Here is a 72,089-nt window from a genome sequence, read left to right on the forward strand (position 1 = left end):
GACTAGTATATCTGAGACGAGTATTTCTGAGACGAGTATATCTCAGACGAGTATGTCTAAGACGAGTATGCTAGACAATTATTTCTGAGACGAGTATTTCCGAGACGAGTATTTCTGATACGAGTATATCTCAGATGAGTATGTCTGAGACGAGTACGCCAGACAATTATTTCTGAGACGAGTACATCTGAGACGAGTACTTCTGAGACGAGTACATCTGAGACGAGTATATCTCAGACGAGTATTTATGAGACGAGTATTTCTGAGACGAGTATATCTCAGACGAGTATATCTGAGACGAGTACTTCTGAGACGAGTACATCTGAGACGAGTATATCTCAGACGAGTATTTATGAGACGAGTATTTCTGAGACGAGTATATCTCAGACGAGTATATCTCTGACGAGTATATCTGAGACGAGTATGCCAGACAATTATTTCTGAGACGAGTACATCTGAGGTGATTATTTCTGAGACGAGTATATCTGAGACGAGTATGCTAGACAATTATTTCTGAGACGAGTATTTCCGAGACGAGTATTTCCGAGACGAATATTTCTGAGACGAGTATATCTGAGACGAGTATGTCTGAGATGAGTATGCCAGACAATTATTTCTGAGACGAGTATATCTGAGATGAGTATATCTGAGACGAGTATATCTGAGACGAGTATATCTGAGACGAGTATGTCTGAGACGAGTATGCCAGACAATTATTTCTGAGACGAGTATTTCCGAGACGAGTATTTCTGATACGAGTATATCTCAGACGAGTATGTCTGAGACGAGTACGCCAGACAATTATTTCTGAGACGAGTACATCTGAGACGAGTACATCTGAGACAAGTACTTCTGAGACGAGTACTTCTGAGACGAGTATTTCTGAGACGAGTATATCTGAGATGAGTATATCTCAGACGAGTATTTCTGAGATGAGTATTTCTGAGATGAGTATTTCTGAGACGAGTATATCTCAGTCGAGTATATCTGAGACGAGTATATCTGAGACGAGTATGCCAGACAATTATTTCTGAGACGAGTATATCTGAGACGAGTATTTCCGAGACGAGTATTTCTGAGACGAGTACATCTCAAACAAGTATATCTGAGACGAGTATGTCTGAGACGAGTATGCTAGACAATTATTTCTGAGACGAGTATATCTGAGACGAGTATATCTGAGACGAGTATGTCTGAGACGAGTATATCTGAGACGAGTACATCTGAGACGAGTACATCTGAGACAAGTACATCTGAGACGAGTACATCTCAGACGAGTACGTCTGAGACGAGTACGTCTGAGACGAGTACGTCTGAGACGAGTACGTCTGAGACGAGTACTTCTGAGACGAGTATTTCTGAGACGAGTATATCCGAGACGAGTATATCCGAGACGAGTATTTCCGAGATGAGTATTTCTGATACGAGTATATCTCTGACGAGTACGCCAGACAATTATTTCTGAGACGCGTATATCTGAGACGAGTATTTCTGAGACGTATCATATACTCTCACAGTTATACCTTTCCCTAGGTTCTCCTCTCAAGCTGCAGGATCTGCCCTTAGCTTTGCATGGAAACGTGCACCCCTCTCCTTACTAGAAAGAGGCATCTGTAATAATGTGAAAAAATGCTTGAAATAGGCAGAAATATATTATATATGTTAATATTAATTCATAGTAGTTTTACAAACTATATATGTGATTAAACAATTAAGAAATAACTAAATAATTCAGTTAAATGCTCTGTGTCATATGGTATAACAACATGTCATACGGTAAAATAGTTTGTCTATATGACATTTTTTGTTTGCCCTTATGACAGTTTCATGCTTTGTCATTTATAACAGGCAGTTGCTTGGCCAACTCCTTCCACCTTTACCGTTGACCTTGACTTTTAAACTTTATATTTCACCTGTAAATCAATACTTTTTCAAATTTTAAATGTATTAAACCCTTTTTTGACGTTTGACCATATGACACCCAAATCTGTGACACATGGTAACACACTTGGAAAAGGTGAAATTACCTGAAATTTAGGAGCAAAATCTTAAACTTACCTTCAATTTGGCTGGTCTTCGGGGGTCCTCTGAGTGATGTCATCACGTCACATGACTTAAGTCATTAATATTCAGTTCCAAAATGGCTTCCAAACTTTGTTTTACCTTATGACATAGGGAAAATGTGTCTTTGCGGAACAATTTGTTTTAGATACTAATGACATTTATTAAAGGTCTATCTTACTGATACTTTAATATGCTTATCTTAAGACTTGAAAAAATATGCCAAATGAAAAATTTGATCATTTTTAAACATTTTTAATAATTTGTAATGCAATTGTCTTAAATAACTTTAAGTGAATTCCGTTTGACCGTATGACATTTGACCACATTAATAGTCTAAACGTTACCTATTTTTTAAATTTTCACACAATTATGAACAGTGAGGAGGACAAATGATGTGAGATTAAAGCATATATATATAATTTTAAACCTATTTTATATAAATATATAATATTTATTGCTCCTGGAAGTGCAAATCAGTGCGACACGTCACTGACCCAATTATATAACTGTTCAGATGACTTTTCTTTTCTAGTACATTTGCTCTCAGTCGTGGTGGGTTAAACCAAGTATGGATGTATTTTTGTGTTAACATTTGTTTTATATTAAAGTCCCCCTGTGGTGAAAATCAAGCTTTTAATGTTGTTTATATGTCTATGGGGTGTTTTTAATATGCTTTAAGACAAACCATGTGCAAATTCACAAGTCAGCACCATTTCTGAGCATTTTCTCCTTAAAACTGCAGTGAACCAAAGACAGTCTCAAAATCGCGGTTTGAAATCGCTGATGTTTCTGACGTCACAAACTATATGTAACTAATCATCAACAAGTGGATCTGTGAGCTGGTGTGAGTGAGTGGGGGCGGGGCTAATTTGCATATTTATAGAACCCCAAATACTAAATGAGGCAAAGGTGTAGAGTTACATTCAAGCTATTTTAAGGCATTTTCTTTTCAAGGAAAAAAACTTTTAAATAAGTAATTTTAGTGAGCAAATTTGAGTTTTAAGGGATAAAATGATCGACTACAGGGATACTTTAAGTGTCTTTAACTATTATGTACTAACAGTTAAATGTTTTACACTGTACTTATATTTTAAAAATGCCAGCATGTAATAACATCACACTGTTGACCCTACCCCTTCACCTTAACCCGATTCTTAACCGAATCCCACCTCAGTAGCAGCAAGTCATATGCAATTCAACATGAACACAATATATTGTACCTAATAATTTTGGTTGTAAGAACATAGTATTTAAAGACATACAATATAAAGTGGGACCAAATATTTTATCTATATAGTGCAGTTTTAAACCTGGCTAACCTCTTACAAAAGTTTGTAGACCTTGATCATGACCTGACAATCAAAGGAAAACCTTGAATCTTGACCAAGGTCTTGACTTTTTTCTCGTGCATTGCACTGTAGAACTCATACTGGTGGAGGATGTTGTGGATGACGCATTTGAGCATAACAGCATAAGGTATGCCAACCTTGCAGCTAACATGGTGATAAGGTAAAAATGAAAGATGTGGCCACTGTCTGTGGGACAAAAGTGAAGATTATACCAGACCATACTTGGTTGGTTGATCATACGTAGCTAAACTGGTTTTTGGAATGTGTTTTTTTGTTTGATCCTTGTCCAGCTTTGTCTACCAGCTCTAATCAGCTTGACCAAAATCTACCAGAAGCTTTAAAACATGCAAGCCAGCTTGTATGGTCAAAAGTGGTCAATCTGGTTTTTGGAGCACGTATATACAAGCATTCTAAATTCTAATCTCACCCTTTGCAGTAGCAAGATCTGGATCCAAATGAAGATCGAAAACATAATTACAGCTCCAAAAGTGTTTATCACTTTAATTTAAAGTGAAGTCCATATGTAACCTTCATGTGTTTGCCAACACATTACATAATTAAATTCTAAATGGAACATCTATGTGCTAGGATTTAAGACTTCTAGCTCTAATTATAGTAAAAATGAGCAATAAAACACACAGCACTTGAAACACTTCCAATTTCTAGTGTTGCTATTAGATTACATGAAATGTGTGAAGTTCATGTATAACATATCAATGATCTTGTAGATGTTTTTTCCATGTTATGGTGTCATTACTCATAGACATTTTGAATTATCCCCCTTAATGGCTTTCATGTAATAATAGCAGAGTTATGGTGCTGTTCATTTAGATAATTGCTCTCGTCAAATTTATGGATTCCATTGTTTCTCTCACACATTGTTTCACAAAAGCGAAGCCATTTGCAAAGCGCATGTTAACAGGATTAAGGTTAGAAACCTCTACATGAAGGTAAATAACTTCATGACATTTAAAGTCATGCATGTTGTGTAAGGGCAGCAGAGTTTGAATCTTAGGCTTTTCTCATCTACACTTTCAAAGCAAATGATGATATAGGCCTAAGGCTTGTGGTTTCAGACATATGCCCTTTGTTTGGTGCACAAATGAGCTGCAGTTCATTACAATGTAAAGAACAAAGCATACATTATATTAGAAATTAATGTTTTATGTGTAGCCTACCTTATATATATATAGTTTATGTGATATTTTGGGTTGGGTCAGTTATATCAACATCCATCCACTAAGCAGTTCTACAACCAATTAAAACCAGCCAGAACAACTGGAAATCAAAGCTGTAATAACCACTCAGAAGAAATATGCTAAAAAAAAACTTTGAATGTCTTAGAAACGGCATACCATGGCAACCACCAACAACACCTTAGCAATACCTTGGTGAGCATTAGTGACTTTTTCTTCATAAAATATAAAATATAACACACTGGATGCTTAAAACCATTATGTCACTGCTGAATGGTTACCCAATAAAATGGGAATTTCAACTTTACTCTGACAAGCGCTATGACATCATCAGTGGGCCAGTCTGGGTAATAGGGCACTGGGATTAAAACGCTATTGCATTGAGTTTATTTTGGGACTTCCAATGGATAAAAAAAAAAAAAAAAGGATTGGAGTGCAATTAATCCACCAGAACTCTTAGTGCTAAGGGCCTCAAAAGCCTGCTGCTGTGACAGCTCATATTCTCCATCTGGGAATGGTAGACTTCTGCTAAACATAGATTTGACATCCTATCTGATGAGAAGATTTGCTGTTTTAGGTGTGCTCGACAAATATACTGGCAAGCTAAATGGAAATCTTTAAAAGGGTCATGAACTGGATTTTGTCTCTGAACTCTGATGTCCACTTATAATAATATTATCAAGACTTTTACTTAAAAAAAATATCATAAGAAATAAGCAATTTTCTATCCTGTTTTGAACCCTCTCTTTCAAACACTACGTTTTGATTTCGCAATCCTGTCACCCCCCCCCCCCCCCCTCCCACCTCACTTACTGTCTATCTACTGTCCTAGCCTAATAAAAAATAAAAAATAAAGTTCATCCATGCTTTTATAATGTTAGAATCACAAGGATGGCAATGCAAAAACTGTTTTTCCACAACTTGGCATATTGGCATAACTCTCATATTTATTACTACATGACATGAGTGAATCAATAGGCTGGGGTAAAGAGGCAATGGTGTAGAAGTAGGCATTGATCTTCATCTGCAGAGGTATTTTGTTGCACTATGACGTGATAATGTGAAAATCCGAAACGAGTCATTTCCTGAGCTTGGTTTCAATAAAAGGTAATTTTGGACTAATGAGGAACTTCTGTGTTCTGAAACTTACAGGATATTTTTATAGTACAATGGCCTCTTATGTTGGTTTCTCAATTCATGACCCCTCTAAGAACAGAGTGTTCTGCCTGCTGAAGTGCTTTAGATATTTGATGGGGAGAAGGAGGTATCTAAAAATAAGCTAATAGGCGATGACTGTAATAGTTGATCTTCAAGTTACATCTTATTAAAGTCCCCATGAAATCAAAATTGACCCTATTTACTTTGTTAGCGCATATTACTAGTCTTGTGGTGAACAATTAATCCGTGCAAGAAAATATTTAAAAAAAATTTTTTTTACCATGGTAATCTTTAATCAAAATCTGAAAATGCCCCTCCCCTCTGCATTGGAGGACCTTCTCTGATGACGTAGGTTTGAGGAATTGGTTTGGGCAACGCTTAACCACTCCCCTCAAACCGTTAGTCTGCTATGAACAGAGATGGAGAGGAGGAGCACTAGAGTAAAACCCTGCCCTCTGTTCAATATTCCGTTTCACTGGGAAATACGTCATAACACTGGAGAAAAGTCGTTTGCAACTTCCGGTTCACGGGGACTTTAACTAGAATACACAAACTGAATTTGGACTACAGAGACAAAGTTCCAAGCAAAGTGAATTTAAATGTATTATTTATGCATCACTTGCAGGAACAAAGGAGTTGAGGTCACCTTGAAAATGAACATAGCGATTGACTGCACTATATTTTGATGATAATTATCTTAATTGATGTGAAGAGCCTTTCCTGTGTCAAAGACCCTACTCTGGCATACTTAAAAGTTTTGGTGCAACAATCATGTAAACTGTTCATATTCAGATTACTCACTTTTAACAGAAATGTTTACATTTACAGTGGTGTGAAAAAGTGTTTGCCCCCTTGGTAAATATGATCAAATATGGCTGTAAAAAATAAATCTGCATTTTTAATCCTTTTGAAATTTTATTTAAAAAAATGTGCAAAAATCTAACCTTTCACTGAAGTAAAATAATTGAAAGTGGGGGGAAAATCACATTATGAAATAAATGTTTTTCTCCAAAACACGTTGGGAACAATTGTTTGCCCCCTTTTATTAAATACTTTTTGCAACCTCTTTTTTCCAAGATAACAGCTCTTCAGTTTTCTCCTATAATGCCTGATGAGTTTGGAGAACACCTGACAAGAGATCAGAGACCATTCCTCCATACAGAATCTCCCCATCCTGTTCTCCGTTATAAGATTTCTAGCACAGGCTGTCAGGTTTTGATTTTAATAACTGTTAGTATTTGATCGAATCCATGATGCCATGTATCTGAACAAGATATCCTGGACCTCTGGCAGAAAATTAGGCCCACATCATTAAAGATACAGCAGAGTATTTCATTTTACACATGGGGTACTTTTTTATCCCTGTGTGCACCAAACCCATCTTAAGTGTTTGCTGCAAAAAAGCTAATGTTTTTGTTTCATCTGACCATAGAACATTTGAAAAGTAACTGACACTACTGGAACTTCAAACGGAACGGGTTCTATGGTCAGATGAAACAAAAACACGGATTCGATCAAATACCAACAGATAAAAAATCTAAACCTGACAGCCTGTGCTAGAAATCTTATAACGGAGAACAGGATGGGGAGATTCTGTATGGAGGAATGGTCTCTGATCTCTTGTCAGGTGTTCTCCAAACTCATCAGGCATTATAGGAGAAGACTCAGAGGTGTTATCTTGGAAAAAAGAGGTTGCAAAAAGTATTTAATAAAAGGGGGCAAACAATTGTTCCCAAGATGTTTTGGAGAAAAACATTTATTTCATAATGTGATTTTCTCCCCACTTTCAATTATTTTACTTCAATGAAAGGTTAGATTTTTGCACATTTTTTAAAATAAAATATCAAAAGGATTAAAAATGCAGATTTATTTTTTACAGCCATATTTGATCATATTTACCAAGGGGGCAAACACTTTTTCACACCACTGTACATGTATTCTTGTGCACTAAATTACACTTAGAAAATGGTTTGGCGAGGCAGTGGAAATGTTGCTATAAAAATCATTTTCCATTTGGTGATATGTGTTGTGTTTTTGGTGCGCTAAAATGTTGAGCTGTGATGTTTATGCAGATGACACAAATTTGAATCTGGCCTGCAACATTTTTGGATCACTTTCTCATAATTTCTGGTGCACTCTGTATTTTATTTTAGTAAAAAGTGAAAGGCAATATTCAAAATTAAAATAAATCTCTGGAGAGGATATAACACAATGCACATTTTCTGAATCTGTTTGCCCATGTAATAAACATAGATTTAGCTCTAAAATGAGTTTATTGAGTTTATAGAAAAAAATAAAAATAAAAATCACTAATCATTATTTGAATTGTAGCAACAATTCGAGACATTCAGCTAAACTCTTTGCAAATATTCTGCAACAACACAAGTATTATTTTCTATTCCATTTCAGTGATTCTACCACACGTGATAGGTGTTCTGTATAGGCATAATGAAAAACACTCATGTTCAAAAAATAATTATAATTAATTAATAGTAAAAATCACCATAAAAATAAAATATTAGATAAACCGCTTACAGACAGTTATACAGTTACACAGTTGCCAATGAACACAGCAACTTATATGGGCCATTATAGAACTCAGGTCACACTCAAGTACATTAAAGTCACAAATCACTTAGTGTGCTGGATCAAAATTGTGTCATTGTAACTGCACATTACAAACAGTTAATTAATGCGATATGTATTCACAGCAGCATTGCTTTAAATTAAGTTTGTGTCAAGGCACATTGCTAAAGACAAAATGAATCATTAATCTGGGAGGGAATTACCATGAGAGATATCAGCAGAGTTACTGAAGGGCATGGCTGATAGAAAAGGAAAGGGAAAGAGAATCCTTTTTGAGCACTTTCTTTTTCTTTTCATAGTTCTTGGTAATAGCACTGAAGTATTTGCACCTGTATTAAATTTGGAAGTGCATTACCTCAGGTTAAGCAAGATTAGTGTCTTGCTCCAGCAGAAAACAGCACAAAGCTAAATCCTTTTCCTAGAAGCTAGCTTCAGCTTTTGACCTGGCGTACACTAATGACACTCATTGAACAGGCCATGGGATGATAATCACTGCTTATTATATGAGCTGCTAGAAATACTTGACATGAACTCATGGCATGCGTAACCTGCACAGAACTGTCGATCTGTTGGAAACAGAAAAAAAGGATATGGCCTCATTTATAAAACGTGCATACGCACATGTAGTGAAGACTTTGGGTTAATTCACGCAAATTGACTTTCTTTTGTTACACACACACACATTGTGAAACGTTGAAAAATGTAAAACAATAACAAAAAAAACCCCTAAAATTACAAAAAATCACTGTAAAAGTATCATAAATGTTGTGTGCTATTTTCCAAATCATCTGAAGCCAAACGCAAGTTATTTTCTCTCATAAAATTATCATTTGCTGTCAGACCACTTATATTATAGTCATACAGACTACTTTTATGGCACTTTTTCTGCCACCATCTAATCACTTTCATTAAATGGAAAAGTGCAGCAAGGACTAAATATGTTTTTCATACTGTTTTGAAATTACATTGAGTGTGAGTATATGTTGGCTAAAATTCCTTTACTGTATTTTAGCTCATTAACCCCTAAGTAGACTCATCTTTTCCATAAGGGTTTTTTAGTAGATACTTCTTCTTATAGATACAGGAGCAGCATTCAAATATCATAGATATGCCTGGCAAACCATTAACAGCTTATTGCATAAGAGTACACTAATGGTCTGAACTGTTTCAAGAGCACTTTGAACCTTTATCTTATCTTCATACCACACATCGGAACCTCAGGACCCTCAGTCGAGTCAAAAGCACCCAATCCATTCAGTGCCAGTGAGAGTCAATATTAAAATGTTGGCAAAAAAAAGTCTAGAGGCTACTGATACATCTTGGCAAATGGAATTAGATTACTTTTTGATTTGACTTTTTTGCTGAATTACGCTTGAATTTCAAACTGTGAATTGCTTTTTGAAACTGAAAGATTGTTATAAATGCCGTTCTCAGCATTCAAATCAGACTTGTAAAACAAAGTCAAAAATCTTTTTAGTTGAGATTATTTTTTGTGAACCCATTGTTCTTCATTAACAAAATTGGATTGGGACAACGGTCAGACATCATAACACATACATAAAAGACACATGGACCTCTTCCTTTATCACACAAACCAGTGTCTGGCAACCAAAAAAAGAATGCTTAGGAAAAAAAATAAGCTTTCAATTACCAAATTACAAATAACTGACAAATAACTTCAATCACCAAGTGACAATAAATACAGCAACAGTTTATATAGACACCGTATGTGTTTGGTCATTACTTACTGACAGTATTTATTCGTTTATTACATATCTATTTATCCATTCTCTGTGCAAGGGTTGCCGGGATGCTGGAGCCTATTTATTCAAATCAATCAATTCAGTAACACTTTCTATGAAGACCATGTTTATAATACATTTTAGCTCCATTTATACTTATTTATAAGTAAGTATTACTATTTTATAAATATATTTATAAAGACTCTTTAAGCCCTATACTGTATTATAAGAACAGTTATAGTTACATTTATATTTTATAATATCTTATAAGGTATGCATTTGCTTTTTCAATACACATGCACGAATTGATCGTGGGATAGCGTTGGAATATAAGGTCGGAGCCGGGGGATCCACATGCTTGGGTGAAGCCAGTGACCGTAAGACCCGATACATACTGCAAATCATCAGGGTAGAAGACGAGGGGCTGCAGGGAACCAGCGAAGACGGAGCTGAAGAACTGTCTGGAGACGGGAGAGAGAGGCTGAGTAGGATCGGTGATGATAACACAATCTCCTTATACGGGGCGATGACACAGGTTTTGTGCTGGGCAGGACCAGAGGCAATGAAGGCACAGACGATTCTGTGGCTGGATAGGACCAGCAAAGATGAACAGACATTAATACTGGTATGGACTGGTGGTGAAAAGAGTTTGTGGGTGGGCAGTGTGGGGTGTACTACCTATATTTCCCAATCGATAAACCTCTCATCCGTGTCCAGCTCCACCAACACTCCCTCTGGCACAGATGTTGCCGGCTCACACACCTGGTCAGACTCACTGTGGGGCTTCGGCTCCGGGACGATGGTCCATTGCCATTGCGTCAGGCATTAGCTCCCCGTCTGTGGTGGGCTCTGGGCTTGGCGCAGCGACTGGTCCATGACTGGTCCAGGTGGGTTGACATTCAAGGGCATACATAAATTCCACACACTGGAGAATTGCCTCTCTCCAGTTACCTTCTGTCATATTAGGTAAGTCCACTGGAAAATAATAGTTAGCTCCAATCCAGTAAAGGGATTTGAGATCTTCGTTATTCAAAGAAGTTTGCTGGGTGATCTGGCAAAAATGGCAGGCATATTCCACTTTGTAGAGTCGGTTCTTCTGTCATGCTTCCAAGCGTGGAATAGGTAGAAGGCAGGACGAAGAAGACTCATAGACTTCATTAACTAAATTCATAGACTTTATTAACAGAACGCAAACCTTAACCAAACTTAGAGAAACGTTATCGAGAACAAATGATACAAACAATACAAATTTGGGAACTGGTGAGTTACCATATACTAGAACATAATGAGTAACCAAGGAGACAAATTAGTGGCTGGAAACTGAGAACAAGGAGACAGGAAACTGATGAGTGCAAGCTAAAAGTTCATGAAAATGAAACTAACTGAACATGATGGTGACAAATCAATAGCACAGTCATTGCACCTAAAATATACACTGCTCCTTGTTTTATGTAGAAAAAATGTACATGCTATTTGTCAACAACCTATATATATATATATATATATATATATATATATATATATATGTTGACATTAAATATGTTAGCTGACACTGGATGTTGTGCTGCTGAATTAAAGTTGTTGTTAAAAGCTTTTATATGCTTTGGATTGATCAGTTTTTTTCAAGCTATAAGTGGAGAGTCTGCCTTCTGAAAGTAGGTTGAGAGCTACCAGGAAGTGCAAAGTCTCTAATGAATATTTAACAGTGAGAGATTACAGCTCGACACACTGACAGTCACGATGCTCATGTAGATCTGAGCCTCTCAGCTTTACTGACAGATCAGCAGCTTAGTCGAAGATACATTACACCAACCCAACCATTAAAATGAGATGTAGGATGAGCTCCAAATTTTGAGACCTCCAGTTTAAATTTGGCTGTTTTGTATTTACTAATTTAGTACAAATTCTTTCAGCAATACAAATTAAGTGTTGAAATTAACATGAATGTCTCTTTTGCTTTAATGAAAGCAGCAGTCAAACTGCATGAACTCCACAAGTTCATCCACAAGTTTGTGTACAAACCTGATCATCATGTTCTCAGGCATTATTTGAGAATGATCCAAAGAACATCATATGAACATTTTGTAATATGACCTTACAAAATACTCAATGGGCCTAATTTTTACTTTTTTTTATGTATTACAGATGTTGTGGAAAGACTAGTTACACTATAAGTTGATGTTTCTGCCTGTCATAAGCTCCCTATTCCATAAACCTCTGTAATAAATCACTTTATGTAGATTAGAAACATTAATCTGAAATGTGCAAACTGTTATCATCTGTAATCCCATGTACAATCTACACACTATCTACACACCATGTGGCCAAAAGTATCTCATGAGTTCACACTTACATCAAATTAAACAGAGTAAAGATTATAAGTATTTGGCGTGCTGTCCGGGGGGAGGGCTCTGAGCTCGGAATTTTTTGCCCGAATCCAGAATACCCCCCAAACTGTTGTAAGAGTAGTTAGAAAATCTTGCACGCCAGTGTGCGTTGGCTCGCTTCGTAACACTCGAAGGTGATTGGGCTCTCAGGCGAGATCACAATTCGTCAGTCATTCCGACGTTACATCGAACGTGACTGAAGGGGATCTACATATCACCTCAAACCCAACATATTGATGAACACAATCAGACTGCCACTTTAAGTGTTGAACAAGTAATGAAATCTCAGTCTGTCAGTCATACTCCAGATATATTTTCTGCATGCCATTCTGAACCTATTGCAATGTGCATGCTGTGATGAATCTGCAATGGGCATTAGCAATTCGCAACAATAAAAAAGACCATAGCCACAAATTGGGAGCACAAATAAGTGGTCTTCAATTGTGACAGTCTTTGTTGAATCTTGCTTAAGCAAGAAAAAAAGTGATCTCAGGCCTCATTAGAGGATAAATAAATTGTAACAGATAAAAAGATCAAGAATCATTTTCCATTCAGGTAAAATAATGGGAAATAGAAAGCATTCCAAGAGACATCATGCTTGAGCCTCTCAAACTGACAGAGGACCAAAAACAACACCATCCTTCCAAGGTACAATAAGGAACAAGAAACTCACTAGACAAGACATACACTGAATTAATAGGAGGTGGCATCAAAAACAAAAACGTTCTTCCATTAGAATTTCCATAAAACAGTTCCATTTCCTATTTGAACCTCTTTGTCACTAGACTGGCCCATTTCCACAACACACCAGGTACCAAACATGTCATGTCATCTTAATTAAAAATGTAACTTTAACAATGTTAGTTTTGTTTTTAACATTACATTTCAGCCAAAGAGGATTTTTAACTGGTTTTAATGTTTTAACCTTTAGCCAAATAACTAAGCATGTGCACTGACTCAGTACAATGACAAATAAAGATAATAAAACAAACCAATATAGTAATGTTTTTTTTTTTTATTATTCTCATTTATTGATCAATGCAAAGATCAATGTATAAGAATCATGTGTGGCATACATTCTTGCCATCATGGTGGAACATGCATGGCATGCATCTATATCAGAAGATTTGTTTCAATGATGTGAAAGTAGTACAATGATGTGTACACTCTTCTCTTTTTTCTGAGAACAGTGCATTTGACGATGCTCATGTCTGTGGTTTACTGTTTCCGTCTCTCAAACTCATGCTACAGAGTGGCTTTGTAAAGAACTGCATGGTCAACCAGATCCTATAGAACAACAGAAAATGGGTCACAACTTTCAAAGCCACTTCTCAAGTCTTGCAATATCAAAGTCATTTTTTTCCTTGAGCAATCCAAAGGGTAAGAGCTGCAGTAATTGTTGCTGTTGAGAAGTCAGTCACATGTGAAAACATCTGACATCCGGTTTTAGAAGATACACACTTTTGTAAGAGGGGGCATGAATGCTGTGTGTGCTATTTAAATCTCTTCCTTAAAATGATCCTTTCAGCAGTTCATCAATATGACTTCAGAGTACTTCAGGGACACAAGAAGTTGCCAGACCGTTTCTGCCCTTATGCACGTGTGACAGATTCAATGTCTTTTGTATGCATACTGTCTTTTTTTTTTCACATCAGAACAGTCAAAACTAAACAGTAAGCATACAAAAGACATTTAATCATTTGTATTTTTTATTTGTTGTTTAAAGAAATTGGAAAAAATTTTGATCATTTGATCAGTTTATAGAAAATATTGTATTTATATGTTAAGTGTCTTTACTACACTGAGAAAAACAATAAGTAGAATTTACTCAATTTTTATAAGGCAAGTTTTTGCACGAATGTTTTTCAAGTAAATTTCACATTGATGGAAATTAAGTAAATCTACTTAACTAAGCCGAGTAAAATTCACAAAGTGAATAAGTACATATAACTTGGCCTGTTAAATTATATTGAGTAATTTTTACTCACAAATCTGATATAATTAATATAATTAAGTAAAACCACTTGATATTTTAAATACATTTTACTTGTTTTATGCAGTGCTGGTAATTATTTTAAATTAAATTAAATGTTACTCTTATAATGTGACGAAATAATACTGTGACAATGTGCAGTTAAGAGTAATTTATTAAGAAATAAGCATATACAGAAACCTATAATGACAATAATAACAATTCAGTGTGTTCGGTCTCTCTCTTTGTCCCTCTCAACCGGTTTACAGCAACGGAGGCACAAAGGGCTGAATGCATTTGAGAAATATCCTGAAATTAAGAAAAGAGAGAGAGAAAAACAATAATCAGTAAACAGCAAATACTTTTAAATTAACAGTTAATTAATTTGCATTCACATTATTCATTTCATTTATACTAAATCATTAAAAATATCCTGCATGACCTTACTCTCATAGTCATTTACACACATTAATGCTAACATGTGACACACAGCATGCAGATATCAAGGATACGAATTAGGAATTTGGAAGTACGAATTATTGTCATTTACATCGTGGTCACGATTTAGTAAAAGCATGGACCATTTAATAGATAGTATGCACGATTTAGCAAATGAATGAGGGAATGAATTATATTGTGCACGATGAGGGAACGAGAACCTTCTCACTTAGGCCTATTGTTAATTCGTGGCCAATATTTGTCATCTATAAAAAAAAATTGCACACAAAATAACAAATATTAAACAAAAAGATCATGATTTAAGTGACATATTCATGGTTTTTAGGCGTAATTACTGATAAATCGTGTAAAACGTAAAGTTTAAAACTGAGAAAAAAATATGGCTAATGTCTTACAAAGCTACCTCGTCATTAACCCTCGAGTCGGCAAAAGCGTCCGCGCGTTTTGCTCGATTTTTTTCCACATAGCAGCAAAACTTAAAATACTCCGTCATTTTTGGTTATCAAGATTACAGACTTAAGAAATATGAAAAAATAAACTGTTACATGTCTACTTTTTCCACTTTCAATCGAAATAAAACATTGTGCTTTTGTAAAAGAAAGAAAATAAACAGGGTGCTTTCTGCCTCTGCCTCTCCGTCTCCGTGATTTTTTTTCTGGAGCACATCTCTAAACTTAAGAACACTAAACTTTTCAAATGTATAGAATGAAGTGATGACAAGACAATCGTTGAATTAATCAAGAAATCATTATAAATCCGTAATATAATGCAGTTTTTTACTGTTGCTTACCTGTCGAGAGCCGTTGGAGTGGAGATTCCCTCAATCATCGCGTGTTTTCTTCTTTCCGCGCATGCGCAGATTCCTTTCTTCAAGGACTAAATTTTACTTGATTTTTTTTAATTTGCTTCAAGTACTTAATTAATGCATGTAAATATGCCAGAGAGTCAGAAGTCAATTTCACTTGTCTGTTGGATGTCTAATATTTACAAGTAAAAAATGAGTATATAATTAGGATTTACTTAATATACTAAAGTTTTCATTTTTACAAAATGATTCTTAGCAAAAGATACATGATTTTTCCTGTTTTATTTACTTTGACATAAAATCATTTTTTACAGTGTATGTAACAATATTTAAATTAATAATAGTATACAAAGCGCTTATTTCGTACATTTATTAAAATAACCTTCATGTAATTATAGCCGTAATTAATTTCTTTAATTACCTCTATAATTGCACTGCTGACCCTTCCCTTTCACCTTAACCTACCCTTCAAACATAAAAGAAACCTGTCTCTAACTTCAGAATAGTTTAACATAACTAATAAAAAGTGTTACTGAAAATACTTCAGCCCAGTGAGTTTCAATTGGAGGGTCACAGGTAGCAAGGAAAAATTATGTTTTTAAATTTATTTGGGGTCTTAAAATTATGTCGGGTCTTACATAAAATTACGTTTGCTCAATATATTGGTAATCTGCCAATAGTATTCATATTTTAATGTTTCTCCATTGGTCAATATTGGATGCTCATTTCTCCTACTTTTATGCTTAGATTACCATTGCCATCCTCTAACACTCCCCTAAAGTTCAGAACAATTAAAAATAATTTAATAACATACACTATCAATTTATTAAAAAATGAAAATATTAAACTTTATAGTTTGAATGTCATTCTTTTTTTAATTTATATTGATGAAATATTTTTTTAATATTGGCCATAACATTAAAACAATTACAAGCTTATCTGACCAGAATTTAAATATTGGTGCATCCCTAAAGTCAATTTAGTTGTGCCACTTCTTTACATTTCAAAATTAAGTTCACCTGTCTAGTTCACTAGTTAAACTGTCACTTGTTTGAAGCTAGTCACATCGTTCATTTTCCTATTCAGCTTGTCATGTCAATAATTTTGCATTATTTGGCCAATGTAGGTCATGGTAATATCAACACACTTCAGTGTTTTTTGAAAATCAAACAATGTTTGTTGTTGGATTGTCACCTTTGAAAATCTCAGAAGAACCAGTTAGGCACTTTGGTGAAATAACTTCACGAATTGTTGGCCAGGAAAGAACTGAAAAAAAAAGAAAAAAAAAAGTAAAAAGCAACTGAGAACAAAATGTTCTATAACCTTCAGCCCGTTTGGTGACTGGTGACATCAATGTCGTGCATCATGTCACACCACAACATTTGCATAACCCCAAGTCTCTGAAACAGTAAATGAAGTTCAACAGTCAACTGTCAAATGCTAGACATCTATAGAACAGACTAGAAATTATAATAAAACACTGAAGACTTTTTTTCTAAAACAAATTTATTTATCTTAAAAAAAGCCAATACAGATCTGAAGATTTTTTTTAGAACTGTAACACACTGGTTATTCTCAATTTCAACATTGTGTTAACAATGGCTGTAAATCAATCCTATACAATTTCAAAAGAAAAGAAAAAACTGGATTCACAAAACGAAAAAAAAAAAATAAATCTTAGAACAGGGGCAGCAGACAGAGGACTATCGCGGAAATGTGAAACATGGAAGATTGTTGGCTTTAGCAAGAGGTGAAAAAAAGCATAAAATATTGAACAGAAAAATGGGAGACAGAAAAGAAAAAAGCCCCAAATAAGATACCATGAAAGACTCTTTTTATTTTTCATGGAAACTGAGTGTAGGTTTAGAGGGACATTTGCAGAGATTCAACTGAAATAAATTCGTAGAATTCGATTCTCGATTCTTAAGATTTTAAAAATCACAAGCTGTAAAAGTTTGAAAAGAATTGGCATGTGAAGTTCAAATATTTACCTCAAACCACAATCTAGTTTACTTGGTCTAATAATCTTATCATTTGAGAACTCATTGGGCAAATCATAATAGTGTATGACAATTGTGCGTATAGACATGCCATCAAAAAGCATTACAATTCAATCCATTATTTCAATTCAAGAAACTCAAAATGGTGGAGTCAACAGTACTGTCTGCTTAAACATATAACTGACTAATTTTAAGGCAATCGGGCCTAGTTAAAACAAGGAGTCAAATGATTTCAAAATATGTTAATGAAATGAATTACTGATGTCACATTGATGTTTAGTTATGCAAAACATCAAATGCATTTGCCAAGTGAGACGAGAGCAGAAGACAAAAGCAATACTGACATCGCTGATAATAAAGTGGAAATACTGTAGCTAGCTGTAAATGTCAAGCTGGTAGGCTCCCCTGACTTTGTAGCAAAATTTTGCGTTTTAGAGAATGTGGCACAAACTATAACGTTGGGTACTAGTCGAACTGAACTGATCCATCTATGTAAACACTATTAAGGATTTTCTGATACAGAAAAAAATACTGTTGACAAGGAATGAGAGGGAGTCATGTTTATCACCGAAATGATAGTTTTTTTCCCCCCTCATCACTCCAGAGGATCAAATCAATACGCTGTTGATTATGGGAAGAATATCACAAAATAAACGTCTATATTTGATTGGGAACCTGCAGTATTGTGTTGTTGTGACATTGATCATTCAGTTGCAGTTATTTCAAACGTCATGTTTTATTCATTAATGTTTGCTCTAGTTCATATATATCTATATATCTATATATATATAGATATATATATATTTATATCACTATTAATGAAGACAGAAGCAGCACTAATGTCCTCCAGGCTCTGCCCAAGAGAAAATCAGCTCCAAGTGAAAAAGACTAATAAAATACTCTCTCTTTAATTTTACCAGCGGCTTATAAAGAAATATGTAATAAAGTACTTTTTTCCTCACTTCTTCTGTAAAACTGAAGTCACCTTTCTTGGCATTTTGAGAGTTAAAATATCAATCTTAGATACATACAAAAAGACTTTAAGCAATAAAAACAAGTTTATATTATGGGTAGCAACATGTAAAATAAAATCACAACTCTGCAGAGAAGACGGAAAATACAGAATTTGCATAGCAGATTAGAATACAACTGAGAAAGAACTGCGTTTTTTGGTACAATATTTTGTCGTCACGTAGCTTTTGATGTATGTACAGCGTAAAATCCGTTTCAGTTCCTTTCGTGCCAATCCATAAAAGCAGAAATGGATTTAGTCACTATAATGCTTGCAAAGGAAATGCCAAGCATCTCATTTGCTTCTCGTCGCGCTGTTACAGGCGAGACGTGTCATATCAAAGTTTGAGTAGGAGTCTCTTACAGGAAAACTAGTAGATACTGTTTCGAAAGTGCCATCTTGCTACATTTGATCAGCTGATTCCATGGTCTGTTCGTGAAAGTTTAACACCAACATGTTGAACATCCCGATAGCTTTCAGATACTGTGAGTTTTGGTCACATCACATTCTCTCGTACACACGCAAACACACACATACACACAAAAGGGGACCTGAACTGAGCAGGTATGGGTGAAGAAGAGGTAAAAAAAAAAAAAATTCAATGTTCCACATTCCAGCAGCGGGTAAAGCTTTGAAATGAACAAGCACCATTTGGAAAAGGCCTCCGAAATCCTCCATTTTGGTAGAGTGAGTTTAAAACTACATTCAGACTGGCGAAAAGTCTCAGTGGCTGAAATGTTCGTTTTGGGTTTTGCTTTCTTGTCTTTCTGACAAGCCGTTTCAAGGCAAAAAGCAGCCCTCGGTAGCAGCCTTACTGGAGGCATCTCCATTTGAAGGGGAGGCCATTCCTCAACTCCCGTGTTTGTAACGAGTCCCAAGGGTGTGTTCACAAGTCCTCACCGCCTCTGGTGTGCGTAGACTGGGTATGCTAACGTGACATTCAAAGAGTCATTGTGCTGAACCAGGGATGTGTGCTGGTAGTGCAAGACCAGTTCTTTTAGAGAGCTGTAAAGGTTGTAGGGCTCAGCGAAGCCATATCCTGTTGGTGTCTTGTTGATGACGCAGTGCTTGACCTCACCATCCACACTGTGAGAAGACAAAGAGATGGTTTTAGTCATCATTGCCTTTTGCAATTTCCCATTTCAACATGCACTCTCAGAGTCTCAGCTTAGTAGTCAATGAATTGCAAAGAATGTCAACAGATGTCGGTAATAACAACCAATATATGAACTCTCCAATAATTAGGTAGAAAAAAAAAAAAGCCTCAACATCAAACAAGCACAAAAAAGTGATACATACACAACACTGCAGGCGTAACATCCAGGTTTGCTGCTGTCCCTGACCAGGAATGTTCCATCTCTCTTGCCCCGCAGAAGGGCCTCTGCCTGGTTGCGGTTAATGTTACCCAGCTTCCAGGCGCGTTCATCATGGTGTGGCAAATCCTCATCGTCATCCACCATTGAGTACTGACTGTAGTAAAGAAGTGAAGAGTTCAATTTTGAAAGCAGGAAGACTTTAATATCGAACAGCTATAATGTGATAAGAATACTCACTCGTCCTGGTTTTCGTTTTTGATTCCCAACCATTCGTTGAGTTTCTTCTGTCTGACCCCTTTCTGTGTCAACCACCTGTGTAGCAACAGAAATCATTATGTTGCTCTCCAGGTAGTCGTTTCTGAATGCAAGATTGTGTCCTGTGTGTTATATTTGAAGTGCAGAAACTATAGATGAGCTACTTACATGAGGTACTGATCCCTGGTCTTTCTGAGCTGGATGAGATCAGGCTTAATGCTGTTCATCCGCTTGTCAATCTCTCTGTAGTCCGCCGCCTGCTTCTTCAGATCTTCCTCGAGACGTCGTTTGCTGTCCACAATTTCACTGATGCGCGATTTTAACTTCTCATAGTTGACCATGATCCTGCAATGAAACATTGCAGAGATGTTGCATTAAACTTCTGAAATGTTCTCCAAAATACTATTTTAGAGGTTTTCAGCTTCAAGACTCACCTTTGGATTTCCTTCTCGTTGCCTTCTCTTCTAAACTTCTCAATATATTCTTTGCTGTATCGTTCTTGCGTCTGGCACTGCTCTTCAAATATTTTTATGGTCTCATTAAAAGCTTCAATAGCAGTCCTTTTCATTTGTATTTCCTAGTGAGCAGACAAAAACCATGTCAGAATGTATGCACTTTATCGAGCTCTGAGTCAAGTCATGAAATAAATTTAGGGAGAGCAAACCTGTGATGTTCTAGTGTATTCCTCATAGAGTCGGTCATACTCTTTGTTCTTTTCTTGGAACTGCTGGTGGTATTCGTGCAACTTTTTCCCAACAGCTTCAATGTTATCCTCCTTTACCACTTGATCCTATAAATAAATAAAAAAACATATCCAATAAAATGTTTCTGTTATTAACAAAATGATCCAGAGTAAAGTTCTGCAGGAGGACACTCCATATTCCATTACCTGTTGGTGCTTAGATACAGGATACAGTAGTTTCACATCTAGTTTGGGGTTGTACTGGGCGAGAGACTCGTGCCGATAGTGGTTGATCAACTCAACCACAGAGTTGAAAGTCAGGGGGTCTGAGAAGCCATACTTCCCATCCCGGTGGAAGATTTTGATTAGCTTGTTGTTGCCTCCCTTCCTGTATGGTCAATGAAAATAAGAATTTAGAGCAATCCTTAAAGTTGGCAACGTCAAGGCAAGCACCCTAAATAAAAAGGAATTCAGACACACACTTGGGTTTACAAAGGAGAATGTACCTCAGTGTGAGCGTGTAATCCCCATGCATTTTAGTGGAGGCATCTCGAACCAAAAAAGTACCATCAGCAGTGTCCCTAAGCTTTTCGTTGACTTCCTCCCTGCAACAGAAAGAGGTTCAAACTTTTAAAAGAAGCAAAATTAATAATAAAAATAATAATAATAATAAAAATAATAAAAAAAGCATGCTTCTGACCAAACACTAGGTTTGATGAGTACTTGCCTGGAGATGTCCCCCCAGTACCATTCAGCGTCTTGCAGAGCCATGTTGTTGTTCATACCGTTGTTAGTGACAGATGTTGGTTTGGGTGGCTTGGGAGGTAGTGCTGTAAAGAGAAAAGAGAGAAACTGATTAAGAACTTAACTGCTGATGAACTAGCAGCACTCAAGGTCATTTACGTTTAAACATGTGCAGACATGCCCAAATCTATGCGTCCTGTGTTTTCAATATGAAATAACAGTCCAACCTAAGAATGCTAATCTTATGAAGAAAAATGAAAACCCTCAAAACATCATTTGGCTGTCAAGTAAGCAATGCAGGTTTCCTTCCAATGCGACAGTCGTGTTTTAAAAGCATGCAACGGTTACTGCAGTTTCCCAGATTTCTTGCCTCCTCCCCTCCCAGTGTCTTCCATTTCATTAAATGCAGCTGAGTACATGCCTCTTGAGCGCTCAGCAGGGAGTCGCATTCTTGACTCAGGGAGAATGCATTTCATTGCCCCTTCCAAAATCCTAATTTCATCACCATTTCCTGATCTGGTCAGCATTATACCACATAATCTATTCGTGAGATGCACCGATCACACAGATGAGATACAAAACAGGGAATCATTTGGATTTTAAATCAGTTATTTGAAGCATCCTTTCACTTTTACAACAACTGTTTCTGAACAGAATTAACACTGTTTCTAGAAGCAATGACATTGGACAGCAGGCATATACCCACTAATGGGTTTTTCAAAGCAATGCATTGTGCACAATCATGCAAGAATCCTCAACCATTGAGAACATGTTGCTTTGCTGGAAAGAGGCAGAGAATGCATCTGATTGGCTGCTGGGCCGTGTGACGGGAAGCAGCGGGGGCAGTGCAGTCTCCGTGGAGCATGAGGCAGAGCTGAAGCGGAGGGCTATTTTTATCTTCCAACCAACCCAACCACCCACCCCCCCCCCACCCCACACCACACACCATCTCATGCACACTCACTGTCTCTTCTTTTGTTCACTTCAGTCACTATCATCGCTAAGCATTTTCTGCCTAGTGCAATCACAGGGTATAAAACTCACAGACAAAGATATTAAATCAGATAAAAGAATCTACCAACAGATCATCCCATGCTTTGTGGTACCTCCATTAAAACATACACAATATTCCACACAACGACTAATGTATCTGTTACCATAAGAACACATCAATGGCAAAACGTTAAACCCATTTTGAGACCAACAAATGCATCTAAGACCACAGACAGAGCTGTCACCCATCAAATTTAGACTTGAGCCATGAATGACATGTTTGTAATGCACCAACTTCAACAGTTACCTGGCGCGTCTATTTCTATGTAAAACAGGAGGTCTGATCCAGATCCTGATCCAGTGTCAAGTCGTGGACTCTCTAAATCCGCCATGCCTAATGATGTGTTGCATATCTGGAAGGATACGCATGCAGTTTCTTTGCAAACCTCCTTTGAATGTATACTATAAATCCAGGTTCTTCTCACTCATCCGTTTGAGACCAATTTTTGAAAAGCCTTGGAGAGTGGGGTCAGTGAAAGCCATTACATCACTTACCCCAGCCAATGGTGCTGCAGGACTGTTGCTGGCCACTCCTGCCTCATCACCTGCCTCTATTTCTTCCAAGTCCTAAGTGCAATGATGTCATTGCAACAGTGCTTTGTCCGTTCAAAAGTCGACAATGAAAAGTGCATCAAAAGAAAGATGTATCTGCTCTAATTTGTGTGATCCAGCGATATCCTTTATCCGTGTGGAAAGCGTTCTCAAAGCCGTTTTGATGCTGCCAAACAGAGGGAGTTATATCACAGACAAGGTGCACTGCAGCACAGCGTCTTTCGAATGAGAAAAAGAACTGAAGCTTTACGGTCTGTCTCTGTCACCCCCTCCCTTCCTGTATCTGTGATGCAGCTTTGCTAAGCCCCGCCTCACTGAGCATAAGCGATCAGCACGGCCTCTCTGCTGGGAGGCAGACAAAATCGCTGCTGCAACGGCACGTAGGCAGTCCCTACGTCAAAGACAAGGCCAGGTCAGGAGGCAGGCACGGCTTGCAAATACTTCTTATAATCCCCACATGCGACTCACAGAGGACTGTAGGAGGGTAGAGATCAGCTATACATGCTTGAGAGGGTACCTGAAATAGCCACAGTTCCCAGTAGGGTTTAAATGGTCACAGGAACGTGGGCTATTGTCATGCTTGGCACTCTAATGGCAGGTCAGAAAGGCACTTCAGCTGGGGTGCTTAACAGTCATGCAGAAGGTCAAGTGTAACTGACTGCCACTGGGACATCAAAGAAGTGTGTAAAAAATAAGGAAGTGTGTAAAAAATAAATTAAAGCCTCAATTTTGAATTTTAGTGGATTCTATACACTAACTTTTATTGGAGCCGATGAATAATGCAACACATTCACCTCGCATGCTCAGACATGCCGGTGTCAGTCAAACAGGTTAACCCACTTTTCGTAACAGGTTGCACTTGGAGTGCTAGTCTTGATGCACACAAGTATCAAGTACACATTCGTAGAGAAGAGTAGCACTGATATTCAAGCCTGTCAGAGCTTTAGTGGAAGAGCTAGAACAGGACACAAAATAGGACCTTCTAAAAGAACCACTATCATGCGCAATGAAAAACCGGGTAACTCACCGAAGTGATGACATGCTGCTTTACTTTGATACATTTTCAGTCTACCTAACTGCTTTTGATAAAAGTAACCCAATCATTACACCAAACTTCCTGAGACACCAAAACCACACACTTACATTGCAAGTTGTGCATGTTCAGCAGAAGTCAAGCAGCCTTTCGTCAAGTCTCTCCGGTAAGCATTACTCGTGATTCTTGGTAAATCCAAAAAGATGGTACTCTTGTGGTCTTGAAAAATGTTCCCACTTGACTGGTGCAGGAGTCTCAAAATCACTGTAGCAGTCTGAAGAAATCCAGCAAAATCCGAGTTGGGAAAGAAAAGAGTTGGTGCGACAGGTTGCGTCCGGAGAACTAAAGAAGGTCTGAGAGGGGTGGAGAATGGCGCCTGCTCCGGGACGGCTGGGTAAATGATTGCTGGGGTCGCAGTGCTGCTAGCCGACTCTCTCTCTCTCTCTGCTCACTCACTCTCCCTGGCTCCAAGGGTTCAGTCTCATGATTAACTCGCTCAGGTTCAAATATTTGCTGAGCTGTGCACCCTTATGTTTTGGGAGGGGAATGTGGCACAGGCAGGAGGGGGCCAGGGGGTGGAGTAAAGTCCTCGGAAGTGATCGTTGAAAGTGTGTGTTAGAATGCATGCAAGACAGAACAGCCGCCGCTGCAAGCTAACAAGAGAGCTCTGTGGAGCAGACCGCATTTCAAGCCAGCCCAATTCCAAGTGGGCCTTTTGCCACCTGCTTAAATTAGCCACTTAGTAACTAGGAACATGTGCACACACGCATCCACACGCTCATATTAACACACACATCAACAGCTACACACCGCCACATGTGAAGAAATCAAGTATGGGCAGGTCGGTACGGGGAAAAGAAACAGTAAAAGGTGGCACTTGTGTGACCCATGTTTGTGTAAAAGCTTGAACAGGAAGAAACTGAGCTGCCCGAGCAGTACGGAGGCAAGTGTGCTTTTGAGTCTGGACTCGTCTCGCCCAACCCAGCCTCCTGCAGGTGCAAATTACTGACAGCTGAGTTTGCTCCATGCCAGGGTAAGGTATAAATAGGCCCTAACAGGTAATAAAACATTTAAACGGTCACACAGCCAGACTTGGGAGAAAGATAGCCGGATAAAGACAGGGAGAGAAGCAGGGAGAGAGACTTTACTAGTGCTATAAAACCCCAACTAGACAACTGGTCTGTGTTCAGGGCAGCGTGCATACACACACACACACACACAAATACAAACACACAGTCAGACACAGCAGAAGTGTCTATGTGGTCTGTCCCATCTCTAAATGAACCTGACCCACAAAAGCAAGGGAGTGGAACACAGATTTTCCGACTAGAGCACTCCCAGCCATTAAACATTGATATCATAGTATCAGCTGAAGTGAAAAGGCTACTTCATTAAGAGTTTAAAAATATCAATGCTGTCTTCCCCTCTGTGGCATAAAACACATCTACCTTTTTTGTACACCTCTTTTCAATACATTTTAGCCATTCTTTGGACTAGTGTATGCATTTTGATCTGTTGTAAAAGTGTGAACATCAGTTGGAGCTGTGGCTAGTACTTACCAGTAAGCCAAGGTGTCTCATGCGGCAAACCCAGGTGTAAGCCCATTACACAAATTTAAATTCCAGGTACCTTTCCCTATCTTCTCCCCATTGTTGCTATTTATTCCAATACATCATTAAATGTATGCACAATGGTGTGTGACAGTGGTGCTTATTGGTGCTGGTTTGAAACCAGTTAGTCATCACTGTCCCATTGCCTACACTAATGCAAAGCTTTAGAGAAATGTTTCTCAACCCTTTTGACTCTATGACCTGGCATTATTCAAATAAGACATCAGTTAAATGTTGTACTTTTGTGTTTTTTTTCCTCCAGCATTAATTAGGATTCTAAATTAAGAAAACTAAATTAAAATAATATAAAAGGTTGGTTGAGAACCATTGTCTTAAAGTGGCTTGTTATTATTGTTATAGTGTAAATACCTGGAGCTGCCTGACTGTCACTCCATTCGCTGGTCACCAAGACTTCAACTATCCTGATGTGTGCCTCTGGGCTGGGCTCACAACTGGGAAGGGAAAAAGAAACATCAGGTTTTTTTGCTAGCAGGGTAGCTGGCAACAACATGATTCATTAGCATATGTGTCGGGATGTACCTGGTGGGCTGATGTCTGAAGAGTGCCGGACTGAAGATCTCAGCGAGGGCACGAGCACTGAGCAGGTTAGCTGCTGAGGCTTGGCATACACGAGAGAAGTGGCGCAGCAAACTCTGCAGGGTCAGCCAGTACTGTGGGGGAAGTGCAGAAGAGCTGGCCACCAGCCGCAGGTGATGTGCGCATTCGTCTGCACCCTGCACTTCTGAAGAGACAGACAGACAGATAGAAGAGTGTAAAACAAGGGCTTTCTAACACCCACCAACAAACACTGAAAGTGGCGTCATGTGATATTTAAAGTGAGCTAAACATACCAATAATCAGTGAGGCCATATGCAAAAAGTGTGGAAAATTGCACTCTGTGTGCAACTAACCGCACAAGATCTTAAGCGAGACAATGACAGAGTGAGTAAGGTACTCTGAGAGATGATTGGTTGACAGCGCTGATGTAGCAGATAAGTTTTCAGGTTTGCTTTAGGTCTATTAACCACAGATATCCTGTTTCCAGCCACGTGACTTTACACTACCCAAAAGAGAAGTACAAAGCAAGAAAAAAAAAAAAACAGCACTGTTCTCTCTCAAATTGGATACATGCTAGTTTACACAGCCAAAAGTTTGTTCTGCATATGTACAGAATGTTCAGTCACACAGCGAGGACAGATAAATTCAACGGCCAATACAACACCTGGAATACTTTTCGCAGTTGAATTGGCTGGGGTTAGTAGACACAAAATCAGATAAGTGTTGGAACATGTGTACTCATAAAAGTATACGCTGTGATGATTCAACCACACAATCTTAACAGATGAGCCTGGTCTGCTGCTTTTAGAAGGTCACGAGACTGTGACACCCTTGCGTTACTTTACCATTGTAAGAGGCTCACCATCTGGCTAACAAAAATCTTGAGAACAATAGCACCACCCTGTGGCTCTTATAATGAAATGAGATCAATGAAAAATGATCTGAATTTTCCAGGCATCATTTGGTTTTAATGCCCTTAAGTTTGGTATAAAGGACCATAGGATAACTAAATCAGACAACTAAACAAAAAAAGTTATTCAGTTGAATTGAATTTGTCTGTTGGGTAGGCTGTGCCGGTCAGCGTGAGCATCGCTCTGCCATGGTGTTATTCCAAACACATTTTTTGTGTATGTGAATGCTGTTTTAAGTGGATACTGGGACACAAGATAAGTACAAAGACTTATTTACATAATAAGCAATACTAGTAGTTAGTGGTTATAGTAATAACAGTTTAATAACGATTCATTCATGGAAACAATTCATGTCGAATGAGATGTGCGTGAGCCCACTGTAGGGTTCAGTTTCAGTTTCACTTTAAATAAGTTTGTTATAGGCTTGGAATTTAAAATAAATGTTGTTTGTAATTCATTAATGAATCAATAAATGTAATTTATATTTATTTTATAGATATATTATTTTCATTTTTGTTTTGTTCTGAATTTGGATTTGGAATGAGGGGAAGTAATGGATTTTTATAGCCTTATAATGTTTGTTAACATTGCATTATATTTATCAGTATTTTACATTATTTTTGAATGTAATAATAAAATGCGACACACACCACTGCAAATTATCTGTGTTCTTTTTCTCTCTCAACAACGCAAGTTTGACCTGCTGCGACTTATAGGTGTGACTTATTTTCCGGAAAATACAGCTGTATTATTTTATATATATATATAAAAAAAAAAATTAGCACCAATAAAACAAGCATATTATGTTCATTACTCCCACCCACATTAACTTTGGTCACTGTTATAATTATGAGGGGGTCCTTGGAATTTTTTCTCCCCTGTAAGGGATCCCAGGCTCCGACAAGTTTGCAAACCCCTTACTAAGATGACCACTGAGTGAACAGATAAAAAAAAAAAAAAAAAAAAGAAAAGAAAAAGAAAAGAAAAAAAAAACATAAGAAACAGCCTTTCATGTCAGTTTAAACAGTTTAGGAGCAAACTGAGAATGGGAAACTCATCCTGGTGTAAATCCAATGATTCACATGGCAGTACTAACATGGATTAATACTATGTCATAGAAATCCCATGAGAGTTTTAAGGCTGCTGACCTAATGTTGATGTGCCGTAATCCTATTGAAACTCACCTTGAGCGATGCGCATCATCTCAGTGTAAATCATTGGGGGGATGACAGGCTGAGGTAGATCTTGAAGATACCTCCTCAGACCATCACACAACATCTGAAGGTCCATCTGCTCAAGATCCACCAAGGCAGGGTCTGATTCATAGAACACACACATCAGTGAGACGGGAAGGAATGAAGCTACTAGCACCATATACTAATCAGCCACAAAGAGACAAATAAACAACAATAAATCTTTTCGATCAAATAATTTTTTTCCTAACCAGATTCACATGTGATAACCGATTTCGGTTTCTATTTGAAGCATCACATTGAAAGTGGTGCTCAATGTTACAATGCTAGGTTGTTCTGGGTGATTGCCAGGGTGGTTTCTAAAATAATTCTGAATGGCTGAGAAATTGTGCGAGACGAGATGTAATTTTTAATACTTTGGGTTGGAGTGTTTGGAAAATTAGTACAATAGGAATATCCAGGCATGCTGGATAAGGCTGTGATTTTGTTGCATTTCACACTTTTTTGCATTAGCATGGACAGAACAGTTAACAGTGGCTACAGCTAATGCAATGTGTCACTTACCATTATCAAAGCATTGTCTGACATCCAGCCCTCCTCCAGCAGTGAAATTTCTATAGAGAGTAGGGTTGTCTAGACCTGTACAGAATTTATATGCGAGTTAATACATGAGCACAAAAAATAAGTAAGTAATAATTACGACAAAAAAAAAAAATGCGTAATGGATTCACCTTTCCTTTCGATGGCCTCAAGGAGCTTGAGCAGCATGAACGGTGCAATCTCTGGAGGAGTAAACTGCTCCGTCAGGTCTAACAGAGTGCTTGAACCTAAAGGAGAGAAAGTTAAACAATCATACCAAAAAGCCGCCAGGTACCTTTGAACAACTCTACTAGCTTTTCATTAAGCACCAAACACCATCATTTCAAAGCCTCCAAGGAAAACAAGAACTTTAAAGCATGACCCACAGTCACAGGACGCTTAGATCAATAGTCATCTTCATGTATTTATGTGGTGCAGCAAGGAGCACGTTTGGACGGCACATCTAAGTGTGTTTAAGGCTGGTGCTGACCGGTAGGATATGATTAAGTGTGCAGTGGAGGTGGACGAGAAGGATAAAGTAAACAGACTGTAATATGCAGCCTCTGGTGTTGGGTAGAGGGTTACTGAGATCTACAAGTCCAGGTGTGAGCATGAAAGGGCTGCGTGACTGGCGTGAGCTTTATTTGGATTCGGTGCACAGCATTTTAAAAGGCTTGGATTTCTAAAAGGCTTGACTGTTAGCAGCGTCCAAAGGCCACAGATCCAAACACAGCATATTATGAATGGATTCCCTTTACAGAGTTTTTTTTTAATAGAGGTATCAAGAGGATCTTTACAGTTTGCAGAGTTTCTTAGAATGAATGACTCAAATTAAAAGCTTGGAGGCTGCCTAAATGGAAAAAACAACCACACATGAGGAAATGGGTGTTTAAGCCATTAGAAATAATAGTCTTGTTTAGTCCAAAGGATCTGGGACTTTTTTCTTTTGCTAGCCTGGGAGATAAGTAAAAAAAAAAGTTATATTGCTCATATCACACCCCTTCTCTTGAACTCAACTTTGAAAGGCAACAGCCATCTGGAGTCCATTACTGGCAAAGCGACATCGAGCATAAGAAGTTATTCATTTTCTGAGAACTGCTGAACTCGAGGCAGGGGGAGTGAACGACAGATTCCTCATATAGAAATTTAGAGAGTAGTGCCACTTTGGTACGCCGCACTGAGCACCTAACCTTGCGCCCAGATGGACACCTTATCTAGCCTACTACTTCTTAGAATCCAGATTCAAAGCGCTGGGCTAATTTTACATTAGCTCAAAATGTTCTGGTCAAAAGTGACAAATATGGTTCTGGAATATAACAGATTCTTCACATTTACCATATAAGTTTGGTGAATTAGCTTAAGTCACTATGCTGTCTTGCAGTTGAGACTGGCTTAGTTTAAGTCACAGTATGGTGGTCTGTAATTACAAAACAATTAAACAATTACATCATAAGTCATAATGCACACCCCATTTCATCATAGAACTGAATATTCCAAGAGTCTTGTGTTTATTTACATCCATTGGATTGGCATTTCCACAGAGGGTGCGAGGCTGGGGAGGGGGGATTAAGTTGCTTCTAAGTAACTCAGGGTGACTTGATAGCACTGGCCTTCCAATGGGGCTAGATTGAATGACATTCAGGATTGATGGTAGTGGAATTGTTCAAATGTTTTGGTTCAAGGTTCCACTATGTCCCTGAGACACCGTCTCTAGGATCTTGAGTAAATAAAGAAGAACTAGACTAGGGCTGAACGATATATCGTTATCGTATCTATATCGAGATATGAACTTTCAAGATATTACTATCGAAAAATGCAACGATATAGACGATATAGATTTCCCCTCTCCGCGCTCGCCCTGCATACAACTCTGGCAGTCACAACAAACATCCGTTTTACGAGTGCCCTTGAATGCACCGCTAAAGCCAGCCCGCGCACACACTACCAGGGACGTGGGAACTATATTGTGAGGGGGGGGCGGCGTTTCCATGGTGACGCGTCATTGCTTGTCACGTGACACACCGCAGCAGCAACAGCGCTGAATGATGATCTTCCTTTATGTCATTTTTCCTTTTTTATTCAGAATATTCACAAAAGTGTTAGCTATGGCATGAAATATCTGATATTCCGATTGTCAAATACATGCAAGTGGAAGTATATTGTTGTTTAAACACCTTTATAACGATCGCGTTAGTTGAGCTGTATGCGCGATGGGCGCCGCCGTGTTAGTTTGTGCCGCAGACGCAGGTCAGAGAATCGGATCTGTTGGATTTACAACCTCTATGTTTACAACACGTGAATTCATCCACTTCTCCCGAAATACTTAAAAGTAAGTGGCTGGTGAACTGGGAATAGAATAGAGTAAACATTGAAGTTACTTACACAATGTGTATCTGATATGAATAAAACGTGTCGAATTATAATGGAAAGGATTATTATTACCTCTTCCATAGACATCAGTGTGTATTTTACAAACTCTAAATGTATTGTTTTTTTAGTACCTACGTAGGCATATCGTATTGTATCGATATCGAGATATCTGGCATGAAAATCGAGATATGAAATTTTGTCCATATCGTTCAGCCCTAAACTAGACTAACTTCCTAGGTGTACAACCATGCAAAATACACCGCAATGAAAAGTTGCTTAGATCTTAAAGTCTTACAGTTAGAAGAGCCCATCCTAAAGTTTTACCCAGAGTCTGTTCTTCATTTTAAGTCAGGCTATGTAAACACTCTCCTTAAAAAGCTGTGTGACTGTCCATGCTAAGTATTAGCCAGCAACACTAACAACTGGGTAGTTCAGCAAGAGTGTCGTGATCTCACACAATATTATACTCGCGCCACGCTCATCAACCCCCTGTGAGTAGCAATAGTGGTAACTTAGTGAGTGTTATTGTGAACAATGCTCTAGAAAGATCCACAAGAAAACACCTTCTGTTTTCAACTACTACACTTAATTTATCCAAGCTGTGCAGTTCAGATCACACAAACCAGGCAATGGAAACGATTAAAGATGCATTCATGGTCAAGCTCAAGTGCAGTAAGACTTTACGGGCAAAGGTTAACATTAACTATTTGAGCATGAAAAGAAAAAAAGCTTAAAAAGCCTCTAGTTCTCTGCAAGAAAATTAAACAAACAGAAAACAGGCCAAAAAATAAATAAAAAGCTCAGATTCAGACAGCCAATCGGTGACTGCAGATTTTGGTTGCCACAGCAACTCTTGGAAGAGGAAGAGAGGGCAAGTCTGAACATGCGTAAGGTCTGAAATGTGTTGGTCCTGGGTTTTTTTTTGTATGCCATAGGATTCAAGGAAAGGGACCACAGGTTAAGGAGGGAAAAGCAGCTGTCTGGGTTTTGTGGAACAATCTCAGCATGTCTGAACCACAGAGCAAGATCAGAGGAGTTGGCATATGGTGCTAAAGATAGTTTCCTCAGCAGATCATTTTAGGGGTCTACTTGTGTATCTAGCATATCCATCACGGACTAGTTCTACTTTGAAATGTCATTCTAGCAAACCATTAAGTGATCACATTTCCCCCAGAAATCAATAAAGGACTTTTTTTTTGAAAGTGGTTAAACCTGCTTTTGAGAAACAAGTTTAACTGCTATCAATCGTCAAGGTGTAGCAGAAATCAGTGTTTCCATTAGAGTCATCAGCTGCTCAGGTAACTGTGAATATTTGTACCATGTATGTTACATGTACTACATGTAATTTTTCCTCTTGGTAGCTTGACAGATGGTCCCTTCAAACTTAAAAAAAAGAAAGAGCTGTGTAAAGATTCTTTAAACTGTTGGTGTTCAAAATAATAATAATAATAATAATAATAATAATAATAATAATAATAATTTTCAACAGTTTCATTTTGGTGAACTATCCCTTTAAAACTGTAAAAAGTAAATTGCAATTAAAGGGGTGGTTGATTATGATTTCACTTTTTTAACTTTAGTTAGTGTGTAATGTTGCTGTTTGAGCATAAACAACATCTGCAAAGTTACGAAGCTCAAAGTTCAAAGCAAAGGGGGATATTTTCTTTTAAAGAAATTGCTTTTTAAGGACTACAACACACTAAGGGTAGGGACTACACGACATTCCTCCAGGGTTGGTGACATCACCAACCCTAGAATTTACATAAACCTCACCCTCTGAACACAATTTAAAGATTGTCATGACAGAATATGCTAATCAATGCCTAAAATATAATTACACATAACCTACATAAATTCATCAACTAACCATTCAGAAATGTCCTGTTGCTTCTACATGTTGTCACTTCTTTCTTCTTGAGTCTCTCCATCATTGTCTGACTCCGGTTTCAACATAAAAGGCTGAAAGTTTTATTTTCAGTGCATGTCTGTGTGAGGTAAAAGGACACAAACTGTTGTAGCTCCGCCCCCTGTGCCAGGAGCAGCAACTGTGCGTTTTTGCTCACCCTCAAAAAGTGATAAATTTAACATGCTATAAAAAATATCTGTGGGGTATTTTGAGCTAAAACTTCACACTGGGGACTTCAAAGACTTATTTTACATCTCGTGAAAAGGGCATTATACCACCCCTTCAAAACAAAAACTTTATTGATTCCTAAATGTAAATTCGGAGACTTGGAGCATTAACTTTTTCCCTGCCCGCGTTTTAAAAGTTGCCATCCACCGCCAGCATTTTTGACCATTTTCACAATTTTCATGGCCCCCAGAATATTTTGTTGTATGAATATTTGACATGCAATATATGACATTCTGAAGTGTATGAATGCGTGTAGTCTGTCTGTGTGAATTGAATGCAGACAGAAGCGTTTAGCTTCACTGGAGATGCATGATCGACATACTTCAAACCCCTGATTTCAAACTATGCTGCACTATATTCAGTTGCCCACTGTCATATTCATGTCATTTTCACTGTGCTGTAAGTCAAAATTAGTGTTACCTTGTCTTTAGTTGCAAAAAATATGATTCCCAGTGCACACAAACATACCAGATTATGAGTCCCTTGTTGTTTAGTGTTTACTTCCTTTTTATTCACTTTTGTTCCAACAATTTATTTGTGAAAAATACTGTAATCGTTATTACAGAATCAAGAAGTTGCTATCTAAGTAAGTCTGTTTAATATAGAGATGTATTTTTTTTTATTCATTTTCAAATAATTGATTTCAAATTTATATAATATAACATAACACAACATAATATAATATATAGGCTTTACATATGCCTCCCTGCTCTCTAAGATATCGGTCGACCACTAATCTGCTTACATATGCAATCACTTGTTTCTGCTTCTTCACATCAGGAGATTCAGTACTCTTTCAGAAGATGCCTAATAGCGTCCCAGTGCAGTATAACAGTGAAAACAAGCGTTGTTTCAAATGACAGAAATTTCCATCAATCACGGGGAAAGGGTTAAATAAGTTCATGTCTCCTATAAATCATGTTTATGCAATCAGTTGTATACATTAAATCTTCAGTAACATGCAAAGAAATAAGCTACCGAAACTTATTGAAATAGCCCAAATGAGGAAAATTCGGAGTTGCCCCCTATTGGTTACAAAAATATAACACCTCAAATCAAAAGAAAAAAAGAGGTTTTCAAACAACTCACATTTTAACAGAGACTGTGACACTGAAGACAAAAGGCACTGCTTTAGTGCTGATGGTTTGAAACATCTACTGTATTGGCAATTTGACATTTTACAGTAATGAAACTGAAACATTCAATGTAAAAGAAGAGGGACAGAGTCTTCCCCAGGGCAGTGTGTGAAAATGCTTGATCTCAGACAGCACACACCAAACAATTACAGCACACATGACATAGCTGAGGCTACTAATCCAGGGTTACAGAGAAATAACGCAGTGACACAGATGGGTTAGGTTTTCAATCTTCATGCCCTGAAAAACAGCATGAAGATCTTACATAAAGAAAACAGGCTCTATGTTTTTCCAGTTTCTTTAAGAGCTGTGTTTATGGTTTAGTTTGCATGCATGGTTTACTTGCTCAGTGTTTGTTCAATGATGGCAAAGCAATATTATACCGGTCAACACAACACACACCTGCTGCTGCCAAAAGAGATGGGCGTCTTCAGTCCCAGGGCCACTGTCCTGCAGAGTTTAGCTACCTGTAGCTTTCTTTTTATCCTGAGGACATTGATTACAAATACACCTGAACAAGCTAATCAATGCCTTCAGGAATACTAGAACGCTTCAGGCAGGACCACAATTGCCAATCTCTGATCTAGAAGCTGTCCACACTGGATGCGACAAAGTGACCATTGAAAATAATTTGTCTGTGTCAGAAGTAGCGCAGGCATTTGGCATTTGACAGAAATAGAATGGGGCATCATTTTACTGTCGGGAACTTGTGTTGTGCTGCATCCAGTGAAGCGTCACTGATTACAATGGGTTCTATCTGCTTTTGTCGAGTCCGTTGCGTCTGGTGTAGACACGGTGTTATGCTACATAATAGTTGTATGATCCAAATTATACAACTATTATGTAGACACGGTGTTATGCTACATAATAGTTGTATAATTTGGATCAGTTCTGTAAAACATTGTGATGTCCAATTTGTAAACAAATCAAACTTTAAATTTGTAATGCTTTAAAATCATCCATAACCAATCTACTCGCAAAGTGTTTAATCATTGTCCTGTAAGGGAGGACTTTGCTTTTGAGAAAGTATACAGTGTGTAATACGTCAGAGAGAGTTATAACCAACACAAATTTTTCTTAAAAAAATCTAAAAAGAAAAACTGGTGGTGACCAGTCACAAGACGCAAGATACAACTTTCCTTAAACATACTGTACATTTGAACCTAATAACTCTTGAAATTTTGATATACGAGTATACAGATGTGTCAACTACCCACTAAAAACCACATATTTAAAATAAAATAAAAAAAATAAATAAAAAAAAGACAAAATACCATGTCTGACTTCTAGGAAAATCCAAGCAATGACAAATTATTTCTCCCCATTTCAACAAACAATCCAAAGAAACAGAATTAAAGAAGTTGGACTGAACTAGGCTATATGGTCTCAAAAAAAAAAAAAAAAAAAAAAGGCGTTACGTCTGATATGTTCTCTCCCACTGCTGGTATTTAGTTTGTAACTTAGGCTATACAAACACTTCCATATCTCCTCACATAACCAATATGCACACCAAAATTAAATGGGTGATAGGGGCAGTGCCAAAACTCTGTGCATATTTCAGTTCTGCTTTTTTTTTTTCTGCTGCTCTTGCTCCACCTCTTGCAATGTGTTGCTAATCCGCCCAGCAGACATGCTTGTCCTTCAGTAAGAAGATTTGCCAATTCAGCCCTGTCTCTCTGGAGGCGAACATTAATGAAGACCACATGTACACACTCTCACGCACATCTCAATAAACACCAGCTTTCACCACGGTACCACCTCCAGATCACGTCAACTCTACTGAAGTCCAGTCCTTGCAGTTTGACAAAGGTTTTTTTCAGGTTTGGCTCCACCTCAATTTCAATGCACTTTTGACCCAGAGGCTTCAACAGATATGATCTCTTGTGACTTATGCAATGCAGCACTGAATCCTACAGAAAGAGTTATCTGGGCTCAAAGAACATCAATTTAAAACAGTGGATGTTTAATGGCTGCTCCATACTCTGGAAAACATAGTCAACTGGATCAGCATTCTTTTCGCTAGAGCACTTTTCCGCTCCCTACTGCACTAGTAGCCTACTTGAATGCGATTGTACCGTTTCGTCATGATGCTAAATACAGCGACCGGGAACAGGCTGTTCAAGCTAAGCCACAGGAACGTGCACCATTACGCTCACGGCCACAAACCAGTTCTGCCCCGGTTATAACCACCACGATCTAATGAGCACCTTTACCCTGCATGGGGATGAAGTCTTTAACAGGGCAATAAACCTGGCTGGGCTTTGTCTATCATTTGTTGTGCACCGATGGAGTATATAATGGAGTGTGAGTGTATATATTCAACGGCTAACCAAAATTGGAAAATAAAAGACTGGAAAAAATTATGCCTGGTCTGATGAGTGGTGACTTTGAAGACTTTTATTACATTCAATGTAAACGGCGACTGACAATGTATAATGTATAAGGTAACAAGTTCTTTGCCAATTAAAGCTCGTGCAGCCTGTCTGTATGGAGAGAGAATTGTGTCTTTTTTACATGCAAGAAAATAAATGATGTGAGAGAAAAAAAAAAAGTTTGAGAGAAAAAGTTATCATACTGATAGCAAAAAAGCATTTTATGAGAGAAAAAAAAAATATTTGAGAGAAAAAGTTTTCATACCAATAGCAAAAAATAATAATATTTGAGACTAAAAAAAGTTGAGAGAAAGTATTTTCTCAGAACAAAAAAAAAATATAAATTAGAATTCCATCCACGACATGACAAGATTTTTAGGAGTCAAAATCGTGTAATCTGACACCGTGACTATCGTAACAGACACAAAATTCTTGTAATCTGAACCAGGCGTATCATCACCGTGAATCATCTTACCCAATCATGTCCGTGCTCAACTACTAAGGCAGAGGCGGCATCTATGCCGGTGAACCGAACAACGGTATAATGATTCAGTTCGACTCCCAAGACAAGACGATGCTCACCCGACTGGCCAATAGGAACGTGGCCCCGCCCATGACACAATTCTCACAGTCAAAGCAGAATCCTGACACGAGAGCAAGAAATTGCATCGAGAGCAAAGAAAAGCGTTTTGAGAAAAACACTTTTTTTTTTTTAGAGAAAATGTTTTCACACTGATAGCAAAAAATATATATATGAGAGTTTTTTTCAAAGTATTTTGAGAGAGATTTTTTTTTCTCAGAAATAATAAAAAACAATTCTAATTTATATATTTTTTTGTTCTGAGAAAATACTTTCAAAACTTTTTTTAGTCTCAAATATTAGTATTTTTTGCTATTGGTATGAAAACCTTTTCTCTCAAATTTTTTTTTTTCTCTCATAAAATGCTTTTTTTTTGCTATCAGTGTGATAACTTTTTCTCTCAAACTTTTTTCTCTCTCTCAGATCATTTATTTTCTTGCATGTAAAAAAGACACAATTCTCTCTCCATAGTCTGTAAGACTCTTCTGGAAATGAGTGCAACAGCACAATACTGTGAATAAATTCAAAATGTTAAGTTTTTATATTTATTTATTTATCCATGACTTCTGTGCTTCATTATAGTGTAAATACATCATAACATCAGAAGATGCAGCTTGGATTTTGCTGATACTGATTTCATTTGATAGTGTCTTATTATTCTAACTGAACTAGTCAAAATAAAGAATTTGACAAGAAAGAAGACATTTAATAAGGTTAGGAAAAAACTATGAAGGTAAAAAAAGTGCCCCCGAAAATTAATTTAATGTGGCAAATATATATATTTTTTTTTTCTTTTCTTTTTTTAGGTACTTTGGCAGATATATTGGCTTACTGCTTGGTTGGGGAAAACTGCACATTCTTTACAAAACCCAGCAACAACTCTCTCTCAGAGAGCTGCTCCATACAGCAGATGTTCCACCGAGTGCTGAAGAGGCCCCTCAAAAAGGAGAAAAGCACATTATCTCAAACACCAGCAATGCCTTCCCCCAACCAGGTCACACTTTCAGTTAACTGCTACAGCTCTCCCTGGCAGTTTTCACGCGCACTCTCTCGGATAACTTTTGTTGTTTGAAACATTTTTATGGTTGATTTATTTGTTATGTCCTGCATTTAGTGCTGGTTTCAATTTCGTGTGTAAACACCTCCATACCAATAGCCTGGCTCCGCCCTCCTCCGTACTTCCGCTCAATTTCATTTTCCTTCAGTACTACGTCTGGGACTGCTATTTTTTGTAGGACCAATCAGCGAACAGAGGGAGTGGCTGAGAACGATGACGTAGATGTAGTGCGTCAGTTTGAGTTGGAGTAATGGCAGCGGAGAAAGACGTGAGAAAAGCTATTCGGTCCGTTGTTGCAAAACTGCCGAATATACAGAAGTTAAAGCCGGAGCAAGAACAATGTTTGCTAAGTTTTGTTGGTGGCCATGATGTTGTGGCCCTCCTCCCCCCGGGGTTCGGGAAAAGTTTGATTTTCCAGCTAAGTGCCAGAATTCCATAACTACTAGAACTGCCGCAAGCGGTCATTTTGATCGCTATTCAAAACTCTATAACTTTAATGATAAATCCCCAATTGAGAGATTAATGCATTTATTGTATTAGGATGTCTTTTAAAAACAAAACACCAAACTGTACATTTAAACAAGTTTAATTATTATTTATAAATAAATAATATTCGTAGATGCCCTGAACAAAATGACGGAGAGTATAGCCTATGTTTTCATGTTTCCACTGTTCGATCGCGCCCGCCGACACACACACACACACACACACACACACACACACACACACACACACACACACACACACACACAGCATCTTCCAGCATTGCAGCCTGTTCATTATAGCCATAATAAAATATAATAATAAAATAGTCAACCTAACATAAAAATTCCACTGCTGTTTCTCAGTACTAGTAGGCTACAATTCGCACCATTTTATGCGTGTGAAGAGGATGATTTTTCCGTCGATATTGGAACGTGAGTGAAGTTCAAAGCCTATGATAAAGAATAATTTAGCATCCAAATACATCGCAAATGTTGAAACATTTTGATTCTAATTAGAGAGTTAAGTGAGCCCAACGCCGCTTACTTTCACTTTCGCTTATAAAGCATTTCATTTTGGCTTTAGTTATTTTTTCATTCTTGTTCTGTTCTGAATATCATTAAATTTAAATGATTTGTTGTTGAATATGTTTAGTGTATTTTTTTACCACATTTTATTGTTGCGTAGCATAATACCGCGAAATTCGGTGCGGTCAATATGACCGTTTATGGCCGAAATAGGTAAATATGTTCATTTGTTTTGTTTTTTTGCCTTATGTGTAATTTACATAGGTAATTTATGAAAAACATTTTAAATGAAAATACAGACACTTTTAGGAAAAGTCAGGTACCAGCAGGATTGTATTTATTTTTTCAACATTGCAGATATAAAATTCAAAACGGTCAAAATGACCGCCATGGCAGTTCTAGTGGTGAATGAGTTAGCTAAGGGGAACGATAGGGATGCAAAGCCGATAGTTGTTGTCGTCTCCCCTCGTTGCACTAATGGAGGACCAAGTGAAGGAGGCAGAAAAGTTGTTTCCGTATCGCGCACTAGCCTGGTGATCACTGTACAGCATTTGCGGCAGATCCGAAACGACCGCAGCGGCGTATTGTTAATGATTAGACCCAGCTTCGACAGTTGACTGAATACATCACTGTCCTTATACATTTTGAATTTGTAAATGCTTCCGGCCGGTTTCGGCGCATGACATACGTCACGACCACACGTTAGCGATTGGCTATGGCAGATCCTGAGTGACTCTGGGCAGATCCAATAGTTTTGAACTTTAACAGAGAACCCGCCTACAAGGAAGTAAACGTTTCTCAATGGAGAGATTCCAGACTCTCTGTACAAATGAAATGTACAAGAGTCTGGTAGAACCAGGCTACCATACCAATGCATAGCTAAAAGAAATTCCTGCATCTATTTAACGGCCATGAAGAGCGATATGTAGCGTGTAGGAATGCACCAATCAGATAACCAGTATCGGTATCGGCTCCGATTCTGCATTTTTTTCTGAATCCGGTATCAGTCAGACGGGAACGATCCAAATCCAATACTGTGTGTGTGTATTCATGGTACTGTTAAGCTCCACACAAGGCAAAAAGGCATTATAAAGCACCATACATGTTTTTGAAATCTGCATGTTCTGCGTATTTGTGGATGAGAACCTCAGAGTTTCGCACGTGTGACGCTCATGGGTTTTTTTTAGCATCTGTCGTCTCATTATAAGGACACTCCACATGAACTTCATCTCCAGAGTTGCTCTGAGAGTTCACTTTATAAACATTTTATCATTGCATTCAAGAAAATCTAATTACATAATACGTTACTAAAAGGTTTATAAAATTATAACAGACATATATTACCATTGCACAGTAGAATGTAATGTGTAATACTAATACAATTGATTAAAAATATATATATTTTAAGGAATACCAAGTTCTCATACATGTTTTAATATAAACAGTAAACTTGCCAAATATAAAAGGAACTATACAATTTTCATTTGATTACATTTTTAAAAGGTTAACCAAATTGGGTTACACTTTATTTTAAGGTGTCATTGTTACAGAGTTATTATTTTTAAGTACAGAGTAATATTAGGCCTAAGTAACTACATGTACTTACTACTATAGGGTTAGGGTAGGATTAGGATTTGGTTGAGGGTTGGTTGCATGTAATTATGAATAATTTACTTTTATTACTATGGTAAGTACATGTAACAAATCTAGCAAGGACACTGTAAAATAAAGCATGACCCAAAATTGTTTGTTTTATAAATTGTTTTGATTACCTCCATTTTTTAAAGTAAATTTGTATTTAACATTACAGTTTTTTTCTATTTTATGCACTCCTGACAGTAAAATAAGCTACTATAAACTTATATAAACATCCAGTCATGAAAAAAAACACTGATATACCGTGAAACCGTCAGAATCTTAAAAAGTAGCATGATACAGATTTTTGGTCATACTGCCCAGTACTACCAATTTGATCGAAATAAATTCTCACTGCATTACATGGACCTAGCAACAACCACAAGAGACCTGCATCTCAGATTGAGATAAAGATAAAATAGCAGATAAGCATATAGCTTCTCTAAATTTAATGCACAGACTGCATGACCCCTGCAAACTGCATACTAAAAGACTGCCATATCTCACAAAGTACAGGAATGTGGGTCTTGCATGGACTTGTGGTTGGATGAAAACTGGTTAGTCCATACAAGATTTGATCACATCATCTACTTCAATTGGCCATGGAAATTGGAAACAGAATCCTGAACTCCAGAATACCGAAACAAAGAACATTTAGTGGCTTTACTGAATGTTTTATCTCTAAAGCAGGCAAATACTGAATGATCAGCCCCACATTTTGAACATATTCCTTGGTTATTCTGTCTAAAATATCCCTAAATCTAAGTGATGTATACTTAGAAGAAAGGATTAAATTTGAAGGACTTTAAAATGTAAACTGCTTAATTGCTAAAGAAAAGCACCACTACTAAAAATAATCAAACCTAAATGAAAAATATTAGAATAACTTCTCAATGGTTGGTTGTTGGATGACTTGACGACTTTAATTACCATTGTGGCCATAATTTATTTAGCCATTTTGTGTCTGTTCATATTTTTTGTTATTGTATTATACTATATTGATAATTGAAAAAAACATTCAACTGTTATTAAGTAGGCTATGTTGGAAAAAAATTCGTAAACATAGTGTATGTTTACCAGCTCAACTCATTCTCCATGCAATAAAACAGAACAGTGTCAGATAAAGAGGAACTCTAATTTCCATAGTACAGAAGAAGTTAAAGCCATAAAAGATCTCATTCCTTGTTTGGAGTCACGCAGAGAAAAAGACAACTTGGAACCGAAGTGAAGGAAAAACTGAGCAATACAATTTGTGGACCCAGAACGCAGTTGAAAGCTTTACCAAGAATGAGTAAACAATAAAACAAGAATTGTGCACAAAGCTGGGCTGGGCACATATGGATCCTCTCACTCTAGACTAGAGGCCCACAGAAAGGAGTATGTTAGAGCAAAAAAAAAAAAAAAAAAGCCTGGGAGCCAAAACGGACAGAAATTCCACATCTGCTGTTCTCTTAAGTGAGTCTCAGCTGCTGAGAGAGAGAGAGAGACAGAGAGAGGTCCCATGCTAAACACTCCCCCTCAATCTCCTCAATCAGGTCTGACCCCAGAAGAATAATCCAAAAATCAAAGAGGGAGATGGAGAAATGAGAGAGAACGAGAAAAATCTGGAAGAACCTTCAGTGGCGGCTAATAAATCTGAGGCATCTGAGGCAATGAGAAGTTCCATAAATATACAATGCATTCAAATATACGCTGATCTCAGTAATGCCATTTAACAGTATTGTTGGTACACTGTAAAAAACTGTAAAAAGTAAAACAAAAACAAAAAAACAATTACAGTAAAAACTAATTTCATTAACTGAAAAGATGTATTTATACTAAATTACTAAAATCTTTCTTACCTTTACAGTATACAGACTAACAATCAAAGTTAAGGTAAGTAAACTAAGACAAGTACTCATAGTAGGTGAGGCTGTTTTTTTTTTTTTCACTTTTAATACTATAAAGCTGCTTGCTTTAAAGAAATCTATTGCATGAAGTGCTATATAAATAAAATGTGTATGTGACTTGACTGTGTGACGAATTACAGAGCTTGTGCAAACATATCCATAATCCATGTAGCTATGATCAGATGCTTTCTTAACTGCCCTTTTTTCATCAAAAGGTTCTAAGAATGGTAAGGAACGGTTAAAGTTATATTTCCAGTTGAGCTTAGTTCGGCACGGCACAATTACAAATCGTTCTCTGCCTGGAATTCTCCTGTGCTAGTAGAATAATAAAATGAACACTAAAGAGGAAGAGCCAATTGCTGAATTGGTGAAAATCTGTGAGATTCGTCTTTAAGACATTCCAGATGTTTCTTATGCCGTGAGTCTCTGCTTCAGGCACCACACAGAAATGGTACTTGCGGTGTACAGGAAAATGTCACACTGGAAAGCACTTCATTTTTGGCTATGAAATTCTTCTTTCTTTTTTCATTTTAATGTTTAGAATAATTTTCTAAATGAGCTCAGTTAGCTCTGGAGATTCCTCAGGAATAACATTTATGTCATATAATGACACATAATACCACACACACAATTCCACATAATACCTCAAACATCACTATCGAGAATGAGGGGCATTTTCTGGCATTTCACTTCCCTCTGCACTGATTCTTTACGCAACAGTTACGCAAATAGGCCAAGAGGATTCAAGAGAAAAAAAAAACATACGGTAGTCATTTCAAATGAGGAAGAGAAACCAGAGATTTTCTAGCAAGGCCGAAATAATCTTCCAACAGTGTAAAATAGCATCAGATATCAATTATCTAGGCCTATGTACTATGTAGATTAGAAATGCTATGTGGATTGGGTTTGAGTCCTGGCGTGTGAGCAGCATAATGCCATGAGCTCTGGCAGTTTTCCAGATCTGCTTCTGGTTCACATTCCTCAAAACTGCAATCTCCAAGTCTCAACCCCTGTCCAGTGTAAGCGCTTCCTCTCCCTTCCCTTCCCTTAACATGGACACAAATCAGAATATTCATTCAGAAAAAGAGAGGCCATAGAGTCAATTTAGCCACAGTTATGCAGCTTAAGCAATCTTGATCTTGACAACCAGGAAAAAGTTAGGTGGGTTTAAAAAAAAAAAACCTCAAAAGATAAAAATATACTAGTGTTTTTATGCATCACACCACAAAGGACGAGGAAGTCGCATACAAGTTGATTTTGAGTGCCGTATCTCACTTATGATCATGATTTCATAACCTGACAACATGAAGAACGGTTTAGTTGTCACCATGACAACTGAGTTTGTCTTTCTGGTTTTTCTTAAGAACCTAAGGCAAACAAGCCTCAAAAGCTATAGTGTGAAAGTGCCCTAAGAAGAATCTGTATTGTATCATTCACAAGCTTTTTTTAGACACTAGAAAAGAAATGGCAACAAATGGCACAAAAAGACAGCATAGAGCAAAACTACAAATTAAGAGAGCTGGGTGATTATAAAGGAGCCATAGGGGGCTCTAAGCACTCATACTGTGGCTGTGTGAAAGATGCAGCAATGCCAGACAATTACAAACTACTGTGTGCAGGCCTCCATCCAAATCTGGGCTTCCTGCCATGTTTGCAATTATGAAACATAGCCCAGTGCAAACCTTAAACAGCCTTAAATATTCAGGCGACATTTGTGTGCTGCAGCTATAAATCCAATCTCTTGATGAAATGGTGGTGTAAAATCTGGTCGCTAGTTACGAAAATGGAACAAGTGGTGAGTGGGTATTTTGAGAGAGGCACGTGGGTTTGGCATCAGCATGAATGGATCTAGTTAAGTGGAAAAAGGGTTCATTAAAATTATGCACCAACCAAGCTAAAATGGTTGACAATTTTTTAGACTGCAAATACATGAAGATCTGCTTTGTGACCACTGGTTAAGGTCAACTCTGGTGACCAAATATTAATCAAAAGGTTAACTATATACAACTTCTGTGGAATTGAGAAACTATCTAAGCAGCAGCTCAAAATGGTAGAAAGATCTGAGGATTTAAGACAAATACTTTTTGAATTCTAAAGCTAATTTGCATCATAAATTTCAGTCCAGTTAGCAATACATCCTAACCCTGGATGTGGCAAAAAGGCTGAAAATATAATTCAGGGGAATTTTTTTGGCTTACTCACTTTGCTCAGAGTCCGAGTCTGGCCTTGCAGTCCCCGGAGCCACAGGTAGAGGCCTTGGGGGCCTTGGTTTGGGAGTTGGTGGAGAAATCTTTTTCTTGCCGATGAACTCCACGTACGTACCAGGAAAGTCCCCCTTTTCTTGAGTGGTTTCATTAAAGCCAGGCAGCCATCCGATTTCTTCTGGTCTCTCCTCTATGCCCTCAACGTAGCCAACTGCAAGTAGTGCACCCTTGTTGACTGTAAGAATGTCCCCTACATGCAGGTTAATATCCTCCTCCCTTTCTTTCTTGTAGTCATACAGCGCTCTGTACTGATATCCTTCTGCACTCATTTTGATGGTAAAGTTTTGGTGTCACAAAAATGATACTGACTGCTCACAAAGGTTCTTTAAACCAATATTTTTATGAGGCAAGAGTCGAAGAAAACAAGGTTTTATCCAAAGACTTTACGCCTTTATTATCATTATCATCCACACTGGATAGTCTGTCTGGACAAGTGGATTATGTGAAACTAATAGTCCAATGATTGGGTGCACCTTCAAGGTGCTTCTTACAGACTCTTCCCATCTGTGTGAGGCCTGTTCCTCTGGATCTTACAGAGTAACTCAAACCTGCAACACAGAAGAGAAGCCATTTTACACAAGCCACACAAAAAGCATTTCAAACAGCAACTCAACTTCCATGGTGAAAACAAAAACAAAAAACTAGTAAATCTACTCTTGTTACACATTATTTGACAGAATATAAACATATACGTTATTATAACAGTAATACCAAAAGGAACAAAAAAGTGGCAGTAGCTTAATAGCATAAACAGCAATAGGTTATAAATGTTCTGCAAGTGAATACCTTTTATCCAAGTAGAACTAAACTAGCAAAATACTGAGATTATATATGGCGTGATTCTTTGTTCTTCTCTGTCTTCTAACGAGAAATATATTTTAAAATGTTAAGCACAGTATAACGTTACCTAAATTAACTACGAAAGCGTCAAATGGAAATAAACACTTTTTGAAAAAGTGCAAATAAAATAACTAATGGCGCAAAAGAAACTCAAAGAGTCAAAATGCTGACAGGAAAACTCTCCTTTGAGTTTCACGTGACAGATTACAATTATTAATCGGCGCAACATTAAGAACGAACGAACATGAATAACTTAGCCAAACATAAACTGAATTAATTCAAACAGCAATTATAGCAATTAAAGTGTAAGTTTATATAATTAAAATGTAGTAATACCAAAACCACAATCAAATGAGTTAAAATCACACACAGCAGATCCATCAAAATCGAACTGACTATTATTCCGAATGACGACTCAATGCATTAGGCGTTGATAGAAGACGCATAAATGTAAACATATATTAATTTAGCATGTTCGGGGTTAGCTTATTGGCTAATGTTAGCTTTAAATAATATAACGGATTATTTATTAGTGAACCATATAAATGTATACGTACAACAACAAGAAATATTACAACTTAATTTACGATGCTAAAAGCACAGTGGCTGTAGAAAATAAACCGCTAGTGTCAAGTAGTGAAGTAACGTAACGTAAGTGGAGAGTCAGTAATAGAATTCATTTTGGACACGCTGTACTGGAACAATCGACACAGTAAAGCGATCCTGCCAAACCTCCCATAATCTCAACGATACAATACACACCCATCCTAAACACATTGCATACTTCATAAAACAAGCATACCTACCGAGCAATGGTTAAAAAAGAGAGAAACTGAAGTATATCTGCGAACTTTAGTAAGTTGTAAGAGGCCCGTTCATGAAAACCAGGGCCGAGAAAATCTCCTTCGCTTCCCGTAACTCCAGTTTAAGCAGCTCTCCAACAAATCCACCCACCACAACCGCTAAAAACACTCCACATACGACGCTTCTTCGGGGAAGTAACATACAGTGCAGGGGTAAATTTCAACCCGCTAAATGAGTTTTTTTTTTTTTTTTTTTTTTTTTTTAATTCTTTAACTCAATGATTGAGCTCGTTTCCCGACAGTAAAGCCGACTCCGCCCGAGTCACCACACACTGAATCCCCTCAATGGCAGAAACAACGAACGCAAACCACGCCCTCTGCGCTGCGTCAGCGCCAGTCCCCCTCCACGCCCCGCCCCTCTAGTTAGTTGCTTGTGCTTGCGAAGTGTTGCCAACTTAGCGACTTTGTCACTATTTTTAGCGACTTTTCAGCCCCCTTTGGCGAATTTTTTTTTTTTTTTTTTTTTTTCAAAAAAGCGACTAGCGACAAATCTAGCTACTTTTTGGACAAACCTCAGTAACCTTCAAATGTTGCCAGTACTGTCCTGCGAGCGCGAGCTCTTGCGTTCTCCCTGCCGTCACACACCTCTCTCTGCGTCTACCCTGTTCAGTGAATGGCTGAGAGGAGCAGCGGGCAGCGGCTCATTCTTCTGTTGAGCGCACGGCAGCTGACTGACGCGAATCAGCAGTGTTTTTCACTGACTTATCACTTATCTGCTTCTCTTTTGTTTTATATTTAATTTAAACCATTTTAATTTGCTTTCTTTTCTTGTGCTTAATACTTGTAATACTCACTATCACAGAGCTTTAGTTCATCCGATTCGCTAACTCTCTCAGATAATTTTCCACATAGGCCTATAAAAAAATGTAGTCACTATATTATAGTTACTCGTCAGACAAAAAAAAAAAAAAAAGATAGGAAATGAGAACAGCTTTACTTGAAATTCGGCTATATTATATTATATTATATTATATTATATTATATTATATTATATTATATTATATTATATTATATTATATTAAATACAGATTGTGAGCATTAATTTAGAGAGAAAACATAGACATTGGCACGAACTTTAATGGGTCATAGCTCTGAGCAAGGATTTTGTAGAAAAATATGGGTTACCACCACATTTGAAGGCTCGATAAGAACATAAGTTACCTCGCAATGGGGTAAAAGTTGTACCCCTGGGTGGGCAAGTGGTGCCTGAAATTGCCCCATAGACATACTATGTTGAAGGGACTGCCCATGAAAAAGGGAAGTGTGCGCAAAAGTGTTTTTCCTACTATGGTAACTTGCATAGGAATTTTGTAGTTCTATCACAATGTCATAGAGACAAGGGGGTGGGCTCATTTTACGTAGGCAATCAATCAGTCCCTCGGGATCATCTTGAAACTATCAAGCCACGCCCTAGCAACCATTTAGAGGATCCTAGCAGCAACAAGTTCCATTGAAAGAGATCAAAGTGATATCTTTGGACTTTGGATAAAAATGCCGTAGAAACATGAGGGTTGGCTCGTTTGACTTGGGGCAGCAAACAGCCAATCACAAATTACCTTCAACTCTTCTTAGTCATGCCCTAGAAACCATTGCTAAGCACCCTAGCAACCCAAACCCAAAGAGTGATATTTTCAAATCTTAATGTCATAGAGGCATATGGTGTAGGTTTATATCATGTGCAGCTGCCAAGCCATTCCCTAGCAACCGTTTAGCAATACCTATATCTCAGCATCAGAACATCGTATATAGACATGGGGGTTGGCTCTCTTGCTAGCAAAAATGATTTCCATCATGTTACACATGCTAGCAGTGAAAAGCTACATGCTAACCATGATAAGCTAAGTGCTAAAACATGATAAGAACATGCTAAAAACTCTATAAAAACTCCATAGTAATCAATGACAACTGGCAACTGCAACACCCAAATAACCACCCACAACACCCTAGCAACGCTCTTACAACCAATCATAACACCATAGCAACCACCCTGAACACCATAGCAACCACCTAGCAACGCCCTAGCAACCTCCCAGAATACCATAGCAACATCCTAGAAACACCTTAGCAACCACCCACAACACCTTAGCAACACCTTAGCAACCACCCAGGATACCCTAACAACAGCCTAGCAACTCCATAGCAACCACCCACAACACACTGGCAACCGTCTAGGAACACCATAGCAACATCTCAGAATACCTTAGCTGCCACCCATAACACCTTAGCAACCACCTAGCACCACCCTAGCAACCACCTATAAACACCCGAGCAACCAAGTGCAGAGTTTTGCCATGGCAAGCACCACTCACATTTTCTTCAGAAAATGTTTGTCTAGTTAATAATGTTATATTATTCACCTTTGTTCTCTGAACGCGGAAGTCTCGGCCGCTTCATAATGTTTTAACAATGGTTTCAAATTGAGACCAAAACAGGACAGCATGGAAGTTAGAATCCATCATTCTAGTGGTTGAAATGCCATGATTTTTGTATCCTACTGTTTTGGATTGCAATTAATGTCCGATGAATAATCTGGGTTGTGAGCCAAAACCAGACGAGAATCACTGGGCTGCAAGTGCAAAATAATATGGTAATCATTCATTATGGATGGTATATATCAAAGTGCCATAACTTCAGCACAGTTTTATGTGTATTTTAAAAAAAAAAAAGAAAGAAAAAAAAAAGAACGAAATTCCAAATAATTCACAATTTTAAATTGTTTATTTTCCGAATGTTTTGTTAATGTGTTTGCTGCATTATGTGCAAGATTGAAAGCATAAGAGTCTCAAGCAATGTTCTCTATGTAAGTGCCTGTTTGTTAGCCTATAATTAAATCAAGCTTAATTTCTTCCAGTCACCCTGTTTCTCTGTACTGGAACACTTAACCTTCTCAGAATAGAGCAGAAGGTGCACTAAGGAGGACACTATGAAGCAGTGATATTGCACAAAAATAATAATAATAAAAGAATAATAAAAAACCTTAAACTGGGTCACATTCATCTTAATTCATTCACATTTTCCTCATAAAATACACAGTAATGAATTTCAAAGAAAATACAAGACACTGAATTAAATGAAATTTAATATACCATGTTATGTCTGTGAAAAGGATAAATGCAGTGTGATCTTATTACTTGATTTCTTTGAATACTTTCAGCTAAATAAATCCCAATTAGTTATTAACTAACTATTTACCAAGAACTATTTTTAATTTATTATTTTATATTATTATTATTATTTATTTATTTATTTTTTACAATAAGGTCACATTTGTTAACATTAGTTAATGCATTAACATGAACTAACAATGAATATTATATTTTATAGGATTAATTAACCTTTGTTAATGTTAGTGAATATAAATGTTCATGTTATTTCACAACCGTTACCTAATCTTAACAGAAGCAACATTTGATTTAAGAAATGTATTAGTAAATGTTGAGATTGACATTAAATGCTCTAGAAGTATTGTTCATTGTTAATTCATGTTAACTAATGTTGTCAACTAATAAAACCTTATTATAAGTGTCACCATTATTTAATTTAAATACATTTCTTCATAAAAATCATTTCATAAAGAAAAATACCATCTCACACATCTATGACTTGCCCTTTGATGTTAATTTTTCTTTCTCTGAAAATAAATGAGATTTCCTTCAGTCTTTTCAAGCTGATGTAGGCAGGGTTTTGTTCAACATCCACAAAATACATTTTAGTGGTCATTCCAAGCAGGGGCCATTTCCTGTGTTCCATTTTTCCTTGTAAGTCAGGATTCAATATGGAATCACTGGACTCATTTAGAAGGGCCAATCCCAGGCACATGACTATAAATGTGGGTGGCCTGATCTTGGGGGAGGTTAACTTGCAGAAATTCCCTGGTGTGAGTAGCCTACCTTCCAAAGAATAGAGAGAGAGAGCTCACAACATTCTGTGCTAAAGAATGAGTTAAAAGGATAGCAGCCAACATTACTGTGATATTAAAATGTAAAGCAATAGAGTGATCACATAATATGATGTGAAAGTTCTAAACCTTTATTATTCTTTTTAGTCCGACATAAATCCTATAAAAGATGCAGTAAGTAATGTTTTGTGTGTAACCACTTTGATGTAATTGTTCCCAGATTTTAAACCTGACAACATGAACAAAGCAAATTGCTACCACATAATAGTGGATGTATGTTGCAGATTTTTTTTTTTTATCAATACCATCATATTTGGGGGATGCAGTGTTTATTTTTATTATTATTGTTCTCCAAACATTTCTCATATTGAGAAAAATATCCAATTCTGTCTCACTATGTATCAAATTCTTCCAGTAGCCATCTGGATCATCTAGGTCGAGTTTGGCAGACCTCAGACATGAAGTAGTGTTCTGTTTGGATAGCTGTGGTTTCATGGTATCCTCCCATGCACACCACCTTTCAGTATTTTCTGAATGGTGAATTCATGGAGACTAACCTTAGCCAGCATAAGGAATGCCAGCAAAATCTATTGGATTATTATATGCTTATTCTTTTTGAGTTTTTGTAGTCAGATAAACATATAAGAAGGTTAGCAATGGTTTTGAATGTTCTTCATTTGTACATATTTCACCTGGCCAGGGTTTTATGGAAAACACTTATTTTGGATAAGTAAATGATGCACACAATATAAGCATACTGTATGTTGCAAAGCATAATCATATGCATTCCCCTAAAGCATAAGCATATGCAATTCACTTCAGATCAAATTTGCACTTGTTTTAAAGGGCACCTATTATGCCCCTTTTCACAAGATGTAAAATAAGTCTCTGATGTCCTCAGAGTGTGTATGTGAAGGTTTAGCTTAAAATACCCAACAGATAATTTTTTACAGCATGTTTAAATTGTCACTTTTTGGGGCTCAGAAAAACATGCCGTTTTAGTGTGTATGCCTTTAAATGCAAATGAGCTCCTGCTGCCAGCACAGAGGGCGGAGCCTCACGAGCTCTCCCTCAGAGCCAGGACAATCTCATCTCACAGAATGATAATATCAAAACAGAAACTCTCATTAGCAGTGTTCATTTCGACCCGGAGTCGGAAAATAATGCCTACAGCGCCAGAGAATATTATGCTATATGGAAATAGAACAGGTATAGTTTAGTTTAATTACGGTTATAACGTATTGTCATCTGCTTTTATCCACTATTAATACAAGCCTGCTTATATGCTTGTTCAATTAAGTTTACTGTACATCACACTAAAGATGAAGCATTAGTTTTAGGCCTACTCCAGAAAATCACTATAAGAGCCGAATAAACACCGTATAAGACTTCCAAAAACAAAAACCCATTCACTCCCATTATAAAGAGTTCCACTCTCATCTACATCATTAGATCCACGATCGAAAAAAAACAGCCGAAACTTGTACCAACCCGGAAGTAAGATTTTCGGCACAGAAATTCTCCGTTATTCGTCCAAAATATTTTTTTTTTAACTTTGCCCATGTTTAGCATGAGAATCCATCTCTTTAACACTGTAAACAACTCTGAATACATGAAACACCATTGAACCCCCCCTTTAAATAAAAATTAAAGATTTTTATTTTTAAAGGCCAGTTACTTCATGGATCCAGGATACTATGCATCCTGATAAAGTTTCCTTGGCCTTTGGAATTAAAATAGCCCCACATCATCACATAGCCTTCACCATACAGATTGGCATGGTTTTATTTCAGTTAGCCTAATAGCTGATCTTATGCAAATCTCTAGGTATGGTGAAGGGAACGGACGGTAAAGTAGCGCGCAGTCCTACGTCATCGGACTATTTGCCTAATCTTCACGGTACTAGACGGCGGTGGAAACGCAGACAACAGGTCTGGGGGAAAAAAGATCTTGTGACATATTGTTCCCGGTAATTTTGGTGGAAATACGGCTAAAGAGAAAAAATAAGTTAAAATAACTTAATGGGGCTATCATGTTTTAGTGTACAGTTCAAATACTTAACATGCACTTTATTATGTTAGTCACTTGCACTTTTTTAAAGCATGACAAAAGATTAAAACATACTGATTTAAAATGTATTTACATTTAAGTAACATTTTTTATTAGATTACAAAATTTAGTTTTTTAGTTCATTTAGTTAATTTAGACTTTTAGGAAACAGTCATGAATGTGTACTCTATGGTACATCTAATGTGGTATTTATTTACAGTTTTTCAAAAATATGCATTGCAAGTGCACATTCAATATTAAGCACACTTTTTCCCACAAGAGTATCTTTAGGTTGGATTTGCACAAATCGTGCACATTTAGAGAAGACACTCCACTCATATTGCATGATCATAAATGAGCCAAACTCATTATGACATATGAGTATTCTGCATGAGGAAGCAAACAAAAAGAGTATGATTAATTGAAGTGTGCTGAAGTTGGCAACATTCCAGCCCATCAGCTGCAGGCTCTCAACTGGAAATCCAGACCAGGGGTCTGAAACCAAAAACATTGTTCCACAGATAGAGGCTTTTTATGACTTGTAGAACAATTTGTCCCCGAAATGCTGCTGCTTTGTCAAGTCAGGTCAAGTCACCTTCATTTATATAGCGCTTTTAACAATAAGAGTTGTTTCAAAGCACCTTTACAGTGATAATAGGGAATTACAGTTACAGAGATTGTTTTGGCTTTACAGCAGCTCTAGGATAATGTTATTGTCCAGCTAAAGTTAGTTTTGATTGATTGATTCACTTCCATTGCGAAGATCATTAGTTATTAACTTAACTTACTTAGCTAACACGACACCGTTCTAACAGAAAACCCTCAATGCACTCCGGCCGCCCATCCGCACAAAACCGTGCACTCCCGGAAATAGGTTGCTAGGTGCAAACGATTATCAGTTATCTCTGTGCAAACACCGACGTCGCGCACATTTAGAGAAGACACTCCACTCATATTGCATAATCATAAATGAGCCAAACTCATTATGACATATGAGTATTCTGCATGAGGAAGCAAACAAAAAGAGTATGATTAATTGAAGTGTGCTGAAGTTGGCAACATTCCAGCCCATCAGCTGCAGGCTCTCAACTGGAAATCCAGACCAGGGGTCTGAAACCAAAAACATTGTTCCACAGATAGAGGCTGTTTATGACTTGTAGAACAATTTGTCCCCGAAATGCTGCTGCTTTGTCAAGTCAGGTCAAGTCACCTACATTTATATAGCGCTTTTAACAATAAGAGTTGTTTCAAAGCACCTTTACAGTGATAATAGGGAATTACAGTTACAGAGATTGTTTTGGCTTTACAGCAGCTCTAGGATAATGTTATTGTCCAGCTAAAGTTAGTTTTGATTGATTGATTCACTTCCATTGCGAAGATCATTAGTTATTAACTTAACTTACTTAGCTAACACGACACCGTTCTAACAGAAAACCCTCAATGCGCTCCGGCCGCCCATCCGCACAAAACCGTGCACTCCCGGAAATAGGTTGCTAGGTGCAAACGATTATCAGTTATCTCTGTGCAAACACCGACGTCGCGCACATGCGCATCACGTGTTCAGTCCATAGGTATGCGCGTTTGAATATATATGTGCATGTAGTCCTTCTTTATAAATCAACCCTCAACAAACTACTTGTCTGGCCTTAAAAATTGATAATACAGAATTATTTATCGTGTCCGCGTAGCCACGTGGTGACTGTAGAGATAAAACGACAACGTTTTATCTGTACAGAGGAGGCCTTCACAGGGGAGAGCCTAGTTGACACTTCAGGACTGCGTTGTCGTCGTGTCCAGGCGCAGGTCCTTCATCAGATCTGGATACGGCCTCGATCCGATGAACTGCGGTAAACCTCGGGATAAACAGAGAGACTAATATTAGCGTAGACGCCATCCTTCTTATGATGTAACAAGTACATCAGGATTTATGGGAAGTGTTCCCGGTTCCGGCTGATCTAATCTATGCAGCCTAACTTTGAATTATAGAAGTTTATAATGTGTTATGTGTATACTAGGCCAAAGATATGTGTTTTTAGTCTAGCTTTGAACTGACAGAGTGTGTCTGCTTCCCGGACAATGTTAGGAAGACTGTTCCAAAGTAGACAGAGGTGCTAAATAGGAGAAGGATCTACCGCCAGCAGTCGATTTTGATATTCTAGGTATTATCAACTGTCCGGAATTTTGAGATCACATTAGACGTGAAGGAGTATAATGCGTTGAGCTCGCTCAAGTACTGGGGAGCTAAACCATTTAGTGCTTTTGTGCTTGTGTTGCATTTTCACCTATAGCACTCTATATGAATTACGCAATGTTAGATAGCAAGGAGTTTACTGTAGTTCACAGAAAATGAGCAACAACAACATTCACTCACAGTGCCTGCACTTGAGCTGAGGAGACAGACCTACAGGCAACATGCAAGTTAAGGTAATGACACCGCTATGATCCCATGCACTGCTCTAACTTTCAGGGGTGGAGCATAATGATTTAAATTCTTTCAGTTCATTAGCAGTTGTACTGTCAAATCACTTTTAATATGATTTATGTCTTATTATGATTTATTATTTATTAAAAGTACTGTGGTGGTATGATTTGGTTGATATTTACCAAATCCCTGAATGATAATCATATGGTTTTTCATGGTCCTTCAAGGCACTTTTAAAGAATACATGCAATTTCATGTTGCAAAATCACCCTTTACATGCACAACAATAAATAGCGGTATCATCTGCATAAAGATGATACCTAGCATTAGGAATGTTAGATGTTATTTATTTTCCTTGTATAAATAACATCTGTTGTGTATAAATAACATTCCTAATGCTAAGTGTCATCTTTATGCAGATGATACCGCTATTTATTGTTCTGCAGCAACAGCTTCACAGGCTCTTCAATACTTGCAATCAATGTTTGATCTTGTACAGTCTCGTCTATGTCGACTTAAACTGGTTTTAAACACAGATACAACAAAATTTATGATATTTTCAAATTCCAGAGCTCTATTGAATCCTCCTGATATTGTATATTCCAGGGAACAAAAATTGTATGCATTTCTAGCTATAAGTACATGGGTATTCTATTTGATATTAGATAATCTTTGAAGCTTCATATTGATAAATTTAGGCCTAATTGATTTCTAAACTTAAGCTAAAATCGGGGTTTTATTTCAGAAATATAACTTCATTCTCTCAGTGCAAGGAAATATTTGGTGTCTGAAACTTTTTTTTTTTTGCATTATTGGACTATGGAGATCTGCATTATATTCTCTAGTACACTAAAAAAACGTAATTGTTTTTCACAGTGTTTTACATTGTATCACTGGTTGTAGCAATCAAACACATAACTGCAATATTTGTATATGCATGTGCGGTGAAATTTTTAATTGGTACTGTTTTATAAAAGTAGCACCTCACCTCACCGTATCTACCTCACCTGTATGTTATTTTGTGTGACAAATAGCCAGAAACTTCGTTCACTGATATTCTTCCCTTCTGCTGCAGATTTTTCAGATTGCAGCATGGTGACAGATGTTTTCATGTGGCATCAGATTTAAAGGGGTCATATAATGCCATTTTTGTACAAGCTAATATGATTCTTTAGGGTCTAAATTAAAAGTTTGTAATATACTTTAATTAAAAATTCTCATTAGTATTGTAAGAAAACACTAATTTTACCTGGTCAAAAACAGCTCTGTTTTCAGCACGCCGTTTCAGTGCATGTGTCTTTAAATGATAATGAGCTTTGCTCACCCCGCCCCTCTGTTCTGTGCGTACACCGTTTCTAACACAATAACCACGCGTTGTTCATTATAAACGTGGGATTATGAATTATATTGAGAAGGTCGTACATAGAAAACATGCCGTAATGTACCCTGAGTGTAAACCTTAGATGCATTCATTGTGAAGCCTGCAGCAAGGTTTGCAAATTTCGCATAGATTATTATAAATACTAATATAAAGGTTAATAAAACATTACACTCACATTTTCTGGAGGTTCAGCAGGAACACGTTGGTACCGATCCGTTTTTTTCTCGTTTGTAAAGCTGTCTGGTGTGAAATGATTCGCGCAAACATGAAAGCATGGACGATCGTGGGGAATCCCCGTGAGGGAATCCCCGCGTCAATCCTTTGATCCTCGCTTCAAAAACAAAACTCTTCAACGGCTCGGATTTAGGAACATCCAAATGACTGCTGTGTTCCTTATTTCATCTAAGAACAGAACACCACAATCGCTTAGACGCCATTCTGCTGCAGCATATCCACAATGGCGGACTACTATGACGGCTGTCACAGCTCACTCAGGGCGGGTCTTGTGTTGAAACACGGCTGTCAATCACAATAGCGGGAGGGGCGTACGATCTTATGACGTCACAATATCGAACGGCTTGATTTCAGAGAGGGTCAAACATATAAGGAGATTAAAACAAAACCACTGGATGGATTTTAATCATGATAGGATGGTTGTGTACAGGCACTGCCAACAGACATTTCAGTGCAATCAACTTGTAAAAGTGCATGTACCATTATATGACCCCTTTAAATCACCAGGGCTTGAATAATAAAAACTAAATTTTTATGGAGGAGAATTCATATGAAATATTTCCAATGGTCCAATGTTTTTTTTTTTTTTTTAAGATCATGAATTCAGTTTTTTGTATTAATTTTAAATTCAAAAACCTAATGACAAATTTGACGTCATAGGATTACTTTTTGTTTTTGTCTGTTCCTTACACAAAACTCCTATGGATTCATATTGAAAAGAGCACTTCAGATATTCTCCCTATAATATAATTTTATGTTTCACAGAAGAAGAAAGATTAGGGTAAATTTTCAATTTGTGGTGAACTATACCTTTAATGCATTTGTAATTGAAAAATCTACTTTTAGGAGTGGCCTTGAAACACTTTTGTATCCTGAACATGTGCATTATAAATAAGAACACATGTCTCCACTGAAATGTGCCACAGTGTTTTAAAGCAAGTTCAGACATGTCTGATAAAGAAAAGCCTCATCATGTTTCTAGCTGCAGTGCCTCTTTCTCTCTATCTTTACCTTTATGTTTACCATCTGCAGACATTTACACCCAATGCATTTTTATGATGCATCATTACTGTTTTGAAAGAAACTGAATAGCCTACTTAATTACTTATTAATACAGTATAGAAGAAACTACAGACTAAAAAACACCTCCCCCAGTTCACTCATCTTTTTCTCACAGGCTGAAAGTAAAGCAAATCAATCCTGTCCGCAGACTGTTGCTCTTGGCTCTTGCGAGTTAGTGTAGTATCAAAATGTGTTATATTAATGTCTGTACATGACCACAGAGGGGTGTATCATAACATTCAGTGTATGCATGTTTGACACTTCAATAACATACAGAATATACTTTTGAAAGGATTTTGGAGAGAAGTGACTGAACTAAGCCTAACCAATTTTGACTGGAACTGTCAGCTGGTCTTTTGTTCTTGCTGTAGATTAGTTATGCTGAGGCTCCAAACCTGTTTGTGACCATCTCATAAAACGGGGGGCCTCACTAAACCAGGAACCTCTGCAGTGATGGCTATTCTAATGCTAATCAAATATGGATATCAAAGCATACAGGTCCTCACAGACCACCAACTGCCACTCAAAGATGTAGATGGGAAGTGGGGCACACACATAGCGTGAAGAAAGCAGTGATATAGCTTAAAGAAGCGAAGAATGTCCTAAAGACATGGTAGAATTGTTTACGCCATGGACATGAAGGGTAATTAGAGTTTATTATTTTATTTTATGTTTAATTCATTTTTAAATATTATTTTCAATTTGTTATTTTCAATTAATTTAGGTTTTCACAGTATTTACATTGTATTAGTTTAGTTGGGTTTCCCAGTTTCAGTTGATTGGATTTTCTTTTAGTTTTAGTTTTATTATATATATTATAGATATATTTTGGTATTGTAGGACTGCCAAAGTACACTAAATTGGTATAATTACAAAACTTTTAATAATCGAATTTCTAATTGACAAAAGGAGCATTTTCATGTTTATTGCAGTTGTAAAGGTTTCATAATATATGATGTATTAAACCCTACTGTTATTATATAGTAATGTATCACATAGTCATTTTTATTTTATTTTATTGTTAGTTTTGGAGTCATGAACATGTATTCAGTTTCAGCCTTTTCCTCTAATGTTTCCTGTAATAGTTTTATTTAATGATAATAACCTCAAATCATATGGCTTTTTGAGGAAATGTGTTCTATTACTCTTCTAAACAATCAAATTTGTGGTATCCGTCAGATTGGTGATAAAATGGCAGACACGCACACACGCACAGACACACACACACACACACACACACACACACACACACACACACACAAAGAACATCATCCCGACTTGAGCAACCAGAAATGAAATTGAGCAGCCAGTTAAATTTCAGCCATACAATAAGTACATGTATTCAATTATGACACATTCCTAGAATGTATAGCTTGCCTCTTCTGGACTCATTGTTCTGCCCTCAAGCACATTACAAACCTTTTTTACTTAAGTTTTTCTCTCTAGGTTTGAAAGAATGCAGCAGGTAGGCAACAGAAGGTCTCTCTACAACGCCCCCTCAGTAAATGTCTAAACCCTTTTTAAAAATTCCCTTTGCACAAACTGGGCCCCCTAAACCATTAATCGGACCCATTTATTGCTTACTCCACTGCTGCAGCGACCGCTTCTTTGACTCTGTTCTTTCATTTTGCCTCCCATTCACTGATTCTCCCACTTTTGTAAGCAAGCTGAGAATTCTCACACAGCCTATCCCATAATACTCAGTGACATAAGAGGAACCTGTGAAATGCATCACCCACCAATGCTTATTTAAACAAAACCGGAAAAGAGCCCTCTTTCTTGCTATGCATCTCTCTTTTTTCTTTCTCCCCATCAGCCGCTGCTGTACTGAACATTATACATGCATGCCAAAGCTTCCATAAGTCCCATAATTCATGCATGTCAACGCTCCCCCACACAGACGTTAAAAGAACCATCTTTCTTGCAAGACAACACCTCGGTTGTCAACCTAATATATTGAAGAATATATCATATGTTGACATTTATACGGGCAAATGTGAAACAGGGCATTGAAGACATCAAACTTATCTCTAATAACATAAGCAGCTAAGTTCACAGACCAGTACAGAGAATGTTTATTGCCATAAAACCTTTGTAGGTTGTGATTCTACAACTCCAGACACTTTTATGTTTTCAGTTTTTTTTTTTTTTACTTTACAAAAGCCTTTTGTATATACACCATTTAAAAAATATGGTTTTAGTTTTTTTAGTTTTTTTTTTTAAATCTTTAACTATGAAAATCCATCATATTAATCACACTTTAAATACTATGCTAATCTAAACAAAGAGTGAAATAAACTTAAACCATTTCAAAATAAAATTTGAAACATTTGGTCGATATGATTCTAGGTCTAGAATGAATGCATTTCCCAGCACTTCATATGAGAGGTTTCATAGCGCACTTTATTATTTGCAATAAAGAAAGACATAAAAACAGCATGTAACATTTTGTCACAAAATACGTTGGAAACAGCATGTAACATTTTGTCACAAAATACGTTGGAAAAAGGATCTTGTTGAAAGACCTGCACTGTTGTAGTCACATTGCTGAAAAATCAGTTATTACCTTCATACTTCTGAGCACTGATCAGCAGTGAATACACAGCAGCATTTCCCTCTTTTAAGCTGGTACTTACATGATGCTGTCCTGTCTCATTGCTCTTCAGTGTGATTTACATTTTAAAACCTTAAAATTTTGTAAAGTACAGTGTTTTTAATTTTTAATTTAATTCATGTGTTTATTATTTGACAACTGAAGAGGGAAACATATCATTTTCATCCTTGATTGATGCTGATGGCCATTGCTGCCATGATTTAAAGATTTAAAGAAGATCGTGATGGTGACAGTACTCCCCCCTCCCGACAGGCGCGACCTCACGCCGCAGATGGCAAAACTAGGGCGGGGGGTTGGGTGTCCTGGAGTCTTCTACAGGGGTTTGAGCCGGGTAAACAAAGACTGAAGACTCCAGGACGGTACCGGCAGTACAGGAGGGCGGGTCAGGCTGAGCAGGCGACCATGGAGGAGACGTGGTCATGGCGGTGACGTCCCTTCAGACGGCCATGGCGGAGACCTATAGTCCCCCCCACCCCCAAATTTTCTTGGGCGGAATAAGGGGCTTAGTCTCGAAGACAGGTTCAGGGACAGGCTTAGAGGGTTCAGGCGGCGTGGTGGCGGCCATTATTGGTGATGGGGTCGGGCGGCGAGGCGGCCATCTTGGCCGGAGACGAGGGCTCGGGTGCGACGGCAGACATGACGTGAACAGTCTCTGGCCCGGCGGGCATGACGTGAACAGTCTCTGGCTCGGCAGGCATGACGTGAACAGTCTCTGGCTCAGCGGGCATGACGTGAACAGTCTCTGGCTCAGCGGGCATGACGTGAACAGTCTCTGGCTCGGCGGGCATGACGAGAACAGTCTCTGGCTCGGCGGGCATGACGAGAACAGTCTCTGGCTCGGCGGGCATGACGAGAACAGTCTCTGGCTCAGCGGGCATGACGAGAACAGTCTCTGGCTCGGCGGGCATGACGAGAACAGTCTCTGGCTCGGCGGGACTGAAGTGAAGCACAGACTCGGAAGGACTGACATGAAACGCAGGCTCAGCAGGACTGACGTGAAGTGCAGGCTTGGCAGGACTAACGTGAAGATTATCAGGCTCGGTAGACATGACATGAAGAAGCTCAGGCTTGGTAGACATGACGTGCAGCTCAGGCTCGGTAGACATGACGTGAAGATTCTCAGGCTTGGTAGACATGACGTGAAGATTCTCTGGCTTGGTAGACATGACGTGAAGATTCTCTGGCTTGGTAGAGATGACGTGAAGATTCTCAGGCTCGGTTTCAAAGTCAATTAAGATAATTACCTCAGAACTTTGGCTGAGGATAGGAACAGGGGACTCATGAAGAACGGTCTCGGCGAAACGGGACTCTGGACAGGCGGTCTCGGCGGGACACTCCAGGCTGGGACGAAGGGTTATCTCTGGAGCGGGCATGGAGATGACTGCTGGAGGTGTTGATAGTCCCGGGGAGTCGGAGATTATGTTTTCATTGTCCTCGATGACTCCCACAGTGAGGGAGGATCCGCACACCCACAAGGCGCGGTCGATGAACTCGATGAAAGGGAGGTGATCCTCCCCCAACAGCTGCATCTGGCTGAGTATATCGTCCATCCCGCTCCAGAAATGCTGTTTTAGAGATTCATCGTCCCAGCGCGCCTCGTGGTAGAGTTCGAGGTAATCCTCTACATAATCCTCCAGCGACCGGCCGTTCTGTGAAAAGCAGTCCTCCATTTTCATGATATTTGGTCAGTTATTCTGTCACGCTGTGGTTCTCAAAAAGGACGATGGAGGCAATGGATACAAAAAATAACAAGATGATTTATTCTAAACAACGATTAGTTAACACAGTGAAACAGTGTGATCCAACACAAATAACCAACAATGACACAGGACATGAAGGGAACTTAAATACACTGAAGAACAATGACGACAACAGCTGAAGATGATGATTGATGATGACGATGATGACTGGCAGGTGCAGGTAATAGTGAAGGAGGTGCAGGTGTGATCCAAGGAGGATGCTGGGAACTGTAGTGCAGACGGAGACTAACAGATGACAATGAAGAAGACAATGACAGTGACATTGAAGATGGCAATGACAGTGATGAAAATCGTGACCGTGACAGTGTGCTAGTCTGAAAACGAGGTGTTTTCAGGCACATTGTTGGCATGTTGCTATTTTGAGGCTACTACTGAAATAGACTGCGCCATTGACAACCTGAAACCTGGTCTAAAGTTAATGGTGCACTTTTTTATTTTATTTTTAATTTAAAGAGCGTATTAGTAATGTGCACAAATACACTTTGTCCTGTAGATGGTCTGCTTGCGCGCTTTAACCTCGTGCACAAGCAGATCTGTTTCCTCGCTAGAGAAGCGTTCAGTTTTTTTCGCTTGCAAATTTCACCATGTAAATAGCGAATCTGCCATGGTGCGAGTGCAACTGGCTTTGAGACTCTGATTGGTTTATTGCATGTTACGCTCAAAACACAACCATTACTTATTAAGAGAATAGGGTCAACCCTTTTAGACCATGTCTCCAGTGCGGCGACCATTTTTCCCGTCTCTAAACTAGCAATAGTGGAATCGGACATGCCCTAAGTGCACTTGCGCCATGCACTTTAGACCATGCACTTAGATCGTTAAAATAGGACGCTTTATGTTTGTTTCTTAAGCTTTAGCTCTTATTATGAATTTTGTGTAATTCCAAATTCACACTGAATGTGTACAACAGTTTATATAAAAACAGATACCACAACCACAATGAACGAACCATGGAGACAATGAAAGAAAACAATGAAATAGAACACAGGCAAACAGGATCAGGGGAAACAAAACCAAAACACAATGAGATTAAACAGATAGAAACATAACCCTGAAATTACACCCCTCTCCCGGAAGGCACCTCCTTGCGCAGGGGAGGGAGGGTGGGGGCTCTGGAGGAGAACGAGGAGTTGGAGACAGGAGAAAACTGGGAGGAGCCAGCAGGTATAGACACAACAGAGGAGATGATGGAGAGAGATGCCAGGTGGGAACTCAGAGCACAGCCAGGATGAAGGCCCATGGCAGAACCGATGGATGGGGAGGAGCTAGAGTGAAGTCAGTGATCTGGCCAACAGTGGTGGAGCCAAGAGATTTGGAGACCCAGGCTTAGCTGAGGAGATGAGACTGGATGACACTGTAGGTCCTGTAGGCCAAATCACAGCGATGAGCAGCCGAGGTGGAGCAAGGGTGCTGGAGGACTGAGGCGGAGCCAGTGTGACTGAGGACAGAGGCAGAGCCAGAGGGAAGGCAGAGCCCAACAGAGCCGAAGATGTGGAGAGACGAGGCATATCCGAAGGCCCGGAAGTCTGTAGCATAGGCAGAGTGACAACTGACCTAGGTTGAGCTGGAGGGATGAGGGTGGCCGTGAAGCCGTAAGAATGATGTCCCAAGTGGATCCGAGGAGCCAAGATGGAGCCGCCTGGTTGATGGGCTGAGTAGAGGTGGAGTGATCCTCGATGGTGCGATGTGGCTGCTCTAAACAGAACATGCGGACAGCCAGTAAGTCCATATTCTTTGTTTTGGTTCAGTGTTCTGTTACATACTGTGGCTGTAGTAACTGCACAATGAAGTAACAGAAGAACACTTTAATAACAAAATAACTCAGAACATGTAGGAGATTACAGGAATAACACCATGGACACAACCACATGGGACATGAATAACAACGAAGAGAGGAAACTAAGGGCTTATCAACACAGAACTAAATAATTAACAAAACTAGAAGCACTAGAATGCATAAATTAATCAGGAACCATGGAGAATAACAAAGAATATAGGCAAACAGGATCAGGGAAAACAAAACCAAAACACAATGAAACTAAACAGAACTAAACTTAACCCTGAAAAATGCCTATTTTTTTATTTTTTTTATTATCAAGAAATAAGGAAATAAATGAAGTTCAATTAAATGTACCTTATGCTAAAAACCTAAAATTACCTAAACCACTAAAGTATTGTAGTTCTAGCACAAATTAAACAATTAAGCACATTTCTAAAATAGATTTAAATTGACTGCATGCATAAAGAGTGTTACGGATGCAGACACAGGAGAGGTAGAATGATGGTGAATTGTGATTTATTGATATATAAAGGTGCAGGGATGAGGTGAGCAGATAGGGAAAGTCCAAAGGGTGATCGAGGGAGGCGCTGGAGACCATCTTGGACGAGGGCTCTGGAACAGCAGCGGCAATCTTGAGACGAGGCTCTGGAATGGCGGTGGCCATCTTGGGATGAGCCTCTGGAATGACAGTCTCAGCAGGACAAGACTCTGGGAGGGCAGTCTCAGTGGTATGAGACTCTGGAAGGGTGGCGGCCATCCTGGGACGAAGAATTAGGCGTGCCTGCCATCGTGGTTGGAAACTCCCCTCTTTCCGTTTTTTCAGTTTAGGTCCGACCTTCTGTTACGGATGCAGACACAGGAGAAGTAGAATGATGGTGAATGGTGATTTATTGATAAATAAAGGTGCAGGGATGAGGTGAGCAGGTAGGGAAAGTCCAAAGGGTGATCGAGGAAGGCGCTAGAGACAGGGAGATCACTGGCGGGATCGCCGGAGATCGCCGGAGACAGGGCGATGAGTCCACATAGCACAAATAAAAAACACACATTGTGCCTTTAAAGTGGCAGTGATGAGGGTGATGATGAGGTGCAGATGTGAGTGATTGTAGATGATGTGCTGGTGGGGATCAGGAGGGATGCCTGGAAGTGTAGTGAAGAGGATGGTGGCTAGGGTTATCTGTGACAAAGAGTAAATTAAAGCTACACTGTGTGATATTTTCCCCCATCTAGCGGTGAAATTGTATATGACTACCCAGTGAATATTAGTTTCTGTTCCTTTCATTTCCGAGGGCGTTTTAACTCCTACGGTGGCCGTATTATTCCAAGATTTACATGGCTTCCAGTTCGACTTCGTCCATGAGTGTTCCTTAAAGTGATGAGGTTACTTTAGAAAACTATTACAAAGTGCATTTAGTTATTTAGTCAGTTAACATGTTGGTTACGACCTCTATGTAAAATAAATAATAGTTTTATGTTTTCGTTATTTTGGTACCATTTCATTGCTAATATCAGCTATCCCAAACGAATGCAAGCCAATGTTAGTAAAGTATCAGTGTTATCGTTTATCTGTATATTGAATGAGATTAATAGTGTAAGGCAATGTTTACAGCGTAGGCTACATAATTTTCTCTGTGAGCAGAGTCAGAGATCAGTTGATGCGACGGATGTGCGAGGGAAAGCTGTGTACAAAGTAAAAGCAATTAAAAATAACTCAAATTTACAGTGTCCTGCTTAAAAAATTAAGCTATTTAAAAATTGCGCCTTTAAAACTATTCATCACCTGTGATCCGTCGCAGCACAGATTTATGTTACAAGGTAAACAATACTTTTTCACCATTGACGCGAGGAAAAGTAACTTAAACGCAAGTTATAGAGGTTGTTCTGGCATTATGCACAACCATGCTATGGTTAGACAAGCAACTATAAAACTTCGAATTTACACAAATAGGCTGAATTACCTGTTGAGAAGAAAGCAGGCAACTTCGGCGTCCGTTTTAAAATCTTTGCTCCTCATGAGCTCTTTCCATCTGGGAAAAGTTACTCCAATATTTACTTTTGTCTTGCTGATTTGCCTGTCGCATTGACGTTTTAATTCTCGCTTTCGCTTCCTTGGCGACTCTGCTACATGTCCTCGAAAATAGGCGTGATCCTCCATCTTCTGCAAACTTTCAAATCTGCCGGCAGTCACGAGTAATCTCCCCCTCGCATTCGTCACGGTGTCACTGAGTTTAAAACACGAAAGGCAAAGCTTGAATTTCCAGGTATGTCCCTCTTTGGCGAATGTATTTTCAAGATGGAGGCGCAACATGGCTGCCGCCATTCAAGCGACTCGCTCGTATGTATTATAAATGGCAGATTTTACGCTTACGAGAATACTTTATTAGTTGGTGGAAGTAATTACACATGAATGAGCACATATACTTTTGATAGAACAAAGTGTTTTTTGCTAAGAATCAACTTAAAAGGTTACACAGTGTAGCTTTAAAGTTTCCAGTAAATATCAGTAAAATCATTAAAAGAAAAATTATGGAAATATATTTTGTATTATTTTTCTCTTGGTTCTGGTCTTGGTAATGACTCATATATAACATTTATCTTATTAATTATAGAAGACCATTATTTATGCATTATAAAGGATTGTGAGGCCAACATTTGAATTGATACTGTTTGACCATTAACTATTGGTTAACTATTGGACATAAACTATTGGTTCAATAAATGTGAGACATTCTGCTATTTTGCTATTTTTGGCAAAACATCAATTTAGGGCATTAAGAGAATTTTAATTTTCAAAGAAAGTTTCTGCAGAAGGTAAGACTTGATTGGACTAACCAAATGTATGCGTGTAATGTGATTTCTGCCAAAACATTTTACAAACACCTTTTTGGCTTTCAAGATTTTTAATAATTTAAAATAGATACATTTGCATTATATCTGAGGCTCATGAGAGTTCATAACCAAATTAATCAAGACAAAAGTAAAATGTAGCAATACAAGAGATTATAAAGTCTTCCCATCAAAGACATGAAATATTGTTTCCAAGATCACAAACTATTTTAAAACTTCAGTTGAAATGCCTGTTCATCTTGTAATGTAATACAAGCCTTTCTGAATGAGTGGTTACATAATATACATTACAGTGTACAAAGCGGATTTGGCTTATATAAACCTGCATTTGTACAAATGAGCATATGTGCATTTAATCAAATCAAAACCGCCTGAAGCTACTGTGACTAATACATGCACTGTTTACTTTTCTTATTATTGGTACATGAAAAAATGGAAGGACCTATATATATATATATATATATATATATATATATATATATATATATATATATATATATATATATATATATATATATATATATATATATATATATAAATACAGTTGTGTCTTGACCAGTGTTCAGCTTTCCCTATAAATTATGGGGCAGAATGAAGTCCAGAGAGAGCCTGCTGTTCTAAGGGGTATCTTCCCTGCTGACGTGAGCTCATCTACTAGGCCTATGTGTGATTCTACAAGCTGATAAAGGGTGGTAACGTTTTATGAGATTGTGCTGTGTTTTAACCCCTAATAAAGAATTGTAGAAGATAGAAGATATTTCTGGTGTTATAAAATATTGCATATTAATTTTCTAAACAAAATGTATAATTAAGTCAGAATTATTGCGCTCCTATTTTGCGAAAAGTTTAAGAAAACTTCTCTTGTTTAAGAAAAGTGTGCACACAAAATCTAGACTAGATAAACCTGGATCAAATTAGTAGGATTGTGTGAACTTCAGTTACCTTTTATGAAACCGCTTTAGCCCCAATTTATTTGTTAGGTTAATTCAAGTCAAGTTTGGAGTTTTATCCCCACTTTTATTAGCGTCTTTTATGAAACAGACCTCAGGTCATCTTCAAACTATCATTGTAAAGAAAACAGAAGTTTGGACAAAATGCAGGCCAATCCTTCCTGGTTCATTTATAACATTCTGTTGACTATAAGTAACTTTGCAACTACATGTAAACTTATTCTAACCCTAACCCTACCAGTCTACCTGACACTTGATATAAGTTTTGTAAACAAAACAATGAGCCTATATGAATTTATTGACAAAACTAGTAAATAAATTTAAATATAAGATAGTTTTCATTTGTTTAACATTTTTGGCCACCAAATACTTCACATACTTCCATATGTGGTAGTAAAAATTTGTATATTAAATAATCGATTTTGGCAATACATCACTGTGAGAACACACACACACACACACACACACACACACACACACACACACACACACACACACACACACACACACACACACACACACACACACACACGTATATATATATATATTTATGATTTGTACTTTTTTGATTTTCTTATTTGCAAACTAGAAATTATATAAACAATCATGTATTTAACACATAACCAAACCACTAAATCAAAAGCATACATAAATCAAAACAGTTAATCAATAAGTTGTAACAATATAAATAATAAGTGAATAAATAAATAAATTAAATAGTATGAGGTAAAAAAAAAAAAGAAGGTGTGTAGGGTGTTTCCAGCACCATAAGTTCCCACTAAGCTAAATCATATTTACAATTACCATTATTTTATTTTTGTCTCACCACATGCCACTACTACTGCGGGTTACAGAAATGCAAAAAATTTGGCATTTTTACATTTTCATTTGTGAGGTTACTGTGTACATTTGTACATTACTTTGTGAGGACATTTTGTCCACATAATGTAGGGTTTACCAGCACCCCCCACCCCACATTTTGTCCACATAATGTAAGGTTTACCAGCATCCCCACCCCCACCACGTTCACACACATTTTCTGCAGGGAAAGAATACAGGGATGTATTGGTAGAGGAGAACAAAGGGAGTAGCCTAGTGAAAAGGTTGGGGGCTGAGTAGGACCCTGGAGAATAGAGCGGCAGTTTCACAAGCACACTGAAGTGATCTGGTTGATCCGTGAAAGGAAGGGTTGACCTAGTTTTGCTCTGACGTGGTTATGGGTGATGGGCACAGACTAGTGATTTCTCTAACATACATGGCAGCCTTGCTCTAGGCATTTTTCTCAGTTCCAAAAGCAATGCCTTTAAAAGGGCATTGAGATGACATAAAATGTTAAGGTGATCTATGTGGTTGCTTGGTGGTTATTAGAAGAATAAATGGTATTCTGGGTAGTTGGTATAGGGTTCTGGGTAATTGCTATGGTGTTCTGATTAGTTGTTGATACATTGCTATGCCTAGTTGCCAGCATATTGCTCGATGGTTGCTTAATGACCCAAGTCAAAAGTCTCTGTGATATTCTGTTCTCTGGATATTTTAGACCTATTTTTAATGAAAGTTTATGAGATGCTTTTCACCTGTTTGGGGGGAGAGTCCCTAAAATACTGTCTGTTTCACAGGGAATTTTCTACCCGAAAATAATTGATAATTCTTGATCAGTATTTGTACCTTGTTTTCCAGTAAAACTAATCATCCTTAAAACAATGAGCAAAATTATATTTTTTAGAGAATATAGTTTGACTTTTTATTTTTTTGACTCCACATCCTAATTTTCTTTTTTCTTTTCATTGAAAGAATTTTTTGAATTTTGAATTCCCCTCTGCTTTTTCAGGAAATGCAGGGCATGCTACTCCAGAGGATGCTAAAGTTGTATAATTGCATAAGATTGTATGTGCTAGGGTGTTCTGGGAGGTTATGGAGGATTGCTGCTAGATGATTACTTACTGGCCCAAGTCAAAAGATGCCACCCTAAAGTCTGCAGGTGATAACGTAACCTGCAATAAAGTCCACCATTGCTTATGTGGCGGGGCGAGACACAGGTGGTATCACAAATTTCAGATATAAGGAATTTCGACTACGCCACCCTGGGAATTTCACCCAGGGAAATATGAATGCCACTTAAATTGTTATTAGGTCACACAGGTTCGACTCTCTTAAAACGGTAGGCAGAAACGTATAGGTATCAAAAATACAAAATCTTTATTAATATAAAGTTTAATTTAGAGCAAGGAGATAAATCACATTAAAATAGTATCTGTTGTACAAGACAGCGTCTGAAGGCTGGAAAGAGAGATACAATATATGGCTGACAAAGTTTCAAAATAATAAAAATCACAAACACATACACAACATACTTCACTAATACTTACACAGTTTACACACACAATAACTACACAGACTTACAGGGCTGAGGTACACCACAGGAGAGGTGATCACTAAGCTAGTTAGCCAAAAGCACACTCGCACACACATCACCGTGCACTTCAGATCACACCACAACACTTCAAAAGTGTCACACGGCAAACGTTCGGAGGAGCACCACCACCACAAAAGATCCTTCACCCGTGGGACCCCAGCACCTGAAAGCAAATCAAAATAAATACACAAACTTCAAAACAATTACAATCAACCACAGTTTGGATAGTATCGCAATGTAGTCATGAAGCAGATACTCATAAAAATGATATACAGAGATTTAAACAAAAGAAAACAAATGAACTCAATTCATACAACAGGGGAGACAGGCTCGCACCGAGCGAGCAGATAGTTTTATGCTCCTGTTATGAACACCGATGAGCGTCAACATCAATTCAGTACACCGTAAACTATCAGTCAAACCAGACAGCAACAATCCCCTCTATTAGTGGGGAGATACGACGTTCTCGCTGTATGGCAGCAGAGAAGCGACAGGGCTGTAAAGTTAACTGTAGCGACAGCGGAAGAAGCAAAACGCCACAGATGAGAGGAATCCTGAGTCAAAAGAAAAAAAGAAAAGCACAACTAAAATTTATGTTTTCACCTGTTAAAATGTTCAGCTCATAATTACATACACGATTACACTTACCGAAAAGGGGCAATGTGCTTACACAATGTGCTTATCACTTCACAGACATGGATACTCTTGAGTTCATATAAGCCGCCATTCAACTGGAATACAAGGATACTGCACACAACTCAAAACGTCAGCCGATCCCTAAACCCCAAACGAGTCGAAACAATCCGCTTTCCACAGAACAATTAACACATACCTGAGAGGTGAACAGTCCCGAGTCCACCCACCGAGACAGCCGAAGGAAACGGAGGGGAAAAGACAGGCTAGAATGCAACACGAATCATCAATAACATATGCACAGCAACTAGAAACAAACTGCTAAAGGCTAACAGCACATACCTGCAGTTACCGTCAACAACGGAAGGGGAGGAGCCGGATGTGACTCATCCCAGGCTACAGCCAACCAGGTCTTAAATAGGCAGAATTCCTTGCTGATAGGTGCTCACTAATGTCAATCATTCCCACTCATCTTATTCATTCATTCATTCGGTTACACTTAGAAAAGTAATAGCAATCTCCCATTATCAAGCCTTTGAGCCATCAAGCCTTGGTTCGATCATCCTGGCAAGAACCAAGATGGCGGCTGTCACAGCGAGCTGTGAAACGCTGCTGCAGATTAACACCAAATATCTGGTATTACAGATGTCTGCAGGTCTGTTTCTTACCAGATTTACTGCAGT

At 38.0% G+C, this 72,089-nt stretch overlaps 1 protein-coding gene across 7 annotated transcripts; it reads right to left on the reverse strand.

Moving 5' to 3' along the window:
* Nucleotides 1-18,608: 18,608 nt before the first annotated feature.
* pik3r1 (phosphoinositide-3-kinase, regulatory subunit 1 (alpha)) lies at nt 18,609-48,044 on the reverse strand. Of its 7 annotated transcripts, none has more exons than XM_081366153.1 (16): nt 47,879-48,044; nt 45,602-46,211; nt 29,369-29,464; nt 29,202-29,276; nt 28,629-28,760; nt 26,516-26,717; nt 26,345-26,427; nt 21,711-21,813; nt 21,490-21,588; nt 21,191-21,371; nt 20,966-21,091; nt 20,736-20,878; nt 20,470-20,646; nt 20,284-20,358; nt 20,030-20,200; nt 18,609-19,816 (listed from the first exon to the last, which is right to left on the reverse strand). In XM_081366153.1, exons 2-16 carry the CDS (start codon nt 45,930-45,932, stop codon nt 19,627-19,629), a joined length of 2,184 nt encoding a protein of 727 aa, XP_081222279.1. In that variant the 5' UTR covers nt 45,933-46,211; nt 47,879-48,044; the 3' UTR covers nt 18,609-19,626. The 7 variants fall into 7 exon arrangements, with proteins under 7 accessions (XP_081222279.1, XP_081222278.1, XP_081222280.1 ...); XM_081366152.1 differs by lacking the exon at nt 47,879-48,044 and adding an exon at nt 47,310-47,656; XM_081366154.1 differs by lacking the exon at nt 47,879-48,044 and adding an exon at nt 47,310-47,656 and having other exon boundaries at nt 21,490-21,584; nt 21,707-21,813.
* Between the last annotated feature and the right edge of the window lie 24,045 nt (nt 48,045-72,089).

This window comes from Scardinius erythrophthalmus, assembly GCF_964197995.2.
Source record: "Scardinius erythrophthalmus genome assembly, chromosome: 5".
NCBI lineage: Eukaryota > Metazoa > Chordata > Actinopteri > Cypriniformes > Leuciscidae > Scardinius > Scardinius erythrophthalmus.

Bases quoted from the DNA above. Each gene is read 5' to 3' on its own strand.
- pik3r1 (XM_081366153.1), bottom strand. From the start codon at position 45,932: ATGAGTGCAGAAGGATATCAGTACAGAGCGCTGTATGACTACAAGAAA. The intron at 26,718-28,628 runs GTGAGTTTCAAT...CTGTCTCTTCAG, and splicing joins GATGATGCGCATCGCTCAAG to AAGTGCAGGGTGCAGACGAA. The intron at 26,428-26,515 runs GTACATCCCGAC...TTCCCTTCCCAG, and splicing joins TTCAGACATCAGCCCACCAG to TTGTGAGCCCAGCCCAGAGG.